Source organism: Elgaria multicarinata, chromosome 7 (genome assembly GCF_023053635.1).
Source record: "Elgaria multicarinata webbii isolate HBS135686 ecotype San Diego chromosome 7, rElgMul1.1.pri, whole genome shotgun sequence".
Lineage (NCBI taxonomy): Eukaryota > Metazoa > Chordata > Lepidosauria > Squamata > Anguidae > Elgaria > Elgaria multicarinata.
In genome coordinates this window covers 34,179,463-34,251,372 of record NC_086177.1, presented here as the reverse complement: position 1 = coordinate 34,251,372, position 71,910 = coordinate 34,179,463, and the positions used below count along the sequence as shown (strand labels likewise).

The 71,910-nt window shown below is 45.2% G+C and overlaps 1 protein-coding gene across 3 annotated transcripts; it reads left to right on the top strand.

Moving 5' to 3' along the window:
* Positions 1-39,730: 39,730 nt before the first annotated feature.
* On the top strand, positions 39,731-70,218 carry TFAP2A (transcription factor AP-2 alpha). 3 transcript variants are annotated; one of them, XM_063130360.1, is made up of 8 exons: positions 45,565-45,772; positions 50,228-50,254; positions 51,707-52,141; positions 55,858-55,909; positions 58,822-59,053; positions 61,160-61,278; positions 65,906-66,047; positions 68,382-70,218. In XM_063130360.1, exons 1-8 carry the CDS (start codon positions 45,722-45,724, stop codon positions 68,668-68,670), a joined length of 1,347 nt encoding a protein of 448 aa, XP_062986430.1. In that variant the 5' UTR covers positions 45,565-45,721; the 3' UTR covers positions 68,671-70,218. The 3 variants fall into 3 exon arrangements, with proteins under 3 accessions (XP_062986429.1, XP_062986430.1, XP_062986431.1); XM_063130359.1 differs by lacking the exons at positions 45,565-45,772; positions 50,228-50,254 and adding an exon at positions 39,731-39,839; XM_063130361.1 differs by lacking the exon at positions 50,228-50,254.
* Positions 70,219-71,910: the final 1,692 nt, after the last annotated feature.

Genomic DNA, 71,910 nt, shown 5'->3' with positions numbered 1-71,910 from the left:
AGAGCTCATGGTAGTTAAAAACATCTGGAGTGACCCATCAGGTTGATAAGTCCCTTGCCTTGTGGAACCCCCTCACCTATACATTTCCCAGTGACATCGATTTCTGACAAACAGCAAGGGTTTCCTCCTCTCTCCCTGGAGGAGCATTCAAACATTTAATTCCCTCCCAACTGGGGTTTTCCAGCCAGGCCATCAGAGGTGTGTTTGGTGGAGAAATGAGAGACGGCCTTCTCAGTGACCATTCCCAGGCTTTGGACTTCGCTGCTTAGGGAGGTTAGGTTGGCTCCCTCTCTCTTTCTGGCAGCAGGTAAATACATCTATTGCCAAAGGAATTTTAATGGTCTTAATTGTTTTTAATTCAGATTTTTATTTTAATCTCTATTTTGTTATTGTTAGCCACCTCCTGTGCCATATTTGGTGGGAAAGTGGGATATAAATTAAAAATAAATATATCAATAAATAAAGCTGCAGCTAGAAGTGAACAATTCAGGAAAAATATCACTGCAACTTTCCACTGATTATGTAAACTGACCATCAATTATCATTGTGCCTCTTATTTACATAGCACTGAATTCACTTCAGGATGCTCCCCCTGCCCCCCACGAAATTAAGCAGGAGTGGGCAAACTTCAAGTTTGCAGAATGTTTATTTTTATTCTTTTTAGAACCTTGAGGTCTCCAAACCAGTGCCAGGGCCTCTAGGGGAGGAGCTAGATGCAAAATAGTAGCCCGGTGTGTGTGTGCGTGTGCGTGCAGCCAATCACCTATGGCCATACACCTGCATATACAAGTACAAATCAATATCTGAGTTACTACAGATTAGGAATTGTAACTCAAAACTCTAAAACTAGCCGGCAGAGCTGCTTAAAGATCTGGTCAAAGGAAACCAATGAATACAAATATTTTACAATTGAGGAACTCTGAGGATGACAGAGAAGTGATTCCCAGCAATGTTAGAGGGCTTTGTTTTGTTTTGCTTACCTTTTGATTTGTTATAGTTGAATTGTGTGGCAGCCTCCTCCAACCTGGCGTTCCCCCCCTAAATGTTTTAGACTTCAGCTCCCATCAGCTTTAGCCAGCATGGCCGATGGTCAGGAATGCTATGAGTTGTAGTCCGAAACATTTGGGATCCAGCAGGTTGGAGAAGATTGCTATTATAGGGTGACCATATGGAAAGGAGGACAGGGCTCTTGTATTCTTAACAGTTGTATAGAAAAGGGAATTTCAGCAGGGCTCATTTCTTTGCATGCAGTACCTGGTGAAATCCCCTCTTCATCACAACAGTTAAAGCTGCAGGAGCCCTGCCCTCTTGACCAGATGGTCACCCTATCAGCTATTAGGAGTGAGAAAACTTCCATGATCTATTGCAAATGATGAAGAGATCTACTACTACTATATTTATTTCTTACCCTCCTCTCCCTTTGGATCGAGGCAGGGAACAACATTAGTACAGGAATCAACACATTTTCAAAATTCTTGATTTTACATTAATCTGGGTAGGCCTGCTGGAAAAGGCTAGTCTTCAAAGCTGCCTTAAAATCACAGAGAGAGTTAATATTATGAATCTCCTTTGGCAGGCAGTTCCATAACCCAGGGGCAACAGAAGAAAAGGTCCTCTGGGAAACTGATGTCAGCCTAGTTTTGGCTGACTGAAGTAAATTCTCCCCAGAGGACCTGAGTGTGCGGGGCGGACTGTATGGGAGAAGGCGATCACGCAGGTAACCTGGACCCAAACCATTTAGGGCTTTAAAGGTAATGACCAACATTTTGTACTTTGCCCGGAAACTAATTGGCAGCCAGTGGAGTGATTTTAAAGTTGGGGTAATATGCTCACCCGTAGATGTACTGGTGACCAACCTGGCGCCCATATTTTGAACTAGTTAAAGTTTCCGAACTAGGTACAATGGTAGCCCTATGTAGAGCGCATTGCAGAAGTCAAGCCTTGAGATTACCAGCACGTGCACAACTTTCTTTAGGTCTTCTGACTATTATTATTTATTTATTTATTTATTTATTTATTTATTTATTTATTTATATAGCACCATCAATGTACGCAGCTGGCGTATCAGCCGAAGCTGATAGTAGGCACTCCTGGCTATCATGTTTATCTGGGCTGTCATTTGGAGCGATGGATCCAGGAGCACCTCCAAACTGTGAACACAGTCTTTCAAGGGGAGTGTAGCCCCATCCAGAACTGTTTGACACACCTCCAAACCTAGGTCAGAGTCCTTGACAGCAAGCACCTCTGTTTTGTCTGGATTCAGCTTCAGTTTGTTTTTCCTCATCCAGCCCATTCCTGCCTCCAAGCATTCATTCAGAGGAGACACACTATCCTTAGCTGATGCTGTTACTGAAGGCATAGAGAAATATATTTGGGTGTCATCAGCATACTGATAGCACCCCGCCCCATGCCTCCGGATGATCTCTCCCAGCGGTTTCATGCAGATGTTAAACAGCACTGGGGATAGGATGGCACCTTGTGGTGCACCATACAACAGCTTCTTTAGTAGACCTTGATCTATATTCTGCTGTATAAGAAACACTGAAAACCACACAAAAGATATTTTATTGGAAATGTTTTCACAGTACGACAAGAATTCTACGTAAAATTGCTTTGTAGTCATTTCAATCCACTCTAGAGCGATGCCAAGTTATCCCAGCCTACGGCTGCCAGACAGGCACGAACTTTGGCATTTCTGTTTATATGTAAATCAACCAATGCCAACCACTCTTCCCAAGTTGCGATATCATGAGGGTGAGCAATAAAAAGGGTTTTGTCAGATTCGCCTCTAACCTTAAATAAGATTGGGCACACGAGGGCGCCAAAGGTTTAGCAAACGAGACAGAGAGTTTGTAGTGGAGCACTCCCACACTCCTTTCCACGGAAGTTCATCAAAATGAATTCACACCATACATAAAATGAATTAGAAATGTACGCCACTAACATGAGCAGAAATGATGATTTTTGTCATGGTGGCAAATTGTTTGCATGAGTGCTCACATTAATGTGTCTTGTCAATGAGAGTGTGGCTGCCTTATGTGAGAAGTTCCATATTTCTTGGGGTGGGGGAGAGAGAGAGAGAGAAAATAACAATACATCATCACAAGTGGGACCTGCAACAAAATGTTGCAGTGTGGAGTACTTCTGTTCAGAGTTCCATCCACTTCATGCTATTCCTCCTCACTTCTTTCTGAACATGCTCACTGGGTGAGGAATGCTGTCTGTTGGGGGGCAGGTATGGGCTGCCCCTCAACAGACAGCATTCCATGCCCACACACCATACATAGTCCTGATTGGGCTGATTTGTTTTAGGTTCCCCTCCCTTACATTTTTGTTTTTCTCTGAAAGTTGTTTTTGTATGTTTGACTGGTACTTCTGTAAACCTTAAGATTCCCCTCTTGTGTCTCAGTAGTGCCCATTTGGCTTCATATAGACTGGCACTTGAAGAATTGATATATTGCGGACAGTGATTCATATTTTTTCTTACTTGGTAGTGACACATTTCTATGTCCTGAATGACACATTGTTGCCTTTTGATGCAAACTAGAAATATATTTCTTTTCCTTTCTGTTTTGTCTCGCTTTTAAATAATATGTAAGCCTTGGGTCCTGTTTTCTCTCTCTTCTGTTTTCAACATTAGCAACAAGGCTTGTCCTGTTAATTTTCCACTTGAGTCGACACAGACATGTAGATATTATCTCTACGTGTTGTTGTTGTTGTTGTTGTTGTTATATAAAAAAAATCGTGTCCTAAGAAAGGACATAATAAGACTTGGGGCATGTCTAGACATACCTGTGGACGGGAGATGATCTCGTGATTTTATGATCGCAAGATCATCCCCCTTGTCTTCATGTGGTGCATGACATCGTGGCCGCCATTTTGGTGTGTGTGGGGGTGGAGTTTAAAGGAAAAGGAGCACACAAGCACTTGAATGACACGTAAGTTTTTTTTTTTTTAAAAAAAACCCCTCCCCTTCCCCCCACCCAACCTCCAATGGGCACAGAGCTCCTGGGAAGCTCTATGCCCGGTTCCCAGCACCTCACAGTTATATCGCCCCATCTAGACATGCCCTTGTTAACACTCTGAACTGTTTAATATTGTGCTGGGACTTTCTCTTCCATGTTGCTAGTTGTCTTTGCAGTAGATGGTCCTCTTTGAACTTGATTCAAATAGCATTGTTTCATGTAAAGATGCAGGAAACAATCCCATTTCAGCAAATGAACTGAGGTCACTTCACACATTGGGGGAGAAACCTTTGTTTTTAAAGGATGTGAACAGTGATGTAGCCATGAAATATAGAGGCCAAATCATCACCCTCCTATGGAATTCCCTGCCTCTGGAGGTCAGGCAGGCGCCAACTTTGTATTCCTTTCAGCACCTCCAGCCACGGTTCACTGTACATTTTGCTTCTTTTAAAATCTATTTTAAAGTGTTTCATTCTGTTTTTATTTTATTTTATCTTGTACACCACTCCAAAATTTTCAATGGGGAGCAGTATATAAATATTGTAGATAAATAAATAAACAAATAAAACGAAATGTCTTACAGTGCAATCCTACACCTGTGTACTCAGATCGCTTTCAATGAAACTTAATCCAAGGTAAGCATATAGAGAATTGTAGCCTTAATGAGCCTCCTGAAGTGTGTAAGCATGGCACCTCATGAGCCTCGTGCTGGTGCACATTTCACAACATAAGCACATTTTTAGCCATATGGGTGGTTGACTACTTTTCTGATAATGGATTTTATTCCTGTTTTCTCTTGTGCAATCCCTGTGTTGTTTTAGGCTGTTTCTAGAAATGTCATTTTGCTGTGATCTATTGTCTGGAGCCAGCTGGTTTGGTGAATAAATTCTGATTGGACCTGCTCAAGCAACAGCTGAATTGTCATGCTGGCTGGGGATCATGGGAGTTCCACTCCAACTCATCTGGAGGGAATCAGATGGGGAAAGGCTGTAATCCTATGCATGTTTAGACAGGAAAAAAAATCTTACAATTCCCAGCATGCTCCAACCAGCTTAGGTCTGCAGCAGCTGGAAAACCATCTACCATCTTGATTTGCTCTGGAGCATATGGCCTAGTATGGCTCTGGAGGATCTGGGGAAAATTAAAATGGTGGGTGGCTTCCTAAACTCAGCTGCAGCTGCCAACAGAGAAGCCCGTGGCCAGGGAAGCAGGAGGGCTGGTGAGCAGGAAGACAGGCCCGTCAGCATGGATGAAGAGCCTACCTCAGGGCACTTTGCCAGAGGGCTCCTCTCAACTTGGGATGGGCCTGCCATCCACCATATATGGTGGCCTGCAGAGAAGTTGTTAGGTCCACCCCAAATTTATTTACCAGGACCCCCAGATGTATCCTCCAAAGACCCGAGTGGTAGGGGGTGATTTAGCTTAGGTGGTGATTCTCAAGGGTGATTGCAGCTGGAGAGAGAAGGCTTAAATCTCTTCTCCCCACATATTGCAACAGCCCCCATCCAAATCTCTCTTGGCATGGCAATTAAGTTTGGGGGGGATCCATTGGTTTGGGATGATCTGGGGCAGAGTCCAAATGATCTATTATTATTATTATTATTATTTATTTATTTATATATAGCACCATCAATGTACATGGTGCTGTACAGATAACACAGTAAATAGCAAGACCCTGCCGCATAGGCTTACAATCTAATAAGTTGTAGTAAACAATAAAGAGGGAAGGAGAATGCAAGCAGGCACAGGGAAGTGTAAACAGGCACCGGGTAGGGAGAAGCTAACAGATCTGAAGAATTTATTTCATTTGTGATTATTTGGATGAGAAATTGATTGGCAGGCTTCACCTCCTGTGAAGTTTAAATAAATGCTAGTAATTATTTCTACATTATGCAAATGTTATGTAGATTGTGTCCAATGGGCTTAGGCCCCAAATCTTTTAACTACCTAGCAACCTGGTGGCCTGCTAATTATCAGACGATCCCCTTGTTTTTGTTTTCTTCCACCTGCCCAGGTTTGTAGCAAAACAATGGAGGTTTACTGACTTGTCATACATGGCTGGTGGGCTGCATTCAGCTTGGTGGGTCATCAGTTAGGCAGACCTGCAGAAGAAGCATCTGATTTCGCCATCCTGTGTGTGCAACATTCTTCACCCCGCCTCCCAAACTAGCAAATGAAGAGCACACACAACCGGTGATAAGTCATCTCACTCTCTTGGCTTATTTTTTTTTAGAGAATGCAGAGTTGCATCAGAAGGACAATGGTTAAGAGCTAATCTTGAAGACAAAATTAATTGCAGCTGTAGCAATCTGGTATAGATTAAGAACATTGTCTTGCAAGTTTCCTGTTAACTGTATCTTTTAAAGCTTTTTTTGGGGTGGTGGTGATGGTGGAGATTAATATGGTTCAGGACATTGCAAGCTTCAATTATCAGTTTCCAGCCATTTTTTTTTAAAGTAAAAATGCCTTGAAGATAATATTTTGGGTCATTGCCTTGATAACCAAGATGGTAGTGTGTGTCTGTTTAAATCATGGAGTCATAGCCAAGTATTTTCTATAAATGCTGCTTACACTCTTTAAAATGAATGGGAAGAGACTTCACCTTGCTTTAATTGCTCTGTGAATGCACCGTGTCATTATTCAAACATGAATGAAATAAATGGGCACTGCACAAGAACACAACTGTGATACAGACTTGAACCCTGAAGTCCTGCTGCTTTAGGAATTGGCTGGAATATTTAGACGCCACTTCATCAAGCCCTCTAAGTCATATACTACGAAGCCTCCTTTAAAACCCACAAGGTTGTCCGGCAGGAAAGGTATAGCCACATGCTTCTCACCTTCTCAAGGTGATCTCTGGAGTGGATTGTCTCTTTTCTTGGGCCTTATTTGTCTGCCAATGAATTGAATTGCACCTAATCCCAGGTAGCACACCCCACTGGTGGATACTCCCTCAGCTGTCATTCTTGACCCTCCTGATTGGATAACATTAATTAGGGGTGGGGAACCTCAGGCCCAGGGGCCAAATCTGGCCCTCCTGTGTCCCTCATATGACCACACACCCTTTCCTGGCCACACCTCCTTACCCCTGACCTTTGATCATTTGGGTGGTTTTCCAGCTTTTGCAGTTTCTCCCCCTCCCACCCCTTCTAAAAGGTTGAAATGTCTCTCCTAAGTTTTCATCACTGGCAGTAAGAGCTTCAACCTAAAATATGGTGGTATATTTGGTATTTTTGCCTCATCCGCCACTGCAATATGGCCCAAAAGACCTTCTCTGAATGGAATTTGGCCCTCCTGTTGGAAGAGGTGATCCACTCCTGACATAAAACACAGGGAGATTTGCTTCTATGCTTTTGTCACATTCTGACCATCTAGATGGAACACCAGAGTGACCCATGACTCTCTCTGCAAGTGGACTTTATTTTATTTATTTATTTCATTTTTATACCGCCTGTAAGGAAGGGGTTAAGTGTACAAAGAATTGCTGTTTTTAAGAATTTTTATTCATTGTCTATTGTCTGTTATAGAATTGCAGAAGTGCCGCTTATCTCTCCACCTGGCCGTGGGCGTGAGGCCATCTCCTGGCTCCGTCAAGGCGAGGGAAGTGGCCTTGGGGCAATTTGCATCTGTGAAGGGAAAAAAATGGCCCATCCTGAGGGAGGGGGGAGTAGAATAGCTGAGTGGCCATAAAAAGTCTACCAAACATGGGGCCTGGCGCCTGAGCTGAAGGACACCTGGCTGGGGAAGTATATTCTGTAACAATGTATTAGTATTGCTGGTATTGGGGTTCAGGGTGTTATTTCTGTATCAATTTTAGTAGCTAATCTGATGTGATGCTTGCCTCTTACCCTTCCAATTTCAATAAAGGATTGGGCCTAACCCTTTCAATTTGAGAGCTGTGTGCTTTATTCCAAGATCTGTGCAAAATCCAGTGGACAGCCGGTTTGGCTGAGTGTGGTTTCCTTTACACCGCCCAATAGCCGAAGCTCTCTGGGCGGTTCACTTGCTACATTCATCTACTCAGGATAGATCTAAGTAGACCTGGGCAGGATCTACACTATTGCTTTAAAATGGTTTATAATTGGCGCCAACATTGATTGCATTTCGACACCAAGTAAAAACATGGTGTTTTTTAACAAAGCCTTTGATGGTTAAACTCACTGGCATATTGTTTTAACTGCTTTTAATGCTTTTAAATGATATATTGTTTTAACTTGGATCATGGTTTAATTTGTTTTTAACTGTGTATATTTATTGTTTTATACTTTATGTTTTTATCTGGACGCTGCTCTGAGATCTTAATGATATAGGGTGGGATACAAATGTTTTAAATAAATAAATAAATCAGTTTTGACAACTACTGGGGCCCAGGACACACAACGTATAGTTTCCAAAACGTTTTCAAAGTGTTTTATCCTGCTTGGTGTAGATCTAGCCCAGTGAACGCTCTCCAAACCCCTCCCCCTTTTACCATGCATACTCACAGCCTTTCTCTTATTTCCCTTTATATTCTTCCTTAATAAACTTGATTCATTTGGAAACCTGGCATGGCCCGGATTTCTCCTAAACCACTCCATGGGATAGCATTTCCTCCATGCTGCTTAGAGCATTTGGATTGCACTATAAGGCTTTAAGGTAACTGACGATGTTAAGGTGGGGAAGATGACTGGCCACTCGGCTGGAAGTCTGTCTTTGCCTAGTAATGCCATTGAAATCATGATGAAGCTCACTCGCCTCGATTTGGCTCAATTAGGAATGAGTGGGAATAGTCTGGTGCAGTGAACAGCCACCCCTAACCTGCCCACTAGCTGCGTCAGTTCAATTTGCAGGGTCAAGTGATCCATGTGAAATCTTTAGAACATGGAAGAAGCAAAATGAAGCCTAGCAAAAGGCACAAAGCACTGGGGAGTCGTCCTTCATAAGTTGCCCTGCCCCATCCAGGGCTGTCTCCACACAGGCAGTTAAGTGCTAAAGTCTGAAATCAGCCATGTAGAAATATAACATCTGGACCAGTAATTGCTAGCCAAATTGCACAGAAGCCCACATTTGTTCAAATATGCTAAACTCTGCATTAAATGCTTTGGTTTATTCCATGGGAAAGTTATATTAAGGCTGCAAATGTGACCAAAAATTGTTAATGCAGAGCTATAGAAAATCTGAAGGTCAGCTAGGCATTACATGCAGTTGGGGAAATGCAGTAGGGCCAGGGAATTGGGGACGGCAGCTTGGGGGAACCCTAGAGAGCCAGATTCAGGGCCTAGGTGGTGGGCCAGGTTTGGCCCCAAGGTGTGAAGTTCTTATGGGTAGTAATGATCGTTGAAGAAGGGAGCTCAGTGACAACCTATAGCTGTCAATCTTCCCAAGCAATGCACAACTACAAGGAACCATTGGATATGTTCTGAGTGCACTCTCAACCATGAGGACAAACAGATCTCTGTGTACACCTGAGGATGTGCCTTCAAATCCTTTGCAAGGTGTAGGGGCTTCCAGTCCCATAGTAGAGACACAGGGGCAGATGAATCTCTGTAGACAGTGTTCCTTGAAGTGAGAATCATAGAGTAGTAGAGTTGTAAGGAGCCTATAAGGCCATCGAGTTCAACCTCCTGCTGAAACTATCTCCATAAAGGCAGGGGGAACATCTCTGGATGGATAAAACCTATCAGATTCCTTGAATAGGAGCTCCAGATCAAAACAAAAACTTTTTTTTTCTGAAACAGAACATTTGTTTGATCTTAACTATCGTGTGACTTCTTTTGCAGAACGATAAACGAAGAAGTTGAGTTCAGTTGGTGGTAATAGATAAAGGGGATAACATGAAAATTGAGGGGATCACAATGATTCTCTACATGAATATTGGCTCCAGCCCAACATAGCATTAAATGCACTTAAACCTCTTGGTTTCAGGAGCTTAAGTGTGCTTAACTCTGAGTTGGACTGAGGCCACTGAAAACTTCAAAATGTCGTTGTGCCTGAGAATATGGATACTGTTTGGAGCTGTTGCAGTCAACACGCATATACAGATTTGACGTATTTGTCTAAGCACATCTTTATTTTGTACTGCATAGACAGCTGATGGTAGGTTTCAGGATGTACAAAGTTATGATTATCTAAAAGTTGACTCCAAAAATGTCACTCTGGTTCTTGGGGTGTTTTTTTTAGTAGCAAATCCCCCTCCCCTTCCACCATATAAAATATGGAATCCCTGAGGCATTTTCCTTTGGCCGCTTGTTCTTCCGAGTGCTCTTCATTAATGGCTCAATCCTGAAGACATTATTCAGACAAAACCTCTATTGTGGAGTCAGACAATAAGACTCAATCCTGCTAAGATTTACATGTGTGCTTAATTTTTTACCCAGTGAGTCATTCAAGCAACTTCAGCAAGTATTAGATCAGGGTCTGGGATGGAGTAATGAAGTCTGTGGATGTTTTGCCTTGGGAAAGGAACTTTGAAACTTGGCTGATCTTTTCTACTGCCCAGGTCCATATGATGAGAGTCATTGTGTTATATCTTTGGGCTGTTAGGTTACTCCTGGGATTCTCACGTAACATACAGTGTCGTAACTCAGGAGTTCCCAAGCTTTTCAGGTCAGTGGGCACATTTGGAATTAGGCACTCCTACAAAATGGGTGCCTTGGGGGAGGCTTGCCCATTTATAACAGTCTGCCTTGGCAGATATGGCCAGTAACAAACTCTCATATCCCAGAAGGCAAACTGGTGATACTAAGAGCTTCTTAACATGAGCAAAATAAGGCATGGAGGTTTGTGGGTCCTTTTGGCAATGTTGTTAACCTCCTGCATGTCTCCCGTGCTTTCCCCTGGTAATTCTATTCTTTTTTAAAAAAACACACGCACCCAGATATCCCAATGCTGCTGAAATATCTTGGGATTTCCTACTATGTGCAGAGGAAGTTGTGCTACAAACCAGCCACTAGTGGCCGCTGTTCCATTCAGGACTATGAGCACCTAGAGGAGAAGTTTTTCATTATAGACCATGTGGTTGCCCCTCTCCACTCATGTAGTGCAGCCCATTACAATTGTACAAGAGAAGCAGGGAATGATAAATCTCATCCAACACACCAGACAACGTGTGGACTAAAGGAGTGGTCTTCAACCAATGGGTTGCAATCCAAAAGTGGGTCACAAGATCAGTATAGATGGGTTGTTTCTGCCAAAGCTGTTGCTGCCATTTTGGGCAATTGTGAAATTGTGAAAATGGGTCCCATGTTGCAGGTTGGGGATCCAAGGTGGGTCTCGGGCCTGGACCATCACTTTGTATCTCATCAGTAATCATTAAATTGATAAACCACTGTAATACATAAATAATTGCTGTTTAAATAAATGTGCATTATTGTTTTATTGATTGATGATTGATTTGTTATTGCATCATAATGTTTTGATGCTGTAACACCCCATCCAGAGAACAATATGTTTGTTATAAATATTTTAATTTTTTTTTTAAAAAAAAATAAATCTCTCAGTGGCTCACATGTAAATGTGTGGAGTGCTTCCATTGAGATATAGGGGTTGGAGTGATATGAATCTCTGCCTGTGTGCGTTTGATCTGTGATGACTCACTTGCAAATAGCAAAATTCATGCAGCCATCATTGTATAAAGAACTCACCAGTGGAGGCTGGTGTTTCCTATTTTGGTAGGGTTGTGAATCCATTCTAGATTTCAGTGAGAACCAGTCTGAGGGTAGTATTAATGTAGTCCTATGTGGAGTAGACCTTTTGAAAGGAATGAGACTTCAGTTAGTCATGACTAACCAAAGTCCCATTCATTTTGATGGGTCTACTCTACGTAGACTAACATTGGGCACTACCAGTACTCTAAAGGAGCTCTCCAAGCTGCTGAACCTTAGCCTCCAAAGCCAGAATGGGTTCACAGCCCCACCAAATTCGGAGCCACCAACCTCCACTCACTCTAACTTCATCAAAAGTATCCTTCAGAGAATGAAGGCATTCTAGACTAATGTATCTACCATGCTTGTATAGGGCATGGCAGCAGACAACCCAGAGCTTGCCATTAGGGGCCAAACCTACAGCAGATTATAATTTCCCCCTTCTTTTGCAACCGTACCCAGAAATAAAGTGGTAACATGTGAACGATGAGGTGAATAAATTGTGAACGGCAAGCCTGGCTCAACCTGAGGGTGGAGACAGCCAAACTGCCCTTGCCACCCCCTCTTCAGGATTTGAGGGGTGCCCTCCTGGGCCACCATCTCCCAAGTCCCAAGACTATAGGTGTTTGAGTAATTCAGGTTCCAAAGGGTCCTTTCCCAATCTCAAATTTGGGTGGCAGGTCCTGGGAGCCGCCCTTTTGCTTTCAATATGCATCCAAGTACTCCATAATGACTCATCCACACTTTCCCTGTCCACACAGTCTACCTGTCATGACTAATCAACCTATTTAAGGCATTGCCATGGTACTCAGCCAATTGCTCCCTTGGCAGTTTAGTATGAAATAAATGAAAACAAACTAACAAACAAACAGTGCTTAGCTAATCTGGCCATTTGTGTGTGTGTGTGAGGAATCCTACTTGTTCAGTATGCAACTAGCATCACCTGCACTCAGAGCTCCATCCGACGAGTGCTTTATTGTATGCTCGTTACTGAGCACTCACGGAATTTTGCTGGTCCCTCTCATGACGTCGTCTGTCTCCTGCCCCTTCTAGCCTTCTTCGCACCACAAAAACAAACAAACCAGAGAGAGCTCCATCACACCTACTTTGTTTCCTGGTATGCACCTGCAATTTTGACCTCTGTTTCATTAGCGTGGCAAGCGCTAGTCCCTTTCACGATTGCCGCTGCAGCAGTGAACTCTCTTTTCACTTCTTTGCTCTCCCGCTATTGTGCCTGCCCCACACCAGCCCTTCTCCTTCCCCTTCCAGTTCATTGTCAGGTGATGGGCGTGGTTGCCTTCCCCCATCATTCTGGTTTTGTTGTGTAGGGTTTTACTGATTGATCATTTAACTGGCTGGGCAACGTTTCTGCGGGCAATGAGGGTGGGATTGGAGCAGCAAAAGTCTGTTTGACTGACTCAGCACAAGTCCGTTTGTTCAACCGACAGACTCAGCAAGCTGGAGGAGAACCGCCTCTCCCTCCTATTTCATTAGCAGGACAGCCCCCAACAAAAGCAACATAGCATGAGGGTGGCAATACATGGGGACGGAAGGGCGCTTTTATTTTGTGTGAAGAAAATAGTCTCTCTGGGAAAAAATAATTATAATTAAAATAAATAGCCTTGATTGGGGACCTATCATCCCAATTAATTAATTATCCTTTAAAACTGCCTAATAGCCAATGTTAAATAATTTGTACTGTGTGTTTATAGAATTGGATTGTGTAGCATTTTCTTTCCTTTTTTAAAAAAGCATATGTAATCTATTATTCATTGCATGTATGGTTTCTGTATTATGTTAATATTTAAGTTTTTATATTTGCAAATAAAAAATACTATAATAAATAAATAAATAAATAAATAAATAATCACACTTTCTCCACTCTAGAAAAAGATGGAAAATGGAGGAGGAGAGGTGAGACATCTGCAGGACAGGGACGTCATATGAGTGTTGCGGGGCAAAACGATAAACAAGGCAGGCTGACAGTGTGATAAAACGCTGGTGTGATGGAGCCCTACGTCTGACTTATTTTAAAGTTGGAAGTTGACACTGTCTCCTGCTGAATGGGCCACATGCAGGTTGTTTACTTCCTCATTCAAAAGAGGAAGTAATGAGGGACAAATGCACAGCAGAGAAGCGATGGTAAGGAAAAACAGTTTCCCCCTGTGTGATGACGCTCTAAACCTTAACCTAAGGTGGGAGCCGACCAAATAGAAGTGCATTGGGAATGGGGCAGGGCAAGTTTATGTAGCCCTCTGTGCGTTTCAAGGTGATGTGTGGCAACACGCTGGTCATGTGATTGCCCCTTTCCTGGGAGCAGCTGCATAACTGCTTCCCCCATATTTGCTTGTGTTGCAGGGAGAGAAACCGGGTTCCAATGGGAAATAAGGCCTAGATTTATAGCTTATCTCTCACTTTTGTTTCATCTAATCTCTTGCTTTATTTTTTAATCATCTAATTTAGTAAGAATAAAAAAATCTCTTAGAATTGACAGGCTGAGACTCTGAGATGACGTCTCCATCTTTAAGAACTGAACTGAATCGAATTTTTAAAAATGCAGTGGGTGCAGCTTCTCCAATCAGTGATGGGGGAGGACTCACCTAGTAAATTTTTTGCATTTGTGCAACAGTTAAAAGTCCAGGACACCTCTCAGGGGGTGGACCTGGCAACCCGAAGGCTGCCATCCTGTACCCACTGATCTGAGAATACGTCCCAATGAATTCAATAGGGCTTACCTCTGAGGAGATGTGTATAGGATTGTGCTGGCAGACTCATAATATCAGGGCAAATCCTAGCTCTGCTGATATGGATGGATAATGATGATGAAACAAAGCTCATTGTTCCTAAAGCCACATCCTTCTGCCTTATCACGGGATGAACTTCCTCACCTCTTACCTGGCAAGGCTGGAAAGAGAAGCATGTCACTTCACCTCCAATTTCTGCTGATTCATCCCTGGCCTCCCAGGGTTCACACATGCACCTACATCATTTGATTCAGCTACACTTCAGTAATTTAGAGCTGCAACAATTAACGAGTTTGATTCATTGAGTCAAAATATTTCACTTGACTAAAAAGTCATCCCCAATTAACAGGGAAGCAGATTTCCCTGTTAAAATAACACACACACAAGTATTATTTTGAATAGAAGTTCATATGAAACATGCAGATGGCAAGCATTGTCTTTATTTATTTATTTATTTTATTACATTTATATACCACCCCGTTGCCAAAGCTCTCTGGGCAGTTTACAAAAGTTTAAAACAATGAACATTAAAAACAGATATGCAAAAAATTAAAACCATCAAAAGCATGAAAACAAAAGGCAATCCTCCCTTTCTGTAACATAGAAGGCATCATTGAAGGCATCATCTTCTAAGATGATGCCTTCAGTGGCACCATCAAATAATACCCCCAAACAGCCTGCTTCTTGCTTTAGAATGATGGGTTTTTTTCCTGATAATGCAAATATAATTGATAGAATCGGTGATTAACCAACTAAAACCCCATGGCTTATCAACTGAACTGATTGGTATTGGTACTCTAAACTTGATGACTGTCAGATTAATATGAGTTCATCTGCCAGCTGTATCTCTGGTGTTAGGTCTGTGATGGTTCATTCACAAAGGCAAGACAGACATTATCAGAAGCAAGAGCTGGAGACCCCCATATCACTTAAATTCCAAATGTGCCAGCTGACACAAAAGGTTTGAGGACACCTGAGCTAGAGTAATCTGGTGATGGTCATGCATATGTGAACCAGCCCTGGGAGAAGGAAAATGCAAAGGAATGAATGAAGACTGATTCTCAAGTTGAATTGGAAAAATGGCTAGTCACTAATGCGTTAAGATTCATGGCAGATGGCTTCACAATTTCCCCCAAACAGCTGAACCTAGGGCAAGTATATGTGTCAGAAGTTCACACCTCAGACAAGGTAAGGTCTATATAGAAAGCAGCACATTTAGGCTGCAATCCTAAACGCACACCTATTTGAAAGTAAACCCCATTATATTCAATAGGACTCATTTTTTTCTGAGTAGACATGCATAGGATTGCATGGTATGTTTTAGAAAGTTCTCCAAACCATTTTTGGTTAACTTCTTGGCCTGTCCATTCTCTTCAAGCAAATGCCAAGACTGGAACAAGTCTCATTACTTCAGTGTTTCAGGCTTCGTGGCTTTGTGATCTGTTATCTTATTTATTTATTTATTTATTTATTGCATTTTTATACCGCCCAATGGGGTATAAAATTTTTATACCGCTCAATGGCCAAAGCTCTTTGGGTGGTTCACAAAAATTAAAGGCATACAAAGTATAAAGCAAACAGTATAAAATAGGCATGTGCTCCGCTCCGATTAGGAGCGGAGAAGCAGTAGCGGATTGGCCTGCTCCGCCTTACCCAGAGGCGGAGTAGAAGCGGACCGCGGACCCCTAGAAGCAAGGCGAAGAGAAGCGGCCATTTTTCGGAGCTCCTAGTTCAGGCGGAGCGCTCCGATCGCCATCTTGAAACATTTCGCCCATAGGATTACATTGTGGAAAACAATCGGGGATAACTGGGTTGATTTTTAAGCTATCGTTCTGAAAATTCTTGTGCACAAAGAGTCGTGGATGGGGGTCATTTTGAGACTACTCTCACCTCTCTGTGTCGTGCGGGTCGCGTGCTAGAATTTTTTAAAAATCGGGTAAACAAACGGACAGCGTGCGGTTTTCGCCCATAGGATTGCATTGAGGAAAAGAATTGGGGATAACTGGGTTGATTTTTAAGCTATCGTTCTGAAAATTCTTGTGCACAGAGAGTCGTGGATGGGGGTCATTTTGAGACTACTCTCACCTCTCTGTGTCGTGCGGGTCGCGCGCTAGAATTTTTTAAAAAACGGTGGGAAAAATACCTTTTTCAAAGGGCTGAGGGGCAGAGTCAGCTCCCGGTCATGATCACATGATCCCAAAGTTAGAGGAGGGCATAGGCAAAACGGGTAACTTGGGATTCTGGGAAACTTCTCTTTCTTAATCTGAACGGACTTTTCCCAGTGTTTTTTAACACAGTAGCCCCACCAAATGCACAAACACAACCTGAAATCATATACTAAGCCAATAATAAGAGAGCACTGCTCCCCACCCTAACTTTGGGGAACAACTGAAAAGATGTGGTGCAAGGGGATGAGCTCCCCTAGGGCATCTCATCGTGGACGTGCCCCCACTCTCTCCTGCACTGGAAGGCCATCAGAGCCTTCCAAAGAGAGTAAAATGGTGGAGCAATGCCTATCATGAGTCGAAGTGAGCATTTACTTCTTAGTGGTGGAGCGATGCCTGTTATGAGTTGAAGTGAGTGTTTACTTCTCAGAGCTGTTGGTGAAGCAATGGCTTTCTTGAGCTGAACTGGCAGCTGCTTCCCTCTCCCCCGGGCATGTCCCCCTATTGCTGGTAAAAGATATAGCCTTTTTAAAAAAGTTCTTGTTGTTGTTTATTCAGCAACACTGCTGCTTTTAATTCCACCCCTCCTTTGTTTATTTATTGATTTATTCCATTTTATATGCATTACTGGCTTATCCTTGGCTCACTTCTTTATGCCCCCAGAAATGCCAGCTGCATGCCTGCCTGCCTTCTCTCCCTCCTCCCCTGCCCACCTCGCAGGGATGTTGTGTGTGTGTGGCTTTGACTCAGGGGAGAAGTCCTTCCTGCGCTCACTTGGAGTTTTGGAAGTTCCAAATTTTTCAGGTTTAAGCCCCGCCAAAAAACAGGGGATGATGGGACTGCCTTGAGTCTCGGCATGCGTATGTATCCCTGGATAAGCTTTCATGGTGGTGAGTTTGAGGGTTTTTTTTAACGTGCAAAATTGACGGAGCTATGGAAAGGGGTGTTGGATTTTCATAAATTCCCCAAAAATCAGGGGATGATGGGATTTGCTTGAAACTTGGCGTGCGTGTGGACACATGGATAAGCTGTCCTGGTGGCAAGTTTGAGGTTTCTAATATGCAAATTGACGGAGCTATGGAAAGGGTTGTGAATGGGGTGCCCGATTTTCAAAAATTCCCCCAAAATCAGGGGATTATGGGATTGCCTTGAAACTTGGTGTCCATGGGGACAGATGGATAAGCTGTCATGGTGGTGAGTTTGAGGTTTCTAACGTGCAAATTGACGGAGCTATCAAAAGGGGTGTGAATGGGGTGCCCGATTTTCAAAAATTCCCCCAAAATCAGGGGATGATGGGATTGCTTTGAAACTTGGCATGCGTGTGTATACATCCATGAGGTGTCATGGTGCCAAACATGAGGTTTCTAACTTGAACAGAAAAAAAGTTGTATAATTTTTTAGCTTTCAATGCAACCCTATGGGGGGGGGAAAACGGAGCTCCGATCCGGATCCGGAGCTCCGAGTGGAGCGGAGCGGAAGTGGGCGGAGCGGGGGCGGGGTGAAGCGGCCCGCTCCGAAAATCGCAGATCTGCAAGTGAAGCGGAGCGGGGGGTCCGTGCACACCCCTAGTATTAAAGCATGATATAAAATACAATATAAAAGCACAACCAGGATAATGGCCACTTTGCACTTTTTTTTTGCCATGTTTAGCTTTGTACCAAGCCTTAGCATTGCATTTTTACCTTCAGAGTAGTTCCATAAGTAAAATAAGATTACTCAGGAATGAGAGATTTGGAGTTTGCAGACTCATCTCTGCTGCTCACACAAAGAGTCCAATGAAGAGGATGGTGTAATGCACAAAGAAGCAGAATGAACCCAGAGCACGGACCTATATATTCCTCCCTTATTCACCCACACCATCTCAGGGCATCTGCTCCTCCTTGGCCTCAGTAACCTCGTATCTCTAAGACATTACAAATGCTGCCCTCTGAAACTGCTGAACAGTGGCTTTCAGGGCGGCTGTTCTGACATGCCTGGGCAATGTGTCACTCTCTGCTCCTCCCCGGAACACAACACTGTTGCCAACTCTTCTTCCTTTGGCAGGCCCCTGCTGTGGCATTTCTTGGCTTGTGACACAGATGACCCAGGCTTCAGCCAGAAGAGGTTTCATGTCTTGCTTGCATCCTCTGCCCTTTCCACTTTGCTGGCACTGGAAAAATGGGGTGACTGATCCTTGACACCCTGAAAAAGCATTGGCCTACACTTACCATACCAGACAGCTGCAGGCACTTGGTAGATTGGGATCTACTGGAAGATCTCTGGATGATTTGGAATAGGTCGGTAAGGGTTTCTGAGACTAACAAGAACAACTATTTAAACACTTCCCCCCACCCTCAATTAGATTGCTGGAAAAAATGCTTGGGGGATGGAAACAAGAACAGCGCTCCAGCTATTCTAATTCTATTCTGTTCTGTTCTGTTCTATTCTATTTGTGCAAAGCCCACACCATCATGGGCACTAGTAGTCCTGCTTCTTTCCTGTTTTTTTGCCCCTCAGTCCCCTCACAACAGAGGGGCTCATGAATAATGCAAATGTGGCTCCTGCATACTGAATCCCCCCTCCAAAAACTGCATGCAGCATGGCCCCATTCCCTCGTGCACCCCGATTGGCTGCCTCCCTCCCTTCTCCCTCCCTACTTGTAGGCACAGCCTAACTGTGCAGCTGCACTGGGGCCCACATTCGCACCACACTGGTTGGCCAAGCAGAGCTGTCCGTCATCCTGCTGGTGAAAGGGCTGCCCTGTTTGTTTGGCATGGGGGAAATTTATTGCTATTAAAGCTTGAGCTCTGAACTATTTTGAACTTCCACATTTTTCTGCATGTCTACACTGCTTAAGCTTCGGCTTAAAACAAGAATGAGCAAAATTGGTCTGGTAGATCTCTAGTAATAGGTCTTACACTACCATATACTTATATAAGATTCTATTCTGTTAGTTTTATATCCCATTTTTACTCAGAGGAGTTCAATGTACATGGTCCCCCCCTCCCATTTTATCATTTCTACAACCCTGTAATGTAAGTTATGCTAAGAGATAGTGATTACCCGGCTTCATGACTGAGTAGGGATCCCAGGAGAGAGAGAGAGAGAGAGAGAGAGAGAGAGAGAGAGAGAGAGAGAGAGAGAAGCAAAGATGATTTCAGGACCTGCTCTAACTGGATTTTCTCTTCCCCACCTCCCCAGAGTGATCTAACACCAACTGCCCTGTGGGAAAGATTCCAGGAGAAAGCAAGGTAAGAGAGGATAATACCAGACACATGATCCTGTACCAGCAAGACCCTCTCTGCCCCCAAGGCCATCTTCCATCAACTGCCCTGTGGGGAAGATCCCGATGATGACTTTTTAAATATTGTTTATTGTGATTTTTATATTTTTATGTTACTTGGTTGGATTTGTATCCTGAAAGGTGGAATATATATAATTGTAATAAAACAACAACAACCAGAACTTAGATAGATAGATGTTTTAGGATCAGGTTGCTGGATTCATTGCTTCAGTTCCCTGCTAGAACCCAGCCTAGAAAACCATGCAAATTGGAGCAACCATATTACACTCTTGGAAGTGGTGCATTCTGGCCGTGAAGATGCTACTGTTCATTTGCCTCCTAGCCTTCCTCTGTAGAGCTCAGTGTGGTTCACTTAATCTTCATAATAACCCTGTGAGGCAGGTCATAATAACCCAAGAGGTAGAACACACCCAAGATTATGCCGTGAGATTGGATGTGCAGGCACATATTTTCACTGAACTTTCACAGACAACCAGCCTAGAGGTGTCCTGGTGTTTTGTTTTGTTTTGCACAGTTGCCACTAGCCCTGATTATTCCTGAGGCCACTGATTTGAGGCTTCTGCAGAGTTTTGAGGCTTCTGGAAAGTTGGGTGGTGATAATATTTGCCAAGTTTGCTAGTCACTGCCAGTCCAAACTGTTATTCCTGCTTCCTTCTCCTAAAAAGTATTATAATTGCTGAGTGAGTGGGAAAGATCCTAAGTTGAGAGCCAGTGTGGTGTAATGGTTAGAGTGTTGGACTGGGACTGGGGAGATCCAGGTTCTGGTTGCTACCTGGCCATGAAGTTCACTGGGTGACTTTGAGCTAGTTGCTGACTTTCAGCCTAACTTACTTCACAGGGTTGTTGTGAGGATAAAATGGAGAGGAGGAGAACTATGTCTGGGGTTCTTTGCAAGAGAAAAAAGGCAGGATATAAATGTAATAAGTAAATAAGTTATGTGTACATCACCCTTCGACATGTCCAATTCAAGTAACAAAGAAACATAAGAAAATAACAAATTGGATAAAATAAATAAATAAATAAATAAAACATACCAGCACTTTGTAATTGAATTTAGAAAGGAATAATCTTTAAGCTCGAAGTGCCCTCACCAGATTAAGTGAAGTAGGTGGCTACTACGGAGAAAGTCTTCTTGGAGGTGGCACGCCAATTATGAAACTACCTTGCAAAAGAGGCTTTCCTGGTGCTATCCTTGTGATATTTTTGGTGCCTTTCTGTTCATCCAGATTTTTACAATAATATATGCAGTGTGTAGGCTTCTCAGTTTTAAAAAAACTGTATTTTAACTCTGGGGTTGCTGTCAATTTTCTTTCCTTTTGTATTTATGTTGTTTGGATGTTATGGTTTTCTGTCTTATTTTGTATTAGATTTAATACTTATTTAATATAAGCCACCCAGAGAACTTTATGTTATGGGATGGCAAATGAATGTAATAGAAATGTTTCACATGATCTTTAGCTTGGCATGCTTCCAGCACAGAACTCTTCTTGGAGGGGAAGTACCTAATGTTCCTCCAGGTCAGTGAAGATGGAAACCAGGAGGCATATTCAAAAATTAGCAATTTGCCTTCCATGGAAGGGGGAAGACAAGGATCCAATCAGATGCCAATACTGAACACACTGTTGAATGAATGGAGGTAGAATATAAAGTTGAGGAGATGACTTCTTTCCTTCTCTGTATCAGCCTGCACTCTCCAGATTTTGGATCAAAACTCCCATCATCTCCAGCCAGCACACCCATTAAACCTCCTTTCATGAGATGATGGGTGTTGTAGTTGCAGCCCAATACATATGGAGAGCACCAGATTGTGGACAACTGTTCTGTGTGGGACGATGCAATATGGTGTGCCTACTTGACGCTTGCATTGACAACCATGAATGGAGGATGTCTTTGGACAGAAAAATGGGGCATTCTAAAGAAAAACAGGGAATTGGGGGTTTTGGTTCATTGCAGCTTTTCATAACTGAGCAGGGAACTAACAAAATGTCTCCCCACATATGAGCCTATTCAGTCCAGGCCTGAACAATGTGAGACCCACCAAGTTTAGTAGTCCCAGTCCTCCAGTACATAGGGGTGTAGGAATCTGCCTTATGATCAGTCTGACCCTTGGTCCATTTAGCCCAATATTGTCGACACTGACTGGCAGAGGCTCTCCAGGGTTCCAGGCAGATTTTTTTCCTGCCCGATCTGGAGATGTGGGGATCCAACCTGGGGCCTTCTGCATGCAACGCAGGTGCTCTACCAACTGAGCCAGGGCCCCTCAAGTGGCCCACAAGAGAATCCTTTGAGGTGCTTGGCTGGGACTGCGGAGCACAGAGAGCTGTGTAGTTGTTTGGCAGAATCCCACTCCTTGGGTCCCAAGTTGCATAGGCCCAGCGCAAGGGGAAGGGGCGCATGGGGTACAAAGGGCAGAATCGAGAGCAGGAAAAGCTGAGGAGACCCATCCGTGCCCACCTAAATGTGGGGCCCGGATCCCCGCCCCCTCCCCCGCCCGCAGCTCATCGGGGCCTCGTTCGACACGAGTCGCGCGCAGTTCTGCTTGGCCTTGGCAGAGCGGCGCCTCAAGGCTCCGCCGCCAGCTGGCAAAAGCTCTCTGGGAGAAGGGATTCCAACAGCCCCGCCCGGAAAAGCAGGTCCGGATCAAAGGCGCGGAGACGAAGGCGAAAGGAGCCCGGGCGGGCGGCGCTTGCCAGCAGCTGCACTTCGCAGAAGGGAGCCTCCCGGCGGCGCCCAGCTTCGAAGCCAGGCCAGCGGGGCCCAAGCTCCGAGAAGGTCGAAGGACCTTACCGTGGGGGCTGAAAGCCGCAGCTTTAAACTAACCGTAGCAGTGGGGCACCCCACTCCCAGGACATTACTTTCAATCTGTGACTAACAGCTTTCTTTGCTACTCTAGAGTAGGCGCAGGGCCCGATCTGGATCTTAAAAGCCTCGCCTATCCACCCACCCATTACAAGGACTGGACTAATAATCTGGCTTAAACTCAGTCCAGAAATATAATATAATAAAATTAATATAATATAATATATTTTAAAAAGTAGGTTCTGGACACAGATTTAAAGCAAGTTCCCCCCCTCTCTCCCCGCCCCCATCGAGAAAGCTTGCCTGTCTTTCGTGGCTGGGCGGGGGAGAAGAAGCAAGAATCTTCCATCAAACTTTCTGCTTGTCTGCTTCTCGGACGCAGCACCGTTTCAAAATCCTCCCCACAAGCTGGTAATGTGTTAGACCCAGCGGAGGCTGGTGACTCTGATTTCTGTGGGACTGTGAATTCATTCTGGGTTTTAGTCAGAATCAGCCAGACTTCTAAAGGCGCTGTCCAAGAAGCTGAACCCATTTTGGGGAGAAGGTGCAGCACTTTGGAGAGCTCCTTCAGAGTTCTGTCTGGTTCTGACTGAAACCCAGAATGAATTCACAGCCCCACAGAAATCAGAGCCACCGACTTCCACGGGTTAGAGCAGCCTTCCACTCCAGGCCAGGGATCGGTTCCAGACATAGGGCTCATCTACACCAAGCAGGATATTCCACTATGGAAGCGGTATATAAAAGGCAGGAGCCACACTACTGCTTTATAGCAGTATTGAAGTGCACTGACCACTACTGGGGCCCTTTGACACATGCCATATACCACTTTCATACCACTATATCCTGATTGGTGTGGCTCCTGCCTGTTATATACTGCTTTCATAGTGGAATATCTGGCTTGGTGTAGATGAGCCCTTATTAGTCATACTTCGAGAAGACTCATTGAAGTCAATGGACTTAAGTTAGTAATGGCCAACTTGAGTAGGACAGCTTTGAGTTCAGTGGGTCTACTGTAACTAAGGCCATAGCTAGACCTAAGGTTTATCCCTGGATCATCCAGGGGTCAAACCTGTTCATGTATGCGACACACACGGGATCCAGTGCTCAGGCAGGGGCGAACCCTGGATGATCCCAGGATAAACCTTAGGTCTAGCTGTGGCCTAAGACTGCATCTGGAACCACTTCTGCCCCTTGTCCATGCTGGCTGGGGCTTATGAGAACTGTAGTCCATAAACATCCGGAGGACACATCTTCAAGGACGGGATTCTTTCTTTCTTCAAGGGCACGAGGTGGGATTTTTCTCCCCTCTTGTACCTGTCTTCGAATGGCTGCAGGATTACTAGTCAACATGCTCAGCCTGGAGGGAGCTGCTCGGGTTGACAGCGTGGAAGCGGGAAAAGTGTGAAAAACAAACAAACGCTTGGAAAGTGAACGTTCGTTAAGCCAATTCCCTTGACAGCACCCATTGGCTGATACAGTTACCAGGATTCCATATACAGACAACGTGCTTGTTCATCTAAGCCTCATCTAAGCTTCATCTAGAAGATGAACATCTAGATTGTTCATCTAACAATCTACGCATTGTTAAAAAATGGAGTAATTCCTCCCAATATTATCCTATGAAGACGAACATTCACGCGTTCGAATATTTCTCCATCTCAAAAACTCAGTGCTTTTCCAAGCCAGGCTGGAATCCTCCTACGTGACATCTGTGTTTCTGTGTGCAAGGAGATTTGATTTAAATCTATCCCTCCCTTCCTCCCTCCCTCCCTCCCTCCCTCCCTCCCTCCCTCTCTCTCTCTCTCTCTCTCTCTCTCTCTCTCTCTCTCTCTCTCTCTCTCTCTCTCTCTCTCTCTCATAGTATTCCTTCCACCGCTTTCCACCTGTAGCCTGAAGTGGTAGGCTCTTAGAACATTTTTTTCGGGGGATGCGCTGTTTGTCTAGACTAGCCCTAAATTCTAACACACCTAGTATGATGCCATTGCGGCTTCCTAGTAAGATTTAAGACTCTGGTGAAGTGGTTAATCAATGAAATCACAGATTTTATTCAAATATAGATTCATTGTATGTCTGCTTTCCCCCCCTTTTCTTTCCGAACTGAGGCTTCTGCTGATGAAAAAGCCCGTTCTGTGTTGCCACTCTTGTTGCCAATAGTCTGTAGATTTCCACACCCAGAAGACGCTGGAGGAAACTTTCTGAAGAATGCTCAGTCTGTCATTTTCACGCCAGAGAAATTGGTCTCCTCCTAAACTATTATTTATTTGTTCACTTCCGTTTTACCCCCAAGGCCAAAAAAGAGGCATGCCGAGATCAGTCAAAAGACAGTCCCTGCCCCTAGGCTTCCAATCTAAAAGACACGACATGAAAGGAAAAGGGATTGGGAGAGAGGAGGAAAAAGTCAGACTATCTTCAGAATATCAGCCCTGTGATATTGTAATACTAATTTTCAATATGCTTGCTTACCGGTCTTTCAAAGCAAAGACGTGCAACCCGGATGTTATAAGCACGTTTACTGAAAATAACGAGTCATCCCGTGTTCAACCGCGCTTACTCTCAAGGAAGCTACCTAGGATTGTAGGTGTGCGCAGCCCCTTCTGCGCAGCATTTAAGCTGCAATCCTAAAGGCCTTTACAAGGGCGTAAACCCCATTGAACTTAGCGGGGCTTACTTTCAAATAAACAACATATAGGAGTGCAGGGCTAAGCATTGATTCCGACGGATTTGGCGGATCGAGAGGCACGGCTGCAGTCCTTTGCAAACTTACCTGGTCGTGAGCCTCACTCGAAACAGTGGGGGTAAACATGGAAAAGATGGGGAGGGGAAAACTATGATTGTAAGCAACATTGCTTGGAAAACTTTTCGAATTGAGACCCAATTCACTTCGGAAATGTGGGTGTGTTTAGAAGGACACGGATCCAGCCTGGAGATCCGAAGGTAGGGCGACCATACTGAAAGGAGGACAGGGCTCCTGCATCTTTAACAGTTGTATTGAAAGGGGAATTCCAGCTGGTGTCATTTGTATGCAGGCAGCGCCTGGTGAAATTCCCTCTTCATCACAACAGTTAAAGCTTCACTAGCTATACTAGAGTGACCAGATACAAAAGAGGGCAGGGCTCCTGCAACTTTAACTGTTGTGATGAAGAGGGAATTTCACCAGGTGCTGTATGCATACAAATGACACCTGCTGAAATCCCCTTTTCTACACAACTGTTAAAGATACAGGAGCCCTGTCCTCCTTTTCGTATGGTCACGCTATTCATAAGCTGTCTAGTCCGACGCGATCCTGTTTAAACCAGTGCTATTCTAGAGACAGATGGTTCGAGCACAGCAACAAGGTTTGCCGGTAGGCTTACAACCACCACCCCTCTGTTGGCCTTAATGGGGGCTTCTCTATTCTAAAGCCAAAGGCTTTTAGCTTCACTGACTTGTGGATCGACCCTTTAATTCATCAGGGGTAAATGCCATGTCTCCCAGCGCTCTGGTTCCTTCCCTCACACCCACGCACGATTTGAGACTGGCGTGATTTCAAGCCTGCGGTTCTAAACAGGCGTGATCCACAGGCAGCCAATTCCTTGGAATCCAGAGAACTTCTTTCCCAGCTCATATGAGTTTAGGATCGTGGGTTAAGCGTTTCATTCAGTTGAACGCAACAGAAAGGAACTTTCTCCCCACCCCGCATCAAGAGAAACAACTGTTTCCCTCGCTCGCTGGCTTTTTGGCCCACGCTGTCAAAAACACCCTTCCCCATCCTGTTATTTGCAATCCCGAGTGGGATGTTCTTCTGTGGAGTGGATGCCACCACCTTGCAGCTAGACAAGAGCAAACATCGCGCAGCTTTTAACGGAACGCGTTTGCACCCTTGGGAAAGTTGGTCGTGCTTAAAAGTCCCTTTGATAAGGGTGGTATTTGCCGCGCAATCCTATGTGCGTTTGCTCGAAAATATAAGGCCCGTTTTTACTAAAATGGCACAGGATTGCGATTAATCATCGTGACTCGGCATCCATTGCTTCAGCTGCACTGCCCCCTAGTAGTTAAGCGGAACACCCGTTGCCATATCCGACTTCAGCCAGGACGCGAAACTCCGGCAGGTGCGTTGAATGGCTGGCAAGTCCGTCCTGGGGAGCGATGAGGCGTCCCTTTTCCAGTGGAGGCTGGTGGCTCCGATTTCGGTGGGGCTGTGAATCCACTCCGGATTTCAGTCAGAACCAGCCAGCACTCTAAAGGAGGTTCCAAGTCCTGCTTCTAACTGAAACCTAGAATGGATTCACAGCCCTACCGAAATCGGAGCCACCAGTCTCCACTAACTTCCCCCCATGCATAAGTTTCACTTCTCAGGGAGAGAGGATCCCCGCATCAGGTTCCGCTCCAGGACACACACAAGACAGGGCAGCAAACCAGCCTTAGGCCAGGTGAGACGATTTGTCCATTTAAGCCAGGATTGGCAGCATCTCCGCCAGGGTTTCAGACACGGGGGTTTCCAGTCACTTGCTACAGGATCCTTAACTGGAGATGTGGCCAGGGACTCTCTGCGTGCAAATAAACTGCCCTGTGCGCTCCTTGCTCAGTCTTGCAAACCTCTGGATAATTCCATTGAATTCAATGGGGTTTGCTTCTAAAGTCAACATGCACAGCATCGGGCTGCATGAGTGTTAAACAGAAGAGAGAATACTGGATTATGTACTTTACGTTAGTATCTCAAAAACAGGTAGAATTGTGTATGTGTACCATTTGCCGTATTGTGTGGTGTAGTATTTGCTGTACTGGAAGACGCAACAGCCCCCTTCCCCCACGATTTTAGAGTATTTCCAAGAATCTCATGGCTCCCAGTGAGTCTTCAGTAGAGTAAGAGGCCGCATTGATGTCATTGGGGCTGTAGAACATTTTGGAGTTCTACAGCCCCAATGTCCAAACTTAAGTGTGTTTAAGTCCCACTGACTTGACATGGACGCTTCACTTTAAATCAATGGGACTTCAAAAGTGTCTAACTTGAATTGGATCGCCCAAGTCTTTCGCATTTGTTTTATATATCAAGGTACATTTGAAACGTTTAGCTACTGCCTTTTCCTTTTCCTTAAAAGAAACAACAACCCACTTGGAAATGTGTGAAAAAGAGAGGACAAGAGGAATAGAACATAACGTGGTTTGCATTAAAATGCCATCTCCAATAATAATAATAATAATAATAATAATAATAATAATAATAATAATAATTTATGAAGAGGACTTTGTTGAACATTCAAAGGCACTGTATAAATTTTACATGTTTTATTTATATAGTATAAGATAAGCATACACAAAGAAATGCATATTAAGAGAGATCACTACAATTCAATGGGCCTACTCAGAAGTAACTCCCATTATAAGTTCCTGCTTCCCTGGTAGGTAGTTATTTATAGGATTGCAGCTGATAGATAGTGCACATAAGCACACTGCTCTGTCTCTTCATATGTGTATCCCGTTATCAAAATCCATCCAGCCCACTCCTAAGAGATATCAGCTCACCTACAAGGGAATAATATGCTTACTTACTAGAAAGTAAGCTCCACTGAACTCAGCGGGACTTACATCTGAGTAAACATATTTAGGCTCGACACTCACTGATAATCAGACCGGATTTGCCTCTATGTAATTAGGGTTTACAAGGAATGAAAGCCTCTAACCCAAGTTAAACCTCCACACTGTTTCATTTTCGACCTTATTGCCATTTTCAGAGGGGTCGATTCGGATTGATTATCTGTTGTCAGGATCGACACGAGAAACTTTTTAATAACTGTCCTCCCCATAAATAATCCACCCCCAGTTCAAATTGTCATGGGTAGCAAAGGTTAAACAGGTATGTAGCCTAAAGTTATGCATAATTATTCAGAAACCCCACTGAGTACAATGAGATTTACAAGGAAGTAAAATGCACCTAAGAGTACAACCTTAATGTCCATTGATTTCCACGGGGAAGCCTGGACTACATATTAAACTCTTTGCATTGATTTTAATGGAAATTTTACTTTGGGAAATCAATTTCCAGCCTATCTGGAGATGCCTCTTGAACAAGGAAGGCTTTCGTAGAAATGGGTTTCCACTCTCCTCTGACGATTCGTAATTCCGCAGCAGCAGGAAGCGGAGATGCAGTCTTACTTCCTCAACTAAGTCCCAACTTCTAGTAAAACCAACACATCGGACACTTGTTACACTGGCAGCCTTTGTGCTAGGACAGGCGTTTTGACTAACAAAGAAGTTATCTCCAAAGTGTTCCCTCTTGTTCCTCAGCCTCCACTCCCCACATGTATTTATACGGTTTTCCTCCAGGGCAGATTAAACTTTGACAGGAATGGATAAGTGGTGATTTTGTCTCCTTTGATGGCGGAAGTGCTGTGTAAACAGAAGGAAAATCTCAGGCTGATCATGGTCATGCATCAGCAGCGACTTGCGATATTCAACCGAAGAATCCTCCAGCAGCTCTATTTGTGCGGGGCGGGGGCGGGGGGAGGAAAGCCTCCAGTCGTTGTGGAATCGACAAAAGAAATGGTCGAAAGAAAACAACCCTTGTGGCTTTGTATTTGAGGGTTGATGCATTTCAGGGCCTTTGAACCCCAAGATTTATTAATCCGAAGTACTTGGATTTAAACACGTTTAATTCCACCCACCCACCCATACATATCAACCCGGCTGAGTTAGAGCAGAATCACCTGAGCCTTCCGTCTGCACACCCTTTCCATCGATCTCCACCCACGTCCCACCTGTGTTCAGGATCGGGGTTAAACATTCCCTCTTCATTTACATGGGAGGCTGCAGAGAATCTCTATCAAACTGCTCAACAAGAAAACTTAGACTATGCTGAAGCTCCCTGAGCTGCTGATTTCCTCTCGAACATAAAACGCCTAGTTTATGAGCAAGACACGAAGCTGCCTTGTTTTGGAAGGCACACGACACCCTAAATTGCCTTAACAGCGCAGTCCGACGCCTGTTTAGACAGAGAAAAGGTCCTGCTCTTCCCAGCGCAATCCTATGCATGAGCACAATCCTATGCATGTTTAGGCAGAGAAAAAGGTACTACAATTCCCAGCATTCACCAACCAGCCATGGCTGGCTGAGGAATGCTGGGAGTTGTAGGACTTCTTTTTCTGTCTTAGCATGCATAGGATTGCGACCTTAGGAGAGAGTTCTCAAAGTCTTATTCCCAAATGCCACCGTTAGTAATATTAGTGCAAGAGAAATCTCCTTACAGCAATTGTGTAAGTTGTTAACAGGCAAATCTATAAAAGTGGGTACTTCCATTCGCTACTAGGAGCTCCAAGCCATTAGGACAGTAGAGCCAGGATGGAATGTTCCCACTCCGCACCACAACACCCATTCTAGAATTCTAGCTCTAATTTGCGTGCGGAGCTTTTAGGGAGGTTCCGATTGACTTCTGATGCGCATACTCGATTTGAAACGCTGGTGTATACAGGGTTTGGAACGCTTTTGCCAGCAGGCGCAGGTTTATTTATTTATTGCATTTATATCCTGCCTTGCGTACATAATCCTCCTCCTCTTCATTTTATCCTCACAACAGCAACCCTGTGAGGTAGGTTGGGCTGAGAGTCTGTGACTGGCCCAAAGTCACCCAGTCCATGACCGAGTGGGGACTAGAACCTGGATCTGCCGACTCCCAGTCCAACACTTTAGCCACTACACCACACTGGCTCTCAACTTAGGATCTTTCCAACTCACTCACCTTTTAGAATACGTTTAAGGAGAGGGAAGCAGGAATAACAGTTTGGACTGGCAGTGAGTAGCAAACTTGGCAAACATTATCACCATCCTACTTTCCAGAAGACAAATTCCGGAACAAATGTAATACATTTGTTCCGGAATAGCAGCTTGCATGTAGACACACGTAAATGTATACATTCAAAACAGAAAATGCGCTCGCATTTACAGGTCCCGTAGGCGTGTTTACTGGGGTACAAGTCGCAGTAGGTTCCATGGAACTTACTCCAAAGTCATCCTAGCCCAGGGTAACTATAAACACAAGGTATACCAGGTGGTGGGAATATATTCACGTGTCGGTTGTGGTAACATGGGTTGGAATCGGCCGTGGAAATGAACCCTGCCAAAAAGTGTAAACGGAGTGCATTTGAGGAGATACACCCGGGCACGACCCAGCAAAAGACAACTGTTTTAAGTCTCTTGGACTACAAGGAGAGACACTGAAAGAAACGTTTAGCTTCCCACGAGACCTAAAAAAGCATCACCTTGGCTGGATCGTGCCCTTTCTCTCTGGTGCTCAGCTAGGAGAATGTTGAGTGGTATGCAAGGAATACTTCGGAAGGCACCTATTCTACTCAACACCTTAATTTTGCTCAATTAGTTTTGCTAAAAGAAAATCTCCCCCAAACGGCTGCAATCTGCAGGGTGCAAAAGGTGTGTATTCCTTAGAGATGCCACATGCGACCACCTCCTTTCCACCCCCAGAGAAACGTGCTCATGATTTAATCCCAGATCCTTGCTAACTTCCCAGCCTCCTTTCGGCCGGGGGAAGAATCCCACCTTTTAGAGGAGGAGAGAAATTAATTAATTGCTGCTACTTCGCCACCTACTATAATCTGACCGACTCGCGCGCATCCAACCTCACCGAGTGTGAATCGCGCGTTTGGCGGTTCCTTCTTCTCCAGCCGCAAAGCAACAACAGGTCGTCGGAGCGGAAGGAAAAGCGAGGCGCTGGAGCTGCGATAAAAGATCGGAACCATTTCCTCCGCGGGGGGGGGGGGGGAGAGTACAGCGAAAGCTAGCGGGAGGGAAGGGCTCGCTATCTACTGCCCCCGATCCTAACACTGCCTTGGAAATTATGTCCTGCTGGTTTCATTTAACATCACCCACGATCCAATCAAGAAAGCGAGAAGCGGGGAGCTGGATTAACCCAAAGGCCTAGTCCAGCATTCTGTTCCCACAGTGGCCAAGTGGAGATTGGCGGTTCCGATTTCGGTAGGGCTTTGAATCGAATCTGGGCTTTAGTCAGAACCAGCCAGAACTCTAAGGTCTTGAACCCACAAAGTAGGTTCAGTGCCCTGAAGAGCTCCTTTAGCGTTCTGGCTGAAACCCAGAATGGATTCACAGCCCCACCGAAATCGGAGCCAGCAGCCTCCACTGGGCCAACCTCAGGAGTCCCCAACAAGACAATGAATGCAATAGCTCGTGTTTCAGTATTTAGCCTCATATTGCCTCCGGTACTGGAGGCAATACATAGCCATCATGACTAGCAGCCCTTCATAGCCTCATCCTCCAAAGTTCTGGGTGACTCTGCCCCATTGAACCAATGGCACAAGCTGATCGCAACTCCCTTAAGGCTGCCAACCTATGCACACTTACCTGGATGGAAGCCCCATTGAAGTCAATGGGGCTGACTTCTGCACAGGGACGACCGGACTGTGAATGGCGCTAACTTGAGCAAGACTGGGGCCAGTGTGTTGAGCCTGGTGTTGTGGGGGCTGGGCTGGGCAGGGGGGAGGGACATTGGCACTGGGACTCATGAGACCAAATGCAGACCTAAAAACTCGTGGTCCCCCATATTGTTGGGTAATCTGCAATACTGTGCCTAGTACAGCATTAGCTCTAAATGCTGCTAACCAGCAAGTAGCAGGTAGCCCTGTGATTCACATGGACTAGTCGCTCATCAGCCATTTGTTTTGAGGCCGGTTGACATTTATTTAGTCAAGTGAAGAGAGGCATGGTAGAGTGTCATCATCACTGTATGAACAGTGTGGACAGTATGAACTTTTTCTAGTTATCTCATCCTCCTCCTCTCCAATGGTTTTAATTTGCAGTAGGTTAGGGACTAACTTTAGACAAGGAAAGGCACAATTCAGTTACCGCATGAGAAGTACCATCCTGGACATGTTTACTCAGAAGTCAGTTGTACTAAATTCAATGGGATTTTATCCCAGTAAGTTGGTATAGCATTGCATCTCAGCACCAGATGCTGGGAAGAAAGAACCAGGAAAGGCTGTGAGCCTGTGAGCTCCCAGAGACAACTGTTAGCAGAAGAACCCTGGATGAGCGGGGGGGGGGGGGGGGCTGGGGACATTAGTTGAACCTCCAAAGCAGGTCATATCTTCTTAAATTGCAAGTCCCATTGCTTGCAGTAGAATTTACTTCCAAAGCAATGGAGGCTGGTGGCTCTGATTTTGGTGAGGCCACAAATCCATTCTGGGTTTCAGTCAGAATTCTAAAAAAGCTATTCAAGGTGCTGAACTTAATAGGTTTAGCACCTTGGATTCCTCCTTTTGAGTTCTGTCTAGTTCTGACTAAAATCCGCCATGGATTCACAACCCCACAGAAATCAGAGACATCAGCCTGCACTAGGGGCGTGCACGGACCCCCCCACCGCTCCGCTTCTCTTCCAGATCTGCATTTTGCAGATCAGGCTGCTTCGCTCCACCCCCGCTCCACCTATGTCCGCTCCGCTCCACTGCGGAGCTCTGGATCCGGATCGGAGCTCTGTTTTTTCTCCCATAGGCTTGCATTGAAAGCTAAAAAACTATACAACTTTTTTTCTGTTAAAGTTAGAAACCTCATGTTTGGCACCATGACACCTCATGGATGTATACATACTCACACCATTTCATGCCAATCCCATCATCCCCTGATTTTTGGGGATTTTTTGAAAATTGGGCACCCCATTCACACCCCTTTCGATAGCTCCGTCAATTTGCACATTAGAAACCTCAAACTCACCACCATGATAGCTTATCCAGGGCTACAGATGCATGCCAAGACTCAAGGCAGTCCCATCATCCCCTGATTTTTGGCGGGGCTCTAACCTCTAACGCACCACCCATAACCCTAATTCACACCCCTTTCGATAGCTCCGTCAATTTGCATGTTAGAAACCTCAAACTCACCACCATGAAAGCTTACCCATGTGTCCACATGGACGCCCAGACTCAAGGCCATCTCATCATCCCCTGATTTTTGGGGATTTTTTGAAAATCGGGCACCCCATTCACACCCCTTTCTATAGCTCCATCAATTTGTACGTTAGAAACCTCAAACTCTGCACTATGACAGCTTATCCAGGGATACACATGCATGCCAAGACTCAAGGCAGTCCCATCATCCCCTGATTTTTGAGGAATTTATGAAAATCGGGCACCCCATTCACACCCCTTTCGATAGCTCCATCAATTTGTACGTTAGAAACCTCAAACTCTGCACTATGACAGCTTATCCAGGGATACACACGCATGCCAAGACTCAAGGCAGTCCCATCATCCCCTGATTTTTGAGGAATTTATGAAAATCGGGCACCCCGTTCACACCCCTTTCGATAGCTCTGTCAATTTGCAAGTTAGAAACCTCAAACTCACCACCATGACAGCTTATCCAGGGATACACATGCATGCCAAGACTCAAGGCAGTCCCATCATCCCCTAATTTTGGGGGAATTTATGAAAATCGGACACCCCATTTTCAGACATGGGCTGTTCTCCGACGGTTTGACAGATAAAAAAAATTGAAGCAGGCACCCTCCCAGATGCCACCCTAATACTAATTATAATATGTATAAGAATATACTACTACTACTACTAATAATATGTATAAGAATATTACTTATACTATATGTAGGGAAATTGGACAAGAAGTGTGTATGCTTTGCCCAAACAGGATTTGAAATGCTCAATCTGTGGCTTTTGCACTTCACAAACAGTGCACACAGCACACTCACACAATAACACAGTCACACACACAGTCCAAGTAACAGAGAGAAGAAATAGAGAATATATTTTTTTTGTATTTTTTTTTGTATTTTTTTGTATATAGAAGGAAGAAGGAAGATGAAACACAGTCAGGCTTTAAGAGAGGGGGGGAACAACCAACCAACCAACCAAACAAACACTCCGAAATTTAAAAATAAAGTTTATATTAAATCAAAGTAAGGGAAAAACACAGAGCAAACTAAGCAAAAAGTCAGAAAGAAGCAAACAAACACACACACCCCAAGCTAAATCCTAAATCTATCTCCAAACACAGCAGCAGCAGCACCTAGCTAGCTCCTCTCCCCACGAACGCCAAAACCCACAAGATGCTAAGAGCTCAAAGCTCTGAGGGTGACTCTTCCTTAGTCCCCCCCTCGAACGCTGGGATTGGAGGATGCTTCATGAGGTAATCAATTCTCATCAGGATTGGGAGTTGTATGTGCCTGTCATCGCTTCAAAAAAACAAAAACAACAAACAAACAAATGCCAGTTTACCCGCTGTCCCTCTTTGCTTACCCAATTTTTTTAAAAAATATAGCAAGTGAACCGCACCACGCAGAGAGCTGAGAGTAGGCTCAAGATGACCCCCATCCACGACTCTCTAAGCACAAGAATTTTCAGAACGATAGCTTCAAAAACAACACAGTTATCCCCTATTCTTTTCCGCAATGCAATCCTATGGGCGAAATGTTTCAAAATGGCGATCGGAGCGGTCCGCGGACCTTGCTTCTAGGGGTCCGTGGTCCGCTTCTACTCCGCCTCTGGGCAAGGCGGAGCAGGCCAATTCTCTTCTGATTCGCCGCTTCTAATCGGAGTGGAGCACATGCCTAATGCGTACATCTTCCAGTAAAGGGGTCCTTCTTCTAGCTCAAGTGTGGGCGGCTTGTGGCCTTCCAGATGTTGCTGGACTTCAGCTCCCATCTCTCACCCAAAGTACCAGAACACCATTTGAGTCTAAGAGGGCTTGCATAGTGGTCCTAAATATACGTCACATTTAGGGTCTCGGCTCGCTTTGCACCTTTGGCACCTGACCTGTTTCAGACTCCGCGTCACACATTGCAGCTCCCTCTATTGAGATAAACCAATTTAACCTTCAACGGGATAAGCATTCAGTGCTCTTGCACCAATTCAATGGGACAATATTGACTAACCTAAACACTTCATTTCAAATGAATCCAACTGAACAGTTTCCTTCTTAAACCAGCAGTTAGGGCATGGAGCATTAACAGAGGGTAGCAAGTAATTGGTAAAGCAAAAACGTTGCACCAGTAGTTCACAACTGGGAAAAACACTAAGAGTGAATCCGGCAGGTATTTAAGTTTCCTTTCTTGCTGGTTAATTTGACAGCAGGGGTACTGAAGATCTTTCAGCCCAAGGGCCTAATTCAATTTCCTAGAAGCTTTCCAGGCTCATTTCAGTGGGTGGGTGGAGCCAGAGGCAAAGGCGCTGGGGCCAAAATTACCCCAAACACCAGTCTGTTGTAGTTTTTACTGCCAGTAACTAAGCCTTGGGGGGTGGGGGTGGAGGGGGCATTTTAACCTTTTAGAATGGAGGTTTCCTGGTTTTTGTGCAGCCTTTCCCCCCAATTATCAGGGGTTAAGGGGGAAAGGGGTGGGCCAGAGGAAGGGAGCATGCCCCTCTCGGGAATCTGGGGGGATGGTTTGAGATCTGGGCCTAGGGTTTCCCACCCCTGCTTTAGAAGCTCTGGGAGGAAATTGTGACTGCCATCCACCAGGCAATTCAGCCAAAGAACTGTAAATCAAGTCAATTTATGCAAACGTCTGCAATCCTCTAGCCTACACATGTACATGAAAATAGATCAGTAGACCTCTGGGTAAACAATCATAGGAAGGGGCTGCATCTGGGAAGCAAATCCCATCGACTGAACTGCCTGCTCTGTAGCAAACATGCAGACGAGGCGGCTTTCACTTGGGGAAGGAAGGTGACTAACTCAATGCGGTAGGATGAACTTTCCCCACAGGTTAAACTGCAATCTTCAAACAGTAGAGGTTGGTGGTTCCGATTCCAGTGGGGCTGTGAATCCCTTCTGGGTTTTAGTAAGAACCATCCAGAACCCTAAAGAAGCTATCAAAGGTGCTGAACCCATCCAACTGCTTTAGAGTCCTGTCTGTTTTAGACTAAAACCCAGATGGGATTCACAGCCCTACCAAAATTGGAGCCACCAGCCTCCATAGCCTATATGTACTCTTTCCTGGGAGTAAGTCCCAGTGAACTCAGGGACTTACTCCCAGGACTTATATATTACTTTTATATTGCTCCATTTTTTTCTCTTGCAAGGAACTCAAGGCAGTTCGCATAGTCCTCCTCCTCTCCATTTTATCTTCACAACAACCCTGTGAGGTGTGCTGAGAGTCAGTGCCTGGCTCAAAGTCACCCAGTGAGCTTCATGGCCCAGTGGGGCCTAAAACCGGATCTCCTGAATCCCAATCCAGCACTCTAACAACTACACCACCCTGAGTTACTAGACGTGAACAGGATCGCCCTGCTCAAATGCCAGATTTTGGGGCTCCTGTTCTTTTAGCTCGGATGCTGGAGCCAATGAGGGACCATCGTCCTTCGCCACCCAGTCTGGTCTGGAGCGCCTGGGCCCAGCTGGAGCTCAACGCACTATCATCATGATAATAGTGGCTGTTAATTTGCAAATATTTGGCTGGGGCCGCGTTCCTGCCTCCCCCAGTCCTACTCCCCCCCCCCGCGGGGATCGGAATAGTAACAGTTAATAGAATGAACTCCTACCTTTGTGTAGGGAAAGATGCTCCCGTCCCTAGAAGCTTTGTTGTTTCTCGGCTATCAGACACCTCCGCCTTAAGGGCGTTTGCAAAGCCACCGCCTCTTTCTGGAGGGAGGGGACCGTTTCCCAAGGAGGGGAAATGTCCCATGAGTTCCTGGCGTCCAACTCCGGTTCCGACCCATTAGTTGAGGCTGATGTAGGCCCAGCGACTTAAAATGAGGGTGTGTGTGTGGAGAGAAAGCCGGTTGCACTTTTGGTTGCTCTGGGCAGGAGCCAAACGGGTTGAGGTGGTGCCTTATTTTATTTCAACCATTCCTTTGTTTATTTAAAATTGTTTTTAGGCCGCAAAACCTTCCCAAGGCGGAGTACAAGATCAAAAGCCTACAAAAGCCTATACAATCCCTGTTAACTCAGCCAGAGCGTTCGGACACTTTAGCCCCCCCCCCCGCCGCCCCCCCGGACTGCATTGAGACAGGGAGAGCGATCCATAAGCCTGGGAAACCGGATCAACCAGGCTTGCGGCCCCCATGCCTCAGATGCGTTCATTTCAGAGAAGCTTCCTTCCGAGAAATGCGACAAGGATCAAAGAGGGAGAGCGACTGAAATCCTACATCTAAAGCTGAGGCTACCGCGCCCCGATGCTAAAAGCCAGAATAAATGAAGGCGCAAATCCCTGACTGGTTTTAGGAAACGTATTTAATCCTTTGCCTAGAAGCTGACCCATCTCTGTTTACAGATGCCTCGAGAAAAAGCAAATCCTTTACACGTCTCCTCAGAAGTAAGTCTCATTGAGTTTAATGGGACTTACTCCCAAGTAAGAGAGAATAGGATTTGCAGCCTAAGACTCCAGGGAAGACTCCTCTGAAATCTTACGGGACTACTCTAGAGTCAGAGTAATCTCCTTACAATAAAAGCACGTGCACCCACCTGACCTGGCTCAAGATCGCATCCTTGGAAAAAGAGGAACCAAACCAAACGCCAGAACTGAAATGAAGCATCGAAAAAGCATGTGTGACGTTTTGAAAACTTCCCTCTCCACGTACGACGTCTGGTCGGGATACCAAAGTTTGGTACCCAAACTGCACACAACTGAGGGCCCAAAAAAAGATTGGTCTCAAGTCCTTCGAGACCAGGGCCACAGCTAGACCTAAGGTTTATCCTGGGATCATCCAGGGTTCGCCCCTGCCTGAGCACTGGATCCCCTGTGTGTCACCTAGATGAACAGGTTTGACCCCTGGATCATCCAGGGATAAACCTTAGGTCTAGCTATGGCCCAAAACGGCCTCCAAAATCAGCAACCTGCTCGGGGAAAAGAAGAGTGTCTCCAAAACGCCCAGGTTTGCCCAAGTCACTTTGAACAAAATTATTTTCAAGGGTCGAAGCTTAAGATCTTGTGGACAGGCAGGGGTGGGGGACTCACAACCCCTGCTTTTCAGCCCTCCGGGGTAATATTCGAGAAAGGTTCACTATAAGACAGGGGGGGGGGCAGGTGCTGAAAAACCAAAAGAAAACCCCAAATACTCCACCTTCTGAAAGATACTGCTTTGACCTGTCTGTCATTCCCATCCCCAACCCAGCATTTGACAGCGCAATCCACAACTCGGTAAAGCTGATTTGCTTGAATTTAACTCGCTTCCCCTTAAAGCCAACGGGTGCAACACCGACCCGCAGTTCTTCACTCAACTCACCCCCGCCAGGGCGCCAACCGCTTGCTATTTAAGGAAAAGGGAAAAGGGGGGGGGGAAGTCTTAACAGCGTCTTAAAAGTCTTAAAAGCGTATTCCACCACTCCCATTTATTTTAACGGAGAAATTTCATGACTCCGGCTGCATCTCTACCTGCTTCAACCTAGGGAAACCCCAAGTGTTTGCATGGAAGCCCATCGCGTCCAATGGGTCAACTTTCAGCCTGGCGAACATCAGAGAGGGGTGGGGAGCAAGGCGGGCGGCTCGGAGAGCAATCGCTCTGGGTGGAAAGCGATGGGGTTGGTGGGCGACCGTAGGGGCTAAGCCAAAGGTCCCCCCCCCCCCGGCTGGAGAAGACGCGAGTCAAGGTCTGGCTCCGACCGCCCTTTTCCCGAGGAGCAGCAGAAGAACTCAGCCGAGTTCGCAGCTGCTCACCTCGCGGAGGCAGGGATTGCTGCCTTTCCGAACAACGCTCCCCTCTCTCGTCAGCCACCCACCCCCGCTCGTCCCTTCCCTCGTCCCCGGGCACCCAAGTAACCTATACACACGTTGCGCCGAAGCGCCAGTCACCCGCTCGGTGTCTCGCCCAAGCCGGAGTGACTCCCCGATTCTCCATCACGCAGACCTGCCCTCCGCTTCCCCGCACTCGCTCTCGCTCTCCCCTGCAAGAAAGCCGAACAATAGGAGAAGCAACGGGGGAATCCCAGCGACTCCTCGGGCTCACGGCTCTTGTGATCCCCTCGAGGAGGGCCGGCCGGCCGGCCCGGCCTCTCCGGAGGAAGCGGGGAGGAGGGAGCCAAGCACGCCGGCTGCAGAGCTGCTGCTTGCTGTAAATCCATCATCCTCTGAGACAGGTTGCCAGCTCTGGCAGGGAACTGGCCGAATGCATTCCTGCGCCAGTGCGCAGGCGCGGGCAGGTAGCACCCTGCTCTTTATGACCAGGTGAGCAGTTCCTCTGGCAGGTAAAAGAAGGCTTTGCGTAAAGAGATCGCAGGAGAGGCGAGCGGATCACTCATTCCATGACCGGCAGGGACTGTGTGATAGGCAGCCTGGAGCCATAATGTCACTCCTTGCAAAAATGGGCGACTGGCAGGTAATAGTTTTTTCCTCGGCTTCTCTCTCTCTGCCCCCCTCCTCTCCTCCCTTTTGCTTCTCTCTCTCTCTCTCTCTCCCTCCTGTTTTTGTTTGGGCTTTAAGGATGGAAAGGGGAGGCATGGATCCAAACCAGGAACATGACGAGCAACCAAGCGTTTCACTGGGGATTTTTCTCAGAGCTTTGCCCCGAGGGGGGAAAAAGCGCACCCTCGCGGGAACCGGTTCGAGGGTTTTGTTGGTAGTAGGGCGAGCTTTGGTGGCCATTCAACAGGTGGGGGAGAGCCGGTAGCTTTCCCAAAGGGAGGCCTGGGGGGCTGGAAGCGGCGCGTCGGGGCTCGCCGCTCCTTCTCTACCTGAACAACCCCCGATTTCCGGGGCCCGGGGAAATAGCCGGAGCTTTTGATGACGATGATTTTACCTATGATTTGGAGAATGGCGTGTGTGCGCGCGCGCGCGTGCGTGTGTGTAGGGGAGTCCTCTTTTTGCAGATCCCTCAAGTTTGTAGGAAAGATAATGTTAAACCGCCTGAGCTAAAGTCTGACTCCTCTTGCAAACTCTGTGTGTGTGTGTGTGTGTGAGAGAGAGAGAGAGAGAGAGAGAGAGTGAGAGAGAGAGAGTGCGTGCTAGGGTGTTTAGGGAAACACGGAGATCTTACAAAGTTTAAGGGGCGGCACGGATCGGCCTTGCGCTCAGAGACAGGGGTGCTTGTGGAAGTTGTCAGCGTTTCAGGGGACGCCAGCGGAGTTTTTTTGTGCCGAGGTCCGACGGTGAGGGCTGTTTCGCTTTCGCCTCGGCCTCGCAGGCTTCCTCTGGACGAGGGCCGGCCTTTGGAAACGGATCTCGGGTTCCATTATTCCACTAACCTGCAGAAAAGGATCGTATATCTTGAAGTAAAAATAAAATAAAATAAATATCTGTAACCGTGTACCTGGTTTTTAAAAGGAGAAAGAAAGAAAAGATGCGGCGGCGAGGTGAGTCAGTTCCGGAGGGCCCCGGCAGCGTGGGCCTGCCCGGGCGGGCCTGTTCGCCGCTGCGCCTCTCCCTGGTTCTCTGGGTGCTCATTTCCACGAAGGCCCCTGGGCTGCGGGGCCCCTGGGCTTCAGCCCCGCGATCCAGTCCCAGCGGCGCGGCTGCCGAGAGCCCGGCCAGAGTCCGTCTGTGGTCCCAGGAAGCGTCCCGAGGGTACTTCGCTCTCCTCTTGTCTATCGCTCGGTCTCTTCTTTGGGCAATTCAGGAGTTGTTCCTTTCCCCACAAACAGGAAAACTGAACTTTGTACACCATTGGAAGTTGGGGGCTTTTCTTTTCCATTGCTGGACCAAATGAGGCAAAGAAAGTTTTATTTTAAAGTCAGCTCTGTGTGTGTGTGTGTGTGTCTTCAAGTTTCTTTTCTTTCCGAAGAGTTTAGGCTGTCCCCAACTTTTAAACTTACCAGGCATGATCCTGTGAAACTAATACCGAAGAAGAAGCAGAAGAAGCAGTGGTGTGTGTGTGTGTGTGTGTGTGTGTGTGTGTGTGTGTGTGTGTGGAGATCCCACTCATTTCTAAGCAGCAGTTTACCATGTCCTTAAACCTGTCGTATTAAAAAGTCAGAGAAGATACGCCTAGAATTGCACTGTAAATGAGTCTGGCTCCGAGTCCAACCTAAGTTAAAGCAAGATTTTTTTTAATTCAATTTATTTATTTATTTGTTTGTAATTCCCCTCGTTTTGCCGCTGTTTAACTGAATGCCATCGGCTTAAGTCCGGGATTCATCGCTAACGTGCTCCCCGGGTTGTAATAGGCATAATACTCTGAGCCTAAATCTCTCGGTACTTCGAATTATGATGGGGGCGGGGGGGGCGGGGAGGCAGAGAGCGGTAGTGGGGCCTTTATTGAAGTCAAGTCCCCGGTGGCCTAAAAAAGAATAGCGAAGGGGGCAACCCTATCCATGATTAAACAGAAAAAAAGTCCTACAACTAGGATTTGTAGGTCTTTTTTCAGCCTAAACATGCATCGACTTGGCGTCCTAAGGGCTTTGTCTGCCCTGTCTTTCGGACACTGGCCTATCTTAACGGGCACGAAGTCCCATTGATTCGGTTCTATGGGACACACGGTCCAATGGGATGTTTAGCATTAGCGGCGCGTTACTTACAGGGGCCGGCAGAATTATTTTTTTATTTTGTTTTATTTATTTCATTTCTATACCCCCAATAGCCGAAGCCCTCTTCCTCTTACTTCCTCCATCGTAGTAGACGTCTCCCAGCGAAGTCAGGACTTAGTGGAGCAGGGGATGCGATACAGGCCATTGAGGTGCCCGTGGGAAATCAGGAAGGGACCACGATGATGATGATAATGATGATGATAATACTCAGCTGTGGGTGTACGTATGTGTCGGCAAGAGTGTCTGAGTGTGCATCCGCACGACTAGTGTTGGTTCACGTCTGCTTGCAGCTCCTCCCGAGGAAAGTTTTCTGGGTTCTAGGCGTTTGCTTGCAAAATAAATAAATACAAAAGTAGGCCCATTGACATGAATGGGACGTCTTAGTCTCGACGAACTTAAGTCCCATTCCTTTCCATGGCTCTCCTCTAAGTAGGACTAACATTGGCTAGTACTCTAGATTTCCCTACCCCAGTCTCTGTCGGCTTTCCCAAGCCTGAAGGCTTCGTGGGCCCTCCAAAGCTTGGCAACGTTGCTGCGCTTGCCCCCAGGGAGGCCGCTGGGGCCGATCCCTCACCCGCTGGCCTCAAGAGGGCGCTCGCCCTCTCCCTGCAGGGCTATTGAGCTCCGGGCTGCTGCTGCTGGTGGTGGTGGTGGATCTTCCACTCCCGTTGTGCCTGGAAGCCCCAGTGGCGCAATCGTCCCTGGAAGGCATATTGGGCGCCGTGGGGGTTTTGTGTGAGTGTTTTTGGTACTTGACTCGCCCTGTCACAGGTTGTTGATGATGGGGGGTTTAGAGGAACCTGGAGTGCTCCTGCGTGTTGAAGGCGTGGGGGAGATCTCCTTTTTCGGACTGCCTTCTTTCTTGCCAGCTCACTATTGAATGTCAATGGGAATAGAATCGATTCCTGCCCCCCTTAATCCCCCAGGGCAGTTTCGAAAAACAGAAGAAGAAGGCAGGAAAGAAGAACCGGAGTCAGACGGGTGTTTCTTAAGAATTCGGAAAGGGACTAAAAGGAATCGCTCGTATCTCGTTCATCCAGAATCACTGGCCTTTTATTGAGTTCTGATTTATCTATTATTATTTTTAAAAGTCTCCCCTAGAAGCCGCTTAAGCCGGAGCAAACTCGAATCGGTGACAATTTCATTCCCCAAAGGGTCTTTCTCCGGTTCCCTCCGGTTTCGCGGGCTTTTGTGACCTGTTCACATAAGCTTAATGAATGGTCCTCCAGGTGGGTGAATTGCAGCTCGTTCTCCTAGTAGAGGATGCCTCTGCCTTCTTGGACCTGTAGATCTCGCTGTGGTTCAACATTAGGAGCGCTATGCTGTGAAGGCGGGTTTCATTCCGGAGCCTGCTCTCCAGCTGCGGTTACAGGTAAGCTCTTGATTCAGACACGTATGCAAACCCATTAAAATCGACGCGTTCTAATTTCAGAATCAGCAAAAATGCAACGATTCCCCGATTTCTTTTATTTTATTTTTCAAAGGCCAGTGCCTACACCTGCCCTAACATGACAGGGGCTGCTTATTGACCACAATGAGCACAAAGGTGGAAGACTTTTTGTTGGTTTCAGTGAAACGGTTTAAAGTTTGTCACCAGAAAAGAATTCGGATTAAAAACAACAACATGTGTCCACCAGTGTAAAAAAGCAAAGCGAATTAACAATTCTGAAGAAGCCATGATGTCTAGTCACTATGGACCAAAGCCAAGAAAGGTACGAGCCTTCCCATGGCTAGAGCCCAGGGTTGAAGCCAGACCTCACTAGACTTAAGCCCCTGACTTCAGTGTTGATCAAAAAGGCTACTCCTTCCAGGCTCAAGCCAGCGTGAATATTTTGCCACCTGACCTCAAAAGCCCTGCTGCTTAAACCCAGGTATTGTGGGGACAAGCTAGTGCCGACAGAAAAGCACTCTGCATATGGTTAAAAGGCACTTTTCTTCTTTTAGCTATGACTTCATATATTCCAGGATGCATCCCCACCTATTGTAAAGGGATCTAGAGCTTCACTCCTAGCCCCCAAAAAGCCTCATAGAGTAAAGGAAACTCTGCTGTTCCATTTCCGACTCCACTAAATCGCATTGACTCCAACTTGGGCACTGCCCACGATTTCCATCCATTCCTAAGCTCTTCCTTTGGCAATAAAGTAAATCCTGTTGCCTTGAACGGAATTCACTTTAGTACAAACCCAATCTGCTTAGGATCGCAGCCCAAATCGCTTGCACTCTCAGCATTTCTGCCAACAGCCCCATCCTGAACGTTTCCTTTGGTCTCCTTGCTTTCCGCAGAACTCACTCCGAAGTCATTGCGCTCAGGACTACAGCCTTAGAGCATTCTGGAGCGGGCGTCATTCTCTCTGATTTGATGCGCAAGGATATCTAATTCGACCAAAATGGGGGAAACCCCTGGGACCAAAAACGCAACAATAAACAAACCCATAATAGAAGACGAGCTGCGAGGAGGAGGCGAACTCCCATTACAGTTAGATCACCAGCAAGTGGGTGGTGGGACTGCTACTTTTCCCCCCTCTAAAAAAAACACGGATTCTTTAAAGCTTGGACTCACGATGGAGGGGGAGAATAGGCCTCGACACTGCAAAAATAAATACATAAATAAATAATAAAGCAAAGCAAAAGCACCAAAGAAGGCGAGAAAAACTTGCCTAGGAACTGCCACAGGTGACAACCAGAGAACGGGCGTTGAATACGTACATTCCTGCACAAACTTACTTAGGAGTAAGTTCCACCGAACTCAGTGGTGCTTACTTTTGAGTAACAATGAACAGGGCAGAGCTGCACGGTTAAAATCCTACCTATGTCACATGCCGAAGGCAGTCTTTTGGGGACCAGCCCTACTTACTTGCGAGGAAGTATGCATAGGATCGGGTGGCAACGCTGCAGTCCATGAAACTCGGGGCGAGTTTTCCTATTGACTGCTATAGGCTCAAAATTGCCTCTATGTAGAAATCGCATTCCATTGAAATGTGAATTCCAAAAGAGAGAATTGGGAGAATATTGCGCTCAGGGGTGGGTGGGGGTGAGGGTAGGGGTAGGGGTAGGGGTGGGGGTGCGTGTGTACGCGGGGAAAAACAGTTAAAAGAGCAAAAAGGGGAGGAGAATTTGAGTTGAGCGAATATGAAGAAAGGATCACATAAACGATCCAACACAGAGGATTCCATAAATCGTGACTTCGAAAAAACAAAATCATATAAAACTCAGAATCCTGTAGTTTTAAAGTTGCTTTTAAGATGATGATGACGATGACGACGATGAGGAGGAGGAGGAGGAGGAGGATGGATGGATGGATGGATGACGATAATGATAGCTAACGGTGGCTTCCTGGCTACCTGCGTCCCTTCGCTTGCAGGTTGTTGCGCGTTTGAGCAACTGGCCTATTGTTGCTATGCTAATGAGGCGATTAGTCTGTTGGTAAAAGACGAGCGTGGAAAAGGGGAAAGTTTCGACCATTAGAGGGAGATCTCCGAGCGGGCACGGGAGATCGCCTCCTCCTCCTCCCCCCCCCACTCCTCCCCCCCCACTCCTCCTCCTCCTCCTCCTCCTGCTCCTGCTCAAGCACTCCAGCCAGCGCGCTCTGCATGCCAGAGGAGAGCGCAAGGCAGGCAGGCAGGGCAAATCGGCCGCCTCTCTCTCTCTCTCTCTCTCTCTCCCTCTCCCTCTCCCTCTCCCTCTCTTTCTCTCTCTCTTTCTCTTTCTCTGTCTCTCTTGTCTCTCGCCACGCCAATCCATGAAAATGCTTTGGAAACTGACGGATAATATCAAGTATGAGGAATGTGAGGTAAGCGCTTTCCCGCGGCTGGGGCACACTTTGAGAGAGGAGGACCCCCCCCCCGGCCCTCCAGTACCCACCCGTTTCCCCCTCATCCCAAAGTCAGTTGCCATGGGGTGGGGTGGGCTTGGAGGAAACACCTTGCAGTAACCAGCGATGCTTTGGAAGACAAACTTCTGCGCTGGGCTACTTGGCAAATCTTCCAGCTGGAAGCGAGGCAGGGGCACGTTAGGGGGACAGGCGCCCCTTTTGGGGGGGGCGGCGGCGGGGGCTGTTTACAAGAAAAATCGACCTCGGCCCAAGTAGATCAGAAGGGGAGAAAAGCCAGAGACGGATCTTTCTGTACAAACAGCATTGCCCAAACAGCAGCGGGAGAGGGCTGGGTGGAAAGAAGATGGAATGAATGAGTGGAATGAATGGATGAGTGGATGACTACGAGAAAAGGCAACAAGACAAAGAGAAAAGCCTCTGGAGTCAGCAGAGAGGGATCGTCAACGATCTCCTAGAGAGAGCTCGCGAAACAGACACCTGCGATCCACAGGTCTGCTGAATCCATAGCGCAGGACTTCTGCCGATCTGGTTTGGATCGTGGTCACTTCCGCGTGGAACCTGCCTGGCTGGGCTCGCCGTGTTCTCCTTCTTCTTCTTCTGCGCCAGTTGATGGGGGGTTTGGTGAGAGCAGCGTGGCTTTAAGCACGCCTTTCGCACTCAAATGCCGCCTCGAAGGCGTTGCTATTGGGAGATGCCTGGTAGCTCAGATGGTGTTGGAGGGCAGGCAGAGACGGAGAGGCGTCTTCCGACCGTAGACGGTGCCAGGGACCGATGTTTGCTCCTCCATTCGCCTGGCATACGGTGCATCACTGGTCACTGACACATTTTGTGCACAGAATACGATGATATTACGGGGATAATATCAAGATAGATAAATGTGCTTGTGTCTGTGGTTTTGCAGAGGTTTATATAGGGTAAAAGAGAGGTTTAATATGTGGCTTGAGAGAGGAGAGGGAGGTAGTTTAAGAAAAAGTTTCGATGGCTAGTCAGACACGGATGGATGTATAAGATGAACCACTAGCGTGAAAGCAAGGATGGCTATTAAATAAGCGTGTCTCGAAGTTGTTATGCACGTAGGGTGACACTGTTCAATGCGTTAAATGGTTTTAGTTTCCCCCGCTGATAGACTGCGGAGACAGTGCCATCTTAAGCCGGATCTCTCTCTCTCTGTGCGTGTTTTGTTTTCTCCGCTTTCCAAAAACTGTTTTGTGGGGCTTTGTTTCCCATCCCAGTCCAACGGACCGGTGTGCAATACACACACCCGCGCGTTGATGCAGGTACCCCACACAGGCACGCACACACACACACACACACACACACACACGTTCCCTTTTCTCATGGTGCACGCATGGCAGAATCCGGCAAGCGACAGTCTGAGAGATTAATGAAGAAAACAAATATGGGATGGTGTTGAGATTTATGACTCCTACGGAGGGACAAGTCTGTCTACAAATGTCAGAAGATGGCATGCAGGAGGAGATCTCCTTTTCACAATCTAAGGCATTGAAAAAGCTCTCGCTCGCTCGCTCGCTCTCCCCGTCCCCCATGGCCGCTCTGAAACAGACGTTTTAGGGGGGAAGTCATTCATTTTTCGGTGTTAAACTGCACAGCACGTGGGGCTGTGGATTTGCTTGCAAATTTGCTGGCTTCCCCCGCCCCCCTTGCGGCTTCACACCCAGGTGATAAACAAACAGATCCAACGGCGTGGCTCCCAAAGCCGGCCGGGAGGTGTTTTTGGCGCGGGGGTGCTTGGACGGTTTCTTCTGTAGGGAGGGCGCAGCTGTAGTATTCCAGACGCAGACAGCTGCAATTGACAGGAACTCTTGAGACTAAGTGGGCGAGCATGAAATTGACTAGGGTTGCAATCCTATCCTCACACCTACGTGGGAGTAAGTCCCATCGAACCCAGTGGGATTTACTTCCACGTAGACCTGCATCAGGTTGCAGTTGGAGGAAATCATTATTTTATTCTATTTTATTTTTATTTCATTTTTTTTTAAAAAAAAGTCTGGTGATGGGACAACTTTTGAGAACGTGGAAGTAAGTGTTCATGGCTTGAATTTGCTTCAGTATTTGCTTAATGCGATTTACTTTGGAAGGCAGTTGAAATCGTCTGATTCTTAGCATTTTCTTCAAATTTGGGCCTTTGAAATACATAATTCCGTGTTTCTTTGTTTTCGGCTGCGAAGCTTCAACTCTCCTATGTGAAAATTAGAGAGAAGCTGGGAAGACGGCAAAGGCAACGAGATTGCAAGGCTGCGAGTGTTTCTTTCTTTCTTTCTTTCTTCTTTTCTGTAGAAAAGATTGTTTTGTTTTGTTTTTGATTTGGCGGGGGCGCGCTGAGAGTTTTGCAGCAACATGCTCGCTCACTCGCTCGCTCGGCGGCAGAGCGCCTGTTGTTATGATAAGCCGGCAGGAGAAGTGGAGCACTGCCTGTCATCTCGCCGGATTTGCTGGCTGCGAGTTGCCCAGCCAGTTGGACGGGTTGGGCCGAGTCTGGGAGCCCGAGCTTGTCAGGGCCAGCCTAGCGCCAGTCGCCTCCCTCCCTCCCTTCCCTCCCCCCCTTGCTGTTCGCCACCCCTTTCCCCGATCCTCAGCCCCAACGGGGGAAAGCGCCGTGGGGCTCCCGAGGCGAGGCGAGCTGCTCCACCGCCCCGATTCCCGGGGGGGACGGAGCTCCGAGGGGGGACGGGGATTCCCCGCGCTGGGCGGGGAGCCCGGGGCTCCGGCGAGGCCCTGCTTCTGTTGCCGCCGCCGCCGCCGCCGCCTCCGGGCCGTCGAGTCATGGACGTGACGCAGCAGGAGGCCTCCGGAGCAGAACAGCCGGGCCCAGCCGAGCACGGGCAGCCGAAAGGCGGGGGCGCCGAGCCGGGGCCAGAGAGCGGCTCCTCCGGGGCCAAGCGGGGAGCTGGAGCCCAGCAGCTGCTTGCCCTCCCCTTCGAGGCGCCTCCCTTCGCCCAGCCGCCGCCGCCACCGCCGCCCGAGGTGCGCCCTTCGCTTCCCCGGCGCGGGGTCCTGGTGCGCCTCTCAGCCGTCGCCTTCCTGCTTTCCCTTCCGGCCCCGCGGCCGCTGGCTCTGCCGCCTTTCGCCCAAGCCTCGTCCTCGCCCCCTCTGCCCTGCCCCCCTGCCCTCCTCGGATCTTTCCATCCGTCCCCTCGCCTCTTCCTCCTCCTCCTCCTCCTCCGCTTCCCCAATTTCTCTAGCGCGGGCACCCAGCCCGTCTCTTTCCCCGAGCCCTGCGCTCTCTTTTATTCGCTCTCCTTTTTGCTCGGTGTCCCTCTTCCCACATGTCTCTCCTCCTTCCTTCGCCTTCTCCTGCCTTCCTCCTCCACTTCCTTACTGCTGCCCTTTCCCCTTCGCCCTCTCTCCTCCTTTAGCCTTCTCCTCTTCCCCGTCCACGCTTCCTTCGCCTTCTCCCCCTCTCCTCCCTAGCTTGCCTGCCAGCCTGGGCGCGCTCCCACCCTCTCCCCGGCTCTCTTTCTCTTTCACTTCTGCTGCATGCCCTGCAACCTTTTAAAATGTTGCCCCTTTCCTGTGATTCGTCAGACGCAGCAACGGCATGGCTCTTCTCTCCCCCCCCCCCCTCCACCATCACCTCCTCTCCCTCTCGCTCCCTTTTTGTCTCTCTCTCTCTCTCTCCCCCCGTCTCTCCCCCCCCGTCTCTGATTAGATACACTGATTCTTCATTCAATGGACGTCATTTAGAACAGACTCTGCCTTGAGTTGCTTCCTCGCTTCACGCTCGATTTCCAGCCATTCTTCCCTTATTAAGTATTCGTGTAATATTAATAGTCATGAATATCTGCTATTAGGACTCTCAAGGAAAGCAAGCCGCAGATCTCTCTCTCTCTCTCTCTCTCTCTCTCTCTCTCTCTCTCTCTCTCTCTCTCTCTCTCTCATTAGAAGCTCACGTGAAGCAGGCAAAGAAGGAGGCAGAGAGAGAGAGAGAGAGAAAGGGAGGTGGGGGCAAGCGCGCGCGCGCACACACACACACGGATTAAGGAACACACACACGCACACACACACAGGCACACTCGCACTCAACTTGGACTCGGGCTCTCCCGACAGGATCCGGCTCTGGCTTTTGCAGCTGCACAACGTCGGGCGTTTGGTCAAGTTCTGATGGATTATAGAGGCGCTTCCCCAGCGCTCGCGGACACCAGCCTGGGCGTTGGGGACTTGGTGTAGGAGTCACGGTCTAGACCTGGGCTTCTCCCATTGTGTGTGCGTGAGAGCGAGCGAGGCAGCGGGCGAGAGGGGCTTGTGTGCAAGAGGGAGAGCAGCCGAGGCAAGAGGCAGATAGCGAGCGAGAGAGCGAGCGGGCGAGAGCGAGAGGAAGCGAGAGCGCGCTAAAGACCATACTTTTCTCTGCCTTTTTCCTGCCCTGACTTGGTACCCCCCGAATCCGCGCAGATGTTAGTTCACAGTTTCTCAGCGATGGTGAGTGGCTTTAGCATTCTCTTTCAGGGGCTGATGGTGGTGGTGGTGGTGGTGGGATCGTGCTTCTTCATATGCTTTTTCTCAGCCTGGTTGGGGGTTCCACAGCCTGCGGAGATCTGTCCTCTGTGTCTCCCCACCCCGCTTTTATTTTATTTTAGGGTGGGGGAATAAATAATTTTTTAAAAAAACTTATTTATTGTGCCTTTGGCTGTTTCAAGTTAACTACCAAAGGCTGGCCATGCTTCCACACCCAGCCCATTCTTTTTGTTTGCTTTGCTTTGCTTTGCGCTCTCTCGCTCTCTCTCTCTCTCTCTCTCCTCCCTCACCAACCCCCCTCTTCTTCCGATTGGATTTCACATCTTTCCACTTCTTTCCTTTCCTGGGATAATATCCTGGGTTTGTGAGCCTGAAGTCGGGGGCATTTAACGATAGCTTTCTTATAATTCCCACCCCCACCCCCATCTTCCATTTGTGTGGCTGTTAATTTCCTTTAGATGTACCTGTGGGCTATAATTTCATAACCTCGCAAGTCCCAATTGTACACCGGCGAAATCATTTACATTTTCGTTCCTCTCTCTCCCCCCACTCTTTTCTCTTTATTTCTGTTTCCCAGATATTTCTCTCTCTCTCTCTCTTTTGGTCTTCTTCATTATTTCTGTAGAATTTATTTTGTGTGTATGTGTGATGTATATCTCTGTGTAATATATATATATATATATATATATATATATATATATATATATAGTCCATGTGTAATATTACAGTACAATTCCAATCAACAAAGCAGTATATTTTTATGGCTCTTCTATCTCAATCACCCCTCCCTGCCAAATTTGTAAATGGCTGGCTTAATTTCGAAATCACATTTTGGTCATATTTCTGGACATGCTTTTAAGAAAATGGCATCTCTTTTTGGGGATGTTTGCCTGGGAAAAGGGTTATAAATGCAAAAAGATATAGCAGCACTTTTTATTCTTTTTTGATGGGGCACCCGTGAATATTTCTTTACATTTTCCTTTTTTTCTTTTAAAAGTGCAATGTAGATCTGGGTCTTTTTGCAAATGGTACCACAACGTGTTTTTTAAAAGCATGGCTAAGTTCAATTTTTGAACGATTCTCCGCCCCCTCCCTCCAGTAAGAACATTTTCTGGATTTCCAGTCAATGTGTTTCAATGGACCAATTTGCTTCGTTGGTTCTAATTCAGACTTTTAAAATTATGGTTAATAATAATGGACACATTTCCATTTTTGTAGATGCCAATGTCCTCTGGATAAGAGAATTTCGAGACCTACCCCCCCTTTCTGCTTTGAACAAAATGATCGCAAATTGCAGCTACATGATTTGGGGTGGCTGGGTGGTTGCAAAGCGCTTGGCCCTGTAAAACAGCTTGATGTTGACCTCGCTCTCTCTCCCCCCCACCCCGCGCCCCTTCTCTTTTTCTTCTTCACCAGGATCGTCACGATGGCACCAGCAACGGGACAGCCCGGTTACCCCAGTTGGGGACTGTGGGTCAGTCCCCCTACACGAGCGCCCCTCCGCTCTCCCACACTCCCAACGCCGACTTCCAGCCCCCTTATTTCCCCCCACCGTATCAGCCCATTTACCCGCAGTCCCAAGACCCGTATTCCCACGTTAACGACCCTTACAGCTTGAACCCGCTGCACGCCCAGCCCCAGCCCCAACACCCTGGCTGGCCGGGACAGAGACAGAACCAGGAAACGGGGCTTTTGCACACGCATCGCGGACTTCCGCACCAGCTCTCCGGGCTGGATCCGCGAAGGGATTACCGGCGGCATGAAGATCTATTGCACGGACCTCACGGCTTGAGCTCAGGACTAGGAGACATCCCCATTCATTCAATACCTCACTCGTTAGAAGACGTACCGGTAAGGAGAACGAATCGGAGACACACCGGGGCTGCCCGCCCGCCCCCCCCCCCAGTAGTCTTCCACCCACTCTCTCACACGACGACGCCTGTCCCCCACTCGCCGCCCCCAGGGCTGGTGGAGGGGCATTAAGCTGCACATTTCCAGCCAAATGACCTCCAGCAGACAATGAAGACAGCTAGGCCAATGTCTCGAGCCAGGGTTCCCCATCCTGTTTAATCACACATCCCACCAGCGTCTTCTGCGTAAAAACCTGGCCAATAATAATAATAGTAGTAGTAATTAATAATTCTTTGCATCTGTTTAATGGGGGCTGGGGTTGGAGGGAGAGAAAAGCACCAATCGAGAAATCAATCAAACGAAAGTCGACTTTCACGATACCCTTTTTCACGCCCAGTGACCATGAGCGGGAAGGCTAAGAACATGGTCTCAGGGCCTTGCTTGCGTTCAGTAGGATCCTGGCTGGCTTGGGAAAGAACGCCCTGACCCTCATCAGACCCAGGGCTCACGAAATACCTTCCTTAGTCCGGGAAGAAAGAGAGAGAGTCCAACGAATTGCATATCAAAAGCACAGCAAACAAAACCCACACTGATTGGGGATTGAAGAATTGGCAGCGCGGGTGTCTGCAGGGCTAAGAGAATTCAGAAATGAATGGAAGAATAACAACACATTTTTAAAAATTTCTTTTTTTAAAAAAAGCCGAATTTCAAACATGCTTTATTTTTCCTGCAGACCGTTGAAAAAGACGGGCTGGTCAGTAACAACTGATGGGTTGTGATCTTCCAGTGAAGATCTTTTCAGTGCCCTGCAGGTTTTCTGTTCACTGTTCTGGAGTTGATTTTTCTTACCCATAAATGCTGTTTCAAAAGATTTCTAATTTTGACTGGGATTAGTCCTTTGGCTCTTTGCAAGCAGAAAGGACCATTATGGGGGGAGGGAGGGAAGCACCTGATATGCTTGAATACAAAAGGAACAAGTCACTATCAAAGGTTCCTCCCTTCTGGTTGTGAAAACAGAATTTGACCAGTGCCAGTCATTGTATTTATGCACATCTCCAGTGCTGCTTACACCAGGCAGAAAACATTTGTGGGTGAGGGGAGAAGTGGGTTGCGGTATCTGGATGTGATTGCTGCTGTTACTAAAATGCCATCCCAAATTATAGGATCCAATATTGTAACAATATATCCGTTGACAGTTTAATGATTTACAGTTTCATGTTGCAAGGATAATGTTCTGATGGGTCCTCCTATTTGGAGGTCATTTTGAAACCCTTTATCACACACACACACACACACATCCTTAAGCAAATTGTTCTTGGAGGGAAGGAAATAGGGAATTCATTACAGGCCGTCTCTGACTTAAGTCCACTCCAGAAAATTTCTGCTGATATTTAGTTGTTTTCCAGTACACACGCATGCATTTCTTGAAGTGGGTTTGTGGTGTGTGGGAATTTAGGAAGCAATTGGGAGAGTTGAAAGACAACACTTCTTTTAATTTGAAAGAAAGAAAAGAAAGGCAAGGGGTGGAACGGCTGCGATTTTTAAAGCCCTTATTTTTTTTGTGGGGGGGCGGAATCCGTTTAAATCAGCAGATCTACTTTCAATTGAAAGTAGTCCGATGGAAACCAATGGTACTTCCAACCACATGTGTTTAGGTATCATGACATAAACTAATTTGATGCTAGTGGGGGCTTCTGTTACTGTGAGAAAAACGAGCTAAAATAGTCCCCTTTATTGGAATTTCGTTTTATAAAAATGTATGTAAGTGCGAATTCATTTCGAATGTTAAATGGTAAATACACTCTCAGCACCAGTGACTGATCGCGGGATACATTTTCAGAAAATAGGATTCAGGCAGAATAAATCCTTAAACGAACGTCTACCCGCACGCCCCCCCCCCCACTCTACACACTCTTTTAAGCCTGGGCAGATCAACAGCCCAGTTAAGCATAGTGCCATTAAACAGACGAAACTGGCATAAAACTGTCTACTTTGGTCACTGAGTAGTGGAAAGATCTGGAGAAAGCACCTTTCAAGGGTCCTTCTTCATGGGCAGGGCCTGCAGTGGGTAGTGAAGTTCTTTTAAAGGAATTTGGGTCATGGAAAAAGGTCATTTTCAATTTTCCCGTTGTTGCCGCAGTTAACCTTTCATAGAAGCACCACTCCTCGGTATTGAAGACATGCTAAGTCGAGGGCGAGAATTATTTAAGCATAAATATCTCGGCGGGATTTTAAAACCTAACAGTTGGTGGTTTTCGTGGACTCTATATAGGTAGAGAAATCAGACAAATAAAAGCGTTACGCCCCACTACATTTACTTTATGGGTTTAGGGTGCCTGCTTGAAGGGATCATATTTCCCCATATAGTTAAAAAAAATCCAAAGAAAACTGCAGCAGTAGACATTTCTGAACATTTCTCAATTTAATTATGCTCAAATCCAGAAGCACTTTAGGCAAGTTACAAATGAGAGCATTGAGTACAATAAAACCTGTAATAAAGCAACTTCGTACCATCCACCCGGAATCATTGAGATCAGGCACAATTAACAGGAGCATAAATCCAAGGCAGAATGGAAAATGTTAGGCTCGGTATTATTATTGGACAGAGACTAGAGAGAGAAAGGGGGGGAAAAGGGGGTTTGTGGGGGTCTCTGTTTGCGTGCGAGGTTGCCTGCCTATGTTTTAAAAGGCAATGCCTGCATTTTGTAACAGGATGGCGAAATTTTCTATCTCAGCAGCGCTAGTGCTAATTTGTAAACAGACACAGACACATTAGATTGACTGTCAGGTTGGGAATTAGAAAACATGATTTTCATTTTACTTTCTAATCACGTTTTGAACTCGAGTGCACGCGCCCCGCCTGCGTGCCCGCGCGCACCAATCCATCTGTAGGAGAATTAAAAGCAGCAGCAAAACCTACTCGCGGACAATAAAGGAAAAAAGCGGGGCTTTAGGCTCTTGGGCTGATCGGTTTTTATAAAGTTAGTTCCTCCCCCTCCAGCCCTTGTTTTCCCTAACGAAAATGTTGAACGGGATCGCCTTTTCTTCACTCCTCTCTCCAAAATGATTGTTCCTGCTTCTTTTACTCGTTCTGGCTTCCATTGCATTTTCCTCTGTGCCCAGAGGCAGCCTAACATTATCATTCTAGAATCTTATGATCATGTTAATTACCATTTTAAAATAAAATAAACGAACTCTAAAACTACATAACTGAGGCTGTAACCTATGCACACTTCCTCGGGAGTAAATTCCGTTGACATCCTTCTGCCTTCCTTCCGAGTAAACAGAGAGAGAATTGTGCAAACACTATACCTAGGGCTTTCCCCACTGAACTAGGACTGTATTACTTGTGAGTAAGCATGTTTAGAATCGTCCTGCAAGGTTTTCTTCCTAAGCATACTTATTTGGAAGTCAGTTGTATTGAAATCGATAGGGCTTGCTCCGAGTAAACATAATTATGATTGGGCTGTAGCATATAAGGCTCCGTCAGCTTTGCCATGATTAAACTTGGAGAGGAAACAGTTAAAATCCTGCCTTTACTTTTTTAAAAAATATATACCCTAAAATATCAAACTATTGAAACGAAATATATCCCTTTTAATTTTTTGTTGTTAAGAATAACAAACAATATAGACGAGAAAGAAAGAGAAAGAAAATCAGCAGTTTCTTTTTGTATGTTTAAATATTCACGTCCACATGTATTCCTTTTGTTGCAGCACGTAGAGGACCCGGGTATTAACATCCCAGATCAAACTGTAATTAAGAAAGGTAAGCGATTTCCTTTAGCATTCCAAGCATGTCCTCACAAGCTTGGTACTGTTGCCGAGAGAACTTGGTAAAGCTATTGTTTCCCTCCCCCCTCCCCTCTCCTCGATGTAATTTACAACAGGCTTGAAAATGGAAAACGAAATTGACAATCCCGGTTGAAAACAACCTTTTAGTTAATCCCATCCTCTGTGATTGTGTATATGTGTGATTATATTATCTAGCTAAACGGATCCAGGTTTTAGTTCTTCCTAATCCCATTCGTGGTTCAGAACTGACTTCTAATTTCTCTAGTTGGCCTGAAATTATTTTTCATTACCAAAGAAAACACCAATCCCCTCTAGCCCTTAGTCACACACACACTCACACACACACGCCACCCCCAGCCCCACCCCCGACTTCAGGTTTATGAGATTGTTCTGGATTGTTTACATCAGAGGGCTTTGTTGTAACAAGCGAGCAAGGATGGCGGAAGGGTGTTTGCTTGGTGCGCTCTCCGTGGCGATGGTTTCTGCTTGTTTTTTGAATGGAAAAGCCTGGGTTGTTTCTGCTGGTTCCTAATGGTGTGCTGTAGTTGTTTGTCTAGAAGACGGAGTGTTCTCATTCCCAACCTCTTCCAAACGCCCTTTCAAGGCGATTATAGAAAAATAGTGTGCGGCTTCTCCATTTTTAGGGGTGGTTTTGTTTTAAAGGCTGTTCTCAATGTCGGCAACGGAGCAAAACGAGTCTCCTCTTTCGGCTTCTTCAGGGAGAACTGTTGTTGGCGTGAAACTCGTTGGGCTTGCGCGCTTGTCTTTTATTCGCTGGGAAAGAGACCGTGTTTGCATTCGCTCTAGAGGAGTGTTTGGGTAGTTTAGGCACCAACAGGGCCTGATGCTCTACAAAGCTGCTCTCCTTTGGAAACCTCAGCACCGCGCAGTGAAAGCTAAAGTTTCAACCCCCCCTCCCAATCTGGGGAGCCTTTGTCACGTCAAATTAGATGTGCAAGGAATAAATCTTAAAGAGATGCTCTTTCCAAGTCGACATGATAATTGGCTCTTTTATTAGTAATCTCAAGAGTTCGTTTAACTCCTATTGTCTCTATTAGCCTCCCCAGAGCTATTAATGTCACAAGTGATCTATCCAAAACCTAGATATCCCTCCTCCTCGCTCCACCCTTTAACATTTGGATTAGGCCCACTAAAGTGAGAATGTAAAAGGGGTGGGGTGGGGGAGAATTGGGAACCAGGGGAATAAACAGATGACAAAAGGGTAAATATTTAGTGTAACCGGGCCCATCGCATGCAACCAAGGCTGTCCTTATTTTTTCACTCATATTTAGTCAAGCTGGGAAATGCAGAAAGGCATGCATTGGTCCTGGATGTCATCTAACAATGCCCCACGTCTTGCTATCTCTTGGGGAAAAGGGCAAGACTAAAGAGATGAGGAATGTCAGGGAAATAAGCTTTTGTTTTTAGTTTTTTTTTCATTTTGGGAAACAGTTCTGTAAGGAACTAGGCAGAGGGCTTTCAGTTTCTGTTCCGTTATTTTGTTTTGAATGTGTGCTTATTTAAACAAAGAACTGTACTCTCACTTTCTTTTGATGATGAAAAATGTCTCCTTGGCTCCTCGCTTTTCAGTGTTAAAAGTTGCACACAGAAGCTACAACAACCAGCCCAATTATTTTGAAAGAGTTCAGTGGAAGATATTAGGCCTACTCATGAACAAGTGCTCTGTGGATTGTAACATTAAACTATCCAGAACAGGCCAAGGTATATTATTTGAACGTTTTTGTTTATTCTTTTTTAAAAAAACATAAGAGGCACTGAACATGTCTCCCTGCGATATAGTCAGTATACTAAATATTCCTGAGACTGACAGCTTCAGTACACCGATTTGGCTATAAGTTCCAACGAAATCAATAGAACTTAGTTGTCACTGGAACCGTTTAGGACAGAAGTGGTAATTTTATGTAAACCCCACCTTTTTCTCTCTATCCAGTTTGAAAAATACTCAGTTTGACACAACCCCATTTTTAGACTGGCCCTTCATTGGCGGGAGGGGGACCTAACCCACCCACCCAGACACTAGTCTTGTTTGTGTCTCTCTGCCTTGTGCCAGCTTGTTTTGAAAAGCTTAATTTAGTTCAAGAAATAGCCAATATACATCTGCACGCATCAGACTTTTAAGCCAGAGATTGCAACCCCCTTGGGCTTTTTCCCTCCCTCCCTCTTTCCCCCCCTCAAAAAGGCAAACATAAACTTGGTATGTTCTGGAAAGATCATCTTTGGCTGAGTCAGGTGGTACAGCGTTTATTTGTCTGTTTATTCGGTGGCATTTAAGAGTCTGTCGTTTTGTGTCTCTCCACACATACACACGCCGCTCTTTCTCTTCTCCTCCTCCCTGGGTTGGTGCTTCACTGAACAGGGACGATGGCTATGTGTGCATGTGCGGGAGGAGGCGGGGAGCGACTGCGCAGCGTGAGCCACGGCAAAGAGCCTCTCTTCGTCCTTGGCCTTCAAAGCCAAAGCGGGATGGGGGGTTGGAACAGGGGGAGAGGGAGGGGGAGAGGGAGGGAAGAAAGGAAGGGAGGGAGGGAGGAAAAATGGGAGAAGTCGCCGGCCAGCTTGCCTGGGAGCTGCCCCTTGGCACTTGGGAGCGTGCCCGGAGGGAGTTCTCCAGGAAGCGCCCGCGCCCCTTGTCATCCCTGTTGTCTTGCGTCTGCCAACGTCTCCAGCCACCTTCCCCGAGTTGCCTTCGCCGTCGTCCACTCCTGCCATCGTCGAGCCCCCACCCCGCGACCCCCCCCCAAAGCCCGCCCCTCCCCCTTCCTGCCCCCGAGGCTGCTGGCAGCTGCTAATCCCCTCAGCATTTGTGCACTAACGCGGCTCTGCCTTCCCTCGGCCTCCCCTCTCCTCCCCTCCCCGACTCTGCAGGCCCCGTGTCCCTCTCCAAGTCTAACGCCAACGCCGTCTCCTCCATCCCCATCAACAAGGACACGCTCTTCGGCGGCGTGGTGAACCCCAACGAGGTCTTCTGCTCGGTGCCCGGCCGCCTGTCCCTGCTCAGCTCCACCTCCAAGTACAAGGTCACCGTGGCAGAAGTGCAGAGGCGCCTGTCCCCGCCGGAGTGCCTCAACGCGTCTCTGCTGGGCGGAGTGCTTCGGAGGTGAGGGGGCGGGGCCGCTCAGACGACTTCGCCGGGAGGGGGGCGGCGGCGGGGGGGGAGGGCGAGAAAGGGGAGAATCCCCACGCGTGTCGCTGGGGCGCGCGCGTGAGAACCACCCAGGGACATTTTGGAGGGAAGGCAGCCCATTGGATGGGGCCGTGCGCGTGATTGAGGGATGGAGGCTCAGCCACTCACACGCTCCCCCAAAGGCGCCATTTCCCCTCAGTTCCGTTTCCCGTCTAGCGAGTGCTTGGTTTGTAAAATGTGAGGCGCCAGAGCGGAATTTGCACCCTCATTTTCTGCAAAAACAAACAAAGCATGCTGCCCCCTCCTCTGTAGAGGCTGGCTGTGGTTACTTAGAAGTAAAGGAAAATGTATTCTTGCTTCTACTCCAACACATTATGTTTCTTCATTATGACTTACAAGATCCCAGGTTTCAGACCTAGGGTTAAAAAATAAGTTCTGTCACCCTGGTAGTTTTAAGGCCTCCTGCACAGTTATTTCAGAGACAACTATTTCAGCAGGTTTGCCTGTTTTGCATTCCATTGTGCCTTCATGGCCTATCTTCCAGGCTTAGTTTTTCCCAAAATGAAACTTCACTGAATATCCTTCCTAATAAGGATTTGTAATAGATTTTGGAATACTTAAAATACTGCAGTACCACCTGATGACAGTACTCCTGTGTTGTGGATTTGTCTTCACCTCAGTGCAACTTCAGTGTCCGGTGTCCTTTGTTTTAATAATTTGTTCAGGGTTAATAGCTGCAAAAAGTTAACGTTTTTGTGTATGCATGTGTGTGTGTGGGTTAACTTGGGAACATGAGGGGCGGTAAGATAACCTCAGAACACCCCAACTCCATGGGACATTTTGAGATTAGAACACTAGCCCAAGAATGCCTTTTAAAAATAGTGACCTGGGTATTTTTAATGAGCTTGCTTCACTGTTTCCTACAAGCCATTGAACTTAGAAGACTTACATTCAAATTCCAGTTCAACCATTAATACAGTGGATAATGTTGAGCATGTTCCCAAGTTAACCCTGAAAAACCAAATAGCAATATTAAGTTTGCATCTGAAAAAAACAAATGGCAATATTAACACAAGCTATTTCACAGGGCTGTTATTAAAGAGAGAAGGTTACACAGGATTTTGCAAACTACAGATACTAAGAGATAGCGATAATTATCATTATTATTAATTAGAATTAATGAGTTATTGTTATCCTTGTTGTTATTTGTAGCCGCCACACTGCACAAATTCACACCTCTGCACAGATTAGGTTGCCATATTGGTCAAAGCAGGCAGCATGTCCTACCACAGGGCACCTATACATCCAGTCGACACCAGCAACAATAGCAAGCAACACTTTCCTCTTCAGCATAGCAGGTCGCATATCGCAGCAAGGCTTCCTGAAAGCTAACACACACACACCAGCTGAGGGCAGTGCCAGCATTTCTTTACTGAGGAAAGCCACTGGCTATGCTGCAATAAGGGAATGTTGTCAGTCTTATCCAGCTAGCTGGGTACAGGTGTATGATGAAATAATTTTAAAAACAGAAAACCAAATCTATGTTTGAGCAAAATAGGTATCCTTCTAATTTAGAGCAAATTCTTGGTAGTTCCCATAATGAAAGACAAATGACGACTTTTGATGATTGTGATTCAGGGTTGTTAATAATTCAAGGAGGTCTGGCTAAAACAAGTCCCCATTGGATCAGTAATGTGTACAAGCACTAATAGTGGTTTTGACTTTGATCACAATATGTAAGAATACATTATAGTCCCTCCAAGGATCACTTGGTGTCCATACAATAAGAACATAAAGGGTGTAACTTTGGCTGTTTTATTTCCATAGTTATTTCACACACAAGGAAATATTTCAGCACATTTCCCTGTTTTGCATTTAATTGTACCTTCATGGCCTATCTTCCATGCTTAACATTTCCTGGAATGAAATTTCAGTAAATATTCTTTATAATAATAAGGATTTGTAAAGTAGCTTTGGAGGAACATGTCTGAAAGAGTTGTAATATGATCTGGTTGATATGGTTGATATTAGTCATATGTTAAGTTGTTTTTTTGTGTGTTTTTTTAATGTGTGGAACAGGGCAAAATCAAAAAATGGAGGGAGATCTTTGAGAGAAAAACTGGACAAAATAGGATTAAATTTGCCAGCTGGGAGACGTAAAGCTGCTAATGTTACCCTGCTGACATCACTAGTGGAAGGTAAGTGATGGCTTTAGATTTGGTAGTGGGAAGGGCATTCTTGGGAAATTTGTATTTTTTCTGTGTACTGAACAAAACAGGAACCTTTTGGAGGTCTGTGCTGAAATGTTTATGGGTATTGTTTAATTTAAATCATTATGTCTGAAGAAAATGTTCATTTTGACCTTTCGCTTTGTACTTTTTCAAAAGGTGAATTGAAACTGTCAGCCCAGTCCAAAAACCATTTATGTCAAAATACTTGGAAGTGGGCTGTATTGAAATCTGTTTGGACTCAAATCTTTGTAATGCATTTAGGATCTGGGTGCCAAGCCTCAATGAAATGAATTAAACTAAGGCCTAATCTACACCAAGCATGATATTGCACTATGAAAGCTGTATAAAAGCAGTATATAAAAGGCAGGAGCCACACCAAGCACTATGAAAGCGGTATATGGTCTGTGTCATGGGCCCCAACAGTTGTCAGTGCACTTCCATACCGATATAAAGCAGTAGTGTGGCTCCTGCCTTTTATATACTGCTTTCATACCACTTGCATAGAGCAATATCCTGCTTGGTGTAGATTAGGCCCAAGTTGGCTTAAATTCTCAAACTTCAGTTTAACTGGGTTGCTGGCTGATGGTTCACTTGCATAAAAAAAAAAATAGGGCTGAAAACATTAATCGAGTAAGCGTAATTAATGGATTAATTTATTAATCACTGATTGACATGGTAGATTTTAATTGGATTTTAATCAGTGGAATCCCCAGTGAAAGAGGTATACCAGTGATACGTACAAATCTTGTACATATCTTGATTCAGACAATCCTTGAAGCCTATAGTCCTGCTATGTTAGTTTTGCTGGAATGAACAGACCTAAAGAATCGCAAAATGATGTGTACAATCATTGTACATATCTTGATTCAGATTTTAATCAGGTAGTCCCTAGTGAAAGAGGTACAGTAGTGATGTGGACAATCATTGTAATATCTTGATTCAGAGAACAGGGACTGAATTGTGATGAATCTGTAAACAATATATGACTTAACTGGGTTTCATATTCAAAATAAGCTGATTCTTCAAAAGATAATTGCAACTTTTAATTGATTAATGGATTGATTAATTAGGCTGAAACAAGTAATTGGACTGTGATTAACAAACCAAAAGAGCCAGGGCATTTGAGTTTAAACTTATATAACTACAATCCAGTTATACTTCAGCCTGTTCAGTCCATTTATTTAATAGGATGGAGGCTACTTCTTAAATGTATCCCCTTGCAATTATCTTATAAAGATCTTTATATTTACAAATAAACATGTTTAGGTTCTAGATGTAAATTTGGTCAAATCTGTATTGTATATTGTATTATAGATGAAGCTGTAACTCCTGTTGAATTCATTCTAATTTAAAATCATGTGAAATCTACATATTAGGGCTTTGCTGGTTTGTGGATCAAGTAGACAATCAAGTACAAATTTTATTCAGTGTAATACTGTATATCTAGACCAAAATATATTTCGATTTTGCTTTGTACTTGAAGCCCATGGTTCTTCTATGATAGTTCTGCTGGGCCAATACAAGCTCAAAATTATTCCTAAGTATGTAATGGTTATGTGTATAAAACTAGACCCATGACAATTACTCAGAGTGGTGAGGAAAAGTTTTAGGAGTGAGGCCCTATTTCAGCCTTCCCCAAACTGATGCCCTCCAGATATTTTGAATTCAGCTCTCATCAGCCCCAGCCCATAAGGGCAATGATTAAGAATTCTAGGAGTTGTAGTCCAAAGCAACTGGAAGGTTCTAGTTTGGGGAAGGCTGCCCTATTCGCTGCTTATATGAGTGAATACTTGCCAAAAGAGTGCTATAATGAATTAGAAATTTTTAGTATTCTGCATTGTTGAACATTACAAATCCAAAATAAGCCTCACCATAAATTAAGACACGATAGAGAACAAATACAGAGTTGAACAGAATAAATATGGGCACAAACACATGGCAGACACCATTGTCCTACCCATCAGTGCGGCATTACTATGACTGAGGATAAAAAGAATTTATAAAAAGTTCTAGCAGTTCTAGCAGACTTTTTCTTATGTTCTGTATAGATGGTGTGGATCAACATGTTTAGAAAGCAAGGCAGTATTAACCTTCACAAAGGAGATCCATCTTTGGCAACTGCCTTACACAAAATGCCACCATATGAATAACTTTTACATGTATACCTTAAACAAATTTTCATACTACTTCTGGGAAAAGGGGAATCTTGTTTAGATATGAGACCCAGAATGTATGTATTTATTTTTATTTGGCATGTAACCTGTGTGTGGCATTAATAAGATGTAACAGGTAGACTTTGGGATCGATCATCTGTTTGAGCAAATCATGTATTAATGCAGCTCTCCAGCCCTCACCATTCTCTCTATCATTAAACGTTTAAAATGTTAGGTGCTGCAGCTTTCAGAAGATAAGTCTCTGCTGCTTCTAACTACATACCAGTAAATCATTTAAGTTATTCTGACATCTGCATTTGGGAAATGCGTGACCACTACTTCCTGAATTAGTTTGGGAATCCTTGACCTAAGTCATGATTTAATGGTGTCCTGAAAGCCTTGCAGCCAGCCCCTGAACTCTTCTTTTGTTCTCCATTGTTGCAGAATATGGGGCACCTTCTTTGATACCATTTCCTATTTAACTATAAAAGAGGAAAGTGGACATACCATTTTAACATTAAGGAGAAAGCAGGGTTGGGTTCATTGGACCACATGCTTTATAATGGGGAAATAACTGTAATGGTCAGATTATAAAGAGGATTACTTTGTTGCAGCTGTTGACATAAGGAAATTGATATGGGTTGATATTCATGCAGTCTTTCTTCTCCAGCTTTTAATTTCTGAGGTCTTTAACCTCGATTTTGGTTACTGTCTGTATAGAGTGATTTTTAAGCTGTTCTAGACCCCTGGGTTAACTTCGGTTTTGCTTAGAATCAGCTAATAGTTTTCTTTGCTTTAGTGTGTGTGTGTGTGTGTGTGTGTACTCAAAGATGTGAAGCTAAAGTTTTTTTTAAGAATGACAGCCAAAACTGAGAGACTATTCATTGTTATTAGTAACTAAGGTATACTTACATGGTATGAACAACTGATGTGTAACCAAGCAAAGCAAAATTTACAAGCAGCTGAAAAAAAATTCAATGGATGCTAAAGAAAAAAAAAAGAAAGGAAAAGAGAGAAGGGAAATCTCCTGTACTAAAAAATAATTAGAGGGGAGAAAAAGCTGGTGAATATTAATGCTATTGTGAAGTTAAGTAATATGTAGATGTTTCAATAGGATCTATAGTTCTAAGGGAAGTAAAAAAAAACTAATTGGGGTTTGATCCACTTATATTAAGTGGGAGAGGGGCAAAGGAGTAAGGGCTAATGTGCAGATAAACTGATAATAGTGGTTAATTATTTTTCCTTGAGAGATAATATACAGTTGTTTTGGCTGTGGGTCCCTGTGCGATGAGGCAGTTTCCAAAGTAATGTTATTGTTTATGATCCGCTCCATTTTATGGAAACAAGCTCACTGGACTGAGGCTTTGAAGCTCTAATTGGCGCATGCGTTCTTCCGGACCTAGAGCTAATGGCAGGAAGCCCTGCGGTAAAAACCAACTGGTTCAGGAAATTAAAACCAAAGATTTGAAAATCAACAAAACAGGCAGACTCAGTGGAATGACCTTAAAATTCTTATGGTTAATAGTTTGGAAGTGGAGGGGTGGGGGAGAAGGGAAGGAGGGATAATTATATGCGATCAAGTTAAATTTTAACCACTTATCTATTTAATACAGTCCATTTAAAGGAGTTATAGAAGTAATCATGATCAATAATCAATATTAATCTCTAGTTAATGCTAAAAAGATCAGTAGAATAAGTAGATATTTAGCATGGTGTGGTTTCCATATATGCACATAATTTATCTGTTTCTATATGTAAGACATGAACTGATTTCCTAAAGCATACACATACAGAATTACAATTTCACTTTTGTAAAGCAAAGTATACAGTATGATTTGGTGGGTTTACAGGACAAAAGGCCTTATTGCCATACATTTGCATGGGGCGGGGGAAGCACTGTTTAATCCATGTGTTTATTAATCATGGGAACCCCTCCCCCACCAAACAAAACTGAATATGCTTTAATCAGTTCCGTGGCCTCTGAGGAGATAGTGTTCAGTGTTGATGCTCATGATGTAAAGAATGCTTATTGCTTGATTTAGAACAATGCATTAAAAGCAACTAATGAGGAGCTGATCGTTGCCATCAGGAAACATCCCCAAAATATCTCTGAGTTTGTCTTATTTATAACAATCAGTTGTTTAGGCTATTCTTACACCAGAATCCTCAAAGGAGTTTCTCTAATCCAGCACTTTACTTGAGGATTATAAATGTGCAAATATTAGTAGGTCGGAGCCTTCATTAGCTGGAGTATATGTTAAATTAAAAATGTCCAATGGTGTAAGCAGTTGTACACCTACTGAAGTCAAACAGCAGACTCCTATTGATTGTAAAGGAGCTGGTTAGCTGCCCAAGCATGTCACCAGGTTCTCCTTCTCTTACCCTCTTTTTGAGCTTTGCATATTGATTAGATCTGTATTCCACCCCACCCTTCATTTCAGGAGAAGCAGTGCATCTAGCGAGAGATTTTGGTTACGTCTGTGAAACAGAATTTCCTGCCAAGGCAGTAGCTGAATTTCTCAACCGACAACATTCCGATCCAAACGAGCAAGTCACAAGAAAAAACATGCTTCTAGCTACAAAGTAAGACATTTACCAATATCACTAAGGAAGATGTCTGTTTGTTTCATAGTGCGATTAGCTTTTCATTTGATTAATCTGCATTTATTTGTGGGTGTTAGTTTTCGTCATACATAAAAGGCTTCTCTTATGATGTACCTGAACAGAATGCATTCATTTTTGAGTAGAAGGCTATATTATTGCCAACATTACTGCTGAAACTGAGTTAATCCAAATAAATGGGAAGGATCCTCTCTCCTATGAAAGTAAATGGAGATGGCTGCAAAAACAATGGTTTTATTATTCAGGAACATTTGTGAGAGTGTCTCAGCTCATACATTCAAAGAGGAGGGATTTTCCATCATTTCACAATGAAGCATAACTGGTACATTAATGTTGCAATCCTCTGCAAACTTACCTAAAAGTAAGCCCCATTGAACACAGTAGGACTTACTCCCAACCAAATATGCATAGAATTGTGCTGCATGGCAGCAATGCTATACATACTTACCTGGGAGTACACCCTATTGGACTCATTGGTATTTACTTCTGAGTAGACAATCATAGGATTGCACTGGTACTTGGGAATAAGAAACAATCTCAGTGGAACTTCATTCTGAATAAAAATACATGGGATTGGGCTCTCAGACCATTAGAATGTGCATCTTCTTCTAAGTCTTTGTTTAGTCAGTGAATAAGGCTATTAAACTGTAAGCAGCAAAAAATGCCAGTGGAGTTTATTTAAGGAGGAGGGCACTTGGAAAAGAGTAGATAGGAAAACCAATTAGAATTCCAGGTTTTTTGGGGGGGTGGGGGAAGTGAGAAAGAGAGAGAAATTGGATTGTTGAGAATGATGTGTTTGCTGGAAATTAAAAGACTTGTTTAGTAGCCCTTCATTACCTGTTGATGTCACCAAAGGGCACTTTGCCAGAGGGCACATACCAGCTAAACATGGGGGCACTTTATGGTCGGTAGATGTTTCACGCTGGTCTTTAGAGAGGAAAGTGTTTTAACGTGCCCCTGATTTTTCTGCTGCATTTCCACCCTCAAAAGTTTTCTCATATATTGTTCTGAATGTAACTTCTGAGTAGGCCCTTCCTTGTCATGCTTTTTCATCTACACACAGAGCAGCTGCATCTTTCTTAATGCCAGAGTAGCTCTTGCTTCTGTCAAGGGGGAAGTCCTAGAACTGACAGGCCTAGCAGGAAGTTCCAGCTAGAGTTCCTGTTGCTTCATGAACAAATTTTATGGAGAAGGCAGTAAAATATTGTCACTTGCTTGAATACCCATCCATTAATTTATTCTGATATGATAAATCACATCAGATAAAGGTGTGCTAGTGAAATTAATGCAACTTACTCCTATGGAAAACAATATGTTTATGACAATGCTATAAGGAGTTGTTTCAGAACCCAGAATGCTATTTGGATATGCTGTATGCTACTACAGATTTTAAATTTTTTTTGGAAGGGATGCTTTGCTCGCCCTCCCCGCCTGTGTGTGTGTGTGTGTGAGTGAGAGTGAGTGAGAGAGAGAGAGAGAGAATGTGTGTGTGAGAGAGAATAGTTTTGTAGTGAAGTGTAAATGTTATGGATGCTTGTGTGATTTCCGATGCATTTCACTCAACCTTTGATGTGTTTATGAAGATGTACATGTATATATGAGAGGGAGGAGTTGTGTTAAAAACAGAGGAATGTATTTGTGTGTGTGTGTGTGTGTGTGTGTGTGTGTGCATGCGTGCATGTGAGTTCTTGGGTGTTTGAAGCCCACATGAGTGACTGAATGTGGAAGAACAGAGGCTAGAAAGTTTGTAGTTTGGGTGGTGAATGGAGTTGAGATTATTGAGAAAGTGTTGAGTGCTGTTAAGATAGTTCTAATTCTCATTGTCAATTAATTTTCAATATGGTCAGTAGTAATCAAATATTAGAATGAAATAAGGGCACTGGCCCTGCCTAAGACTCAAGACTCACAAAAGAAGAGGAGTTGATAAAAGGAAGGATGAAGTGTGTGGAGGCACTAAGAAAAGAAGGTGAAAAGAGGGTGATTCACTTTAAAAATGCATTCATGTGCTAGAGAGCAGAAAGGAAAAGATTGCTCCTGGAAGAGATAGGTAGGGGTGTGTGTGTTGTGTATGAGAGAGAGATGATGGAAAGCGTTAGGGCCTCCCTGATGTTCTGAATAAGGTATCATGGGGAGTGGTGAGAGTAAAAAACCAGGAGAGAGACTCTCTGTCTTTGTATATATGCCTTTGCTCTAGAGGCATTGACTCCTTGGCTTGGCTGCTCGCTGACAAGGCTGGCTCATTTTTTTCTCCCCCTTTCCCCCCTTCTCCTTCTCTCTGCTCCATTTATGCTGCAGACAGATCTGCAAGGAGTTCACCGACCTGCTGGCTCAGGACCGATCTCCTCTGGGGAACTCTCGGCCCACCCCCATTCTGGAGCCGGGCATCCAGAGCTGCCTGACCCACTTCAACCTCATCTCGCACGGCTTTGGCAGCCCTGCTGTGTGTGCTGCAGTCACGGCTCTGCAGAACTATCTCACCGAGGCGCTCAAGGCCATGGACAAAATGTACCTCAGCAACAATCCTAACAGCCACACAGACAACAGCACCAAAAGCGGCGACAAAGAGGAGAAGCACCGAAAATGAGGATTTTTCTCCTCCACCCACCCACCCTGCCCAAACAGCCAGCCTGGCCCTTCCATGCATTTCTCTTTCAGACTCCCCCCTTCCTCATCACCCCAGGCTACAGCTGCAGAAGCTCAGAGATCTTCTGTCCCAGCCTATTCACACGGTAGGACTGGAAATCCTCGCCTCCCATCCCACCCCGCTCTTCTTTTTCTTCCTTCATCACTTCCCAGTTCACTCCCAGTTGCTACCCAGTCTGGAGCCTAAGAAAACGAACAAGGCGATGGAGCCAGCCTAGGAGGGAAAGAGAGAGAGAAAGAGAGTTTTTTTTTGTCGTCTGAGTTTGTGTGAACTTTTCATTTTTTTTATACAAAAAATAAAATAAACAAACAACAACATTAAAAAAACAAACAGAACTTTTTTTCTAAAACAAAAAAAAGAAAGAACTAACATTAAAGATTGAGAAATAATTAAATAAATGTGGAGAAAACAAATGAACTTCGTTGGACTGAATCACCACCTCCCCTTACACAAACTTCCGTTTAAGATTGTAGCCATATTTAAAAAAAAAAAGCAAAAGAGGCAAAAAGGATGATGATTATGATGATGACATTTTATCAGTATTGTGAATAAACTTGAACACAAACCACATGCAGTTCCATGTCATGTCTTCAGTTGTAGAACCTCTCTCCTATCCAAGGTAAAGCGACCAATTTGAACTTTCTTATGATGAATCCGATTCACGGTTCTTCTATAAGGGGATCAGTGTTCATGTATGTATATATTTATTTATGTGTAATTTAATGGGAATTGTAAATATGGTGAGTCTGTTTGAAGCTTTTTTTTTATTTATCTGGTGATCTCGTTTACCTCTTGTTTAGTGGGTTTTTAAATCTTCCCCCTTCTTAGTTCCATCACTGTGGTTCATGGTTACTTATTTAGAAAACAGAGGGGGGAGGGGTTTTTTGGAGGGAAGGGGTGGCATTTTTCTGGGATTCATCACTTCAGCCCTGTTGTAGCATGTTTAAAAAAGGCGACAATAAAACAGCTAAACAAATAAAATAACCTGGATTTTAAAAATATATTACTAGTTCGACCTTTAGTTTCTCATTGGTAAAGGGGGGGGGGGGAAATCACAACCAGCCACTACCACCTGAAATGATATTGGTCCCCCTTCAGGGAAGGTGTTTTTTTTGTTTTGTTTTTTTAAACTGTGTTAGTAGTTTCTGACAACCCCTTAAGTGTTGTGGCTTTAAAAAAAAAAAGAAACAAAAAATTATATCCAGTGTCTTTCTATTGAAAGCATCATCAGAGCAATAAATTGATATTGTCTATTCAGATAAAGGATTAGGGATCTTCTCTCTCTCCCCTCCCACCTTTTCATTTTGAGTTGTCTTTTGGTTCAAAGAACTTCCATACATTTGGGACCACCTGGTATCCTCTATTTCCACCGGCCATATTGGAAGCAGTTATAGTTGTATTGTATTGAGTTGTGCTGGCAGTAGTTTCCATGCCTGTCAATGTATCATAGTCCTTTGTTGCCCAGATAAATAAATATTTGATACGCTTTATGTCGATTTTTTTTTATTCAGTGGCCGTCTTTACCCAGGCGTATTTTTGTTCTTGGCAGTATTTTTTATTCAGTATGGTTACAGTAATTGAGTTTAACTCTCCCTTGACAATTGCTCCTTGCAATAAGCAGCTGAACCCATTGTTTCCCTCAAGTATAATAAAAACTTACTTTCAAGTTGGAGTTCAGAGCAGGGTATCATTTAGATATTCCACTGAGTCTGTATTCAGACAAATTACACAATAAAACACAATGTACTCTTTTGGATAAAAAAAAATGTACTGTTAAAGAAATGGCATACTATTCTTTAACTGAAAGGTAATTTTATTTTTTAAAAATAAAGTTTTATTTTATTTATTTGATCTTTAGGTTTTTATTCCTGCTTCATAATTATGTATCAGTATAATGATCTTTAAGGTCTGTCATAATATGAATTTTGCATGGCTTTTTAATCCTTAATACCATTTGTGGGGGAGCAGGGAAGGAATATATCCCTGGTTCAGGATATGTACAAGTGTATGCATGCACACATACACACAACTTCAAAATAATCGATTGTATGTGTATTGTGTGTCATGAGATTATTCACACTGTGGAAAGTGGTGCTCTATGGGCAATTGATTAATAGCTAATATACTACCATTTCATGGTAGGTATTTGATCATATTTGTGTCTGTGTGTATATATACAAACAAAGTATATATTTAATCATATATCTCAGTATAATCTATTTTTCAATATTTTGGATGAGGGAAAATAAGAAGAAAGGCATCATGTCCCAATAATACAAGTTTAAATTATAAGCATTACAAATCAAATATTGGTTGCAGAATATTTTCTTATTCAGATGGCATAATAGTTATTCAGTTGAAACAGATACTTGCTTGTTTTTGACAAGTAGAATTGGCTCAAAATGTACTATTGTGAAAACTGCAATTACTGTAACTGTTTCAGTTTCATTATGGTGTTTTGTGGTGCAGAGTTGGCTTATGCAAAAGTGGCTTTGATAGAAAAGTAGAAGAGGAAGGGCTCAAACATTGACCTTAAGATGTTCTCCCTGTGGAAACTTTCCCAAAAAAGCAATTTGCTTACAATGCTTATTCGGAATGCTAAACCTGAAGAGTCTGAGCAAAAGATTGTGAAACTTACTTCCAGCACAATCTGGCTGGCTCCAGCAAAGATTAATTGGGTCCATCTTGTGTTCTGTTAAGTATTGCAAAATAGTGAGGATATTTCTAGGACTTTGCATGGTACTGTGGAGGCGTTCTATTTCTAAGGCAAAATTGAAAGAGGCTAACTAGCTTGATATATTTTCAGTGAATCTGCAAAGAGAATTAGGCCCTCTGCTTCTGTATTTTTATTGTTGGTAGGTGAAGCAAATGCATCTCCCTGTTTGGAAATCTTTTTAGGGAAGGTGGTAGAAAATGACTGTGGCCAAGCAGAAGAGAGTTAGTAGGGTTTTTAAATGCTATTTTACAGTGCAAGACTGATTATAAAATGGTGTGTGTGCGAGTTTGTGGGTGTGTGCATATAATTCCGAGAGCGAGGAATTGGAAGTAGATCTTCTGCATATAAAGATGGCATCGTTTTGAAAATGCTTATTCATCCCCTACCCCCACCAAGATATATTGGTTAACTGTAAAGTGGATGTAACAAAATAATGAGGTGAATGAACCCTAACTGTACATGCA

Bases quoted from the DNA above. Each gene is read 5' to 3' on its own strand.
- TFAP2A (XM_063130360.1), top strand. From the start codon at position 45,722: ATGAAAATGCTTTGGAAACTGACGGATAATATCAAGTATGAGGAATGT. The intron at 50,255-51,706 runs GTGAGTGGCTTT...CTTCTTCACCAG, and splicing joins TTCACAGTTTCTCAGCGATG to GATCGTCACGATGGCACCAG. The intron at 59,054-61,159 runs GTGAGGGGGCGG...TGTGTGGAACAG, and splicing joins CTGGGCGGAGTGCTTCGGAG to GGCAAAATCAAAAAATGGAG.